We start from the raw sequence: 72,089 nt of genomic DNA, 5'->3' as shown, positions 1-72,089 counted from the left end.
TAGCCAAGAAGCACAACCTCTGCTGATAATATTATGTAGCTTCCTTATGTTGATGGCTATGTCTCTACATCATTTTATGCTCACTGTTTTGGCATACTGATTTCTCTTTAATTTATACTTATGAGACCCTTTTGTTTTGGCTCTTTGGATGATAGTATTTTCCCTGATATTATTTCAATGAGGACACAAACACTTACCGAACATTCACATTTTTACATTTATACTGTATATTTTTGTCTGGTGATGTGGCTATACTATTTATGGTGAAGCAGAAAGCAATCTCTAGTGAAGTAACAGTGTTTAAAAAATTGACTACCTGTATTCTTTTTATCTATCACTTATTTTCATAGTACGATACAAAGAAGCCTCTCTCATCCTAGTATTTACTGATACTTGTTTAAAAAAATAATTAGCAAATTAATTAAATTATTTTAGTATAGTAGTTTCTCTATGCTTATAGTACCTAGATGTAATACTTTAGCCATGAGCTTTCGGAACTCTCCTGCATACTATAGAGTAAATACATTTAGTGTGTATGAGAACTACACATAAGAGGCTACAAAAATATCTCAGCTGTTAAAGGCTTGTGACCCAACAAAAATGTCAATGAAACTGAAATTAGTCACTGTATATTAGGTATTTGTATGAAATAGTCACATATTAGCTCTTTGTAATCTCTACATCATATCAGGTCTAATTATAATGATAGTGAATCCATCCAATTACAAAATTTACCATTATAGATAATACCTTATTTGAGTTATTTAACATATGTTTTGGTTTCATCTTCCTATCCTATACAAAATGAAGCATAGTTAGTGCTCTCCTATAATCAAATACCACTTCGTCTGCGGTAGTCTGGTACGTTAGAAAAATATCAAAATTGGTTTCTTTAGTTCATTTACTTTGTAGAGATCTGATCATAGCAAAAATGCTGAAATGAAATATAAGTAAAATAAACAAACTGAACAAAATATAAATCTTTATGAAAGGCCGAATGGCTGAGAAACACCTAAAGAAATTTTCAACATCTTTAGTCATAAGGGAAATGCAAATCAAAACAACCCTGAGATTTCACCCCACACCAGTTACAATGGCTTAGATCAAAAACTCAGGTGACAGCAAATGCTGGCGAGAATGTGGAGAAAGAGGAACACTCCTCCATTGTTTGTGGGGTGGCAGACTGGTACATCCATTCTGGAAATCAGTCTGGAGGTTCCTCAGATTATTGGACATTGAACTGCTTGAGGATCCAGCTATACCTCTCTTAGGCATATACCAAAAAGATGTCCCAACATATAAAAATACACATTCTCCACTATGTTCATCGCATCCTTATTTAAAATAGTCAGGAGTTGGAAAGAACCCAGATGTCCTTCAACAGAGGAATGGATACAGATAATGTGGTACATCTACACAATGTAATATTACTCAGCTATCAAAAAAATGACTTTATGAAATTCGTAGGCAAATGGTTGGAACTGGAAAAGATCATCCTGAGTGAGCTAACCCAATCACAGAAAGAAATACATGGTACGCACTCATTGATAATTGGCTATTAGCCCAAATGCTTGAATTACCCTAGGTGCCTAGAACAAATGAAACTCAAGACGGATGATCCAAATGTGAATGCTTTACTCCTTCTTTAAAAGGGGAACAAGAATACCCTTGGCTGGGAAGAGAGAGGCATTGATTAAAACAGAGACTGAAGGAACACCCATTTAGAGCCTGCCCCACATGTGGCCCATACATATACAGCCACCCAATTAGACAAGATGGATGAATCAAAGTAGTGCAGACCGACAGGAGCCGGATGTAGATCGCTCCTGAGAGACACAGCCAGAATACAGCAAATACAGAGGCGAATGCCAGCAGCAAACCAAGGAACTGAGTATTGTAGGTCTGTTGAAGGAATCAGAGAAAGAACTGGAAGAGCTTGAAGTGGCTCGAGACCCCATATGTACATCAATGCCAAGCAAACAAAGCTTCCAGAGACTAAACCACTATGTAAAGCCTATACATGAACTGACCTTGGACTCCGACCTCATAGGTAGCAATGAATATCCTGGTAAGAGCAGCAGTGGAAGGGGAAGCCCTGGTTCCTGCTAAGACTGAACCCCCAGTGACCTAGACTGTTGGGGGGAGGGCAGCAATGGGGGTAGGGTAGGGAGGGGAACACCCATAATGAAGGGGAGGGGGGAGGGGATGTTTGCCCGGAAACCGGGAAAGGGAATAACAATTGAAATGTATATAAGAAATACTCAAATTAAATAAAAAAAAACTAAAAACAGAAAACAAAAAAAGATAAATGATATAGTAAAATAAGTTATAAAACAGAGAAATAAATCAAAAATTGAAACTCAGATTACCCCCACCAAAACCAAGATCACTGAAAATAAAGACCTTGGCCCCCTTATATAAGTAAGTACCTGTGAGCACATGCTTGACAACACTCTAAGTTCTTTCTCTCCATTTACATTAAGGGAGCAGAGGTAATGAGTTCCCCTATGTTCTCTGAATTATTCATGGATCTGCTCAAGATGCAACAAAAAAATCTAAAATGCCTGTTTATGGAAGATTCGGGTTTTTTTTTTTTCTTATTTGCATCCGTAATGTTTCATAATCGTTGAAATTCTAGATGCCTAGTGAAGATGTGTTATATAAATAAGTGATGAAGAAGATTCAATTTTAAATTATATTATGTTTATTAGAAGAATTTTTCCACTCAAATTCATAATCCATTTTATATAATACAGAATCTGTCATTGTTCTCCACAGATTCCAGTCAGGATGTATCTTAATACACCTCGCTTATTCAAGTGTATTTTGTATCTATTTGTATCCACCTCCCCATGACAATGCCCTCAATACATATTTCATATACTGGCAATGCCTACCCTGATACTTCCATTTATTAGGATGATACTATCAAGAAGATACAAGCTTCCTGTTTCTGGCTGAGTCCAGAGATGTCATACTTCAATAGCTCACTGTACCCAAAATCTGAGGGGGAGATAGCTGGACTCGCAGAATCATGGAAAATTCTGAGAACTTAGGAGAAACCATTACCTCTTTTCACATTCCTGTGCTGAGAGGAAGCCGCTTAGAGCCCTATGGATACAGGAACCTTGGGAGAGTAATGGAGGGGATCCTTCCAGTATCTACCTGTGTTCAGAGATGAAAGCCAGTGGCCAGGAAAAGTAACACAACTGAGAACACAGGCAAGACCAACACTTCTGCTACAAGTAACCAGGCTGGAGGCCTCAGGACACAGAATACAAGAGTAGTTTCCGACAGGACACTTCCTGTTTCTGCTTGCACCCATTGCTGATCTGGTACTACATATCTCTCTACCCACATCTTGGTGGGAGAAAAGAAGACTATAGGAACAGTGACAAAGAGTTTTACAGGATGGTCATGACACTGTCAGAGACCGCAAGACCACGAAACACCAGAGGAAACCTGATGACAAGAGTCAGGCACAGAAACCTAAGCAATAGAAACCAAAACTACTTGGCATCATCAGAGCTCCCTTATCCCAAGAAAGCAAAAATTGGATATCCCAACAAACTGAAAAAGCAAGATGTGGATTCAAAATTATTTTTCATGATGATGATAGAGGACACTGAGTAGGGAACAAATAAAACTCTTCAAGAAATACAGGACAACACAGGTATAAAGTAGCAGCCCTTAAAGGGGAAACACAAAATTCCTACAAGAATCACAGGAAAACACAGTCAAACAGATGAAGGAATTTAAAAAAATCTAGGATCAATAAGTGGAAATAGAAGCAATAAAGAAAGCACAAAGAGAGACAACCCTGGAATTGGAAAACCTAGGGAAGGAAATCAGAAATAATAGACAGAAGCATCAGAAAGAGAATACAAGAGATAAAATGTAAAAATCTCATGGGCAGAAAGTACTGTAGAAATCATTTACACTACCATCAAAGAAAATGTAAAGCTCAAAGAGCTCCGAATGGACAACAACCAGTAAATCCAGGACAGAGCGAGAAGATCAAACAAAGGTTAATGGGTATAAAAGAGAGCGAAGATTCCCATAAAAAAGGACCAGTAAATATCATCAAAAATTTTAGGAGAAAACTTCCCTAATCTAAAGATTGAAATGCCTATAATAATAAAAGTATCATACGTTTTTCCATATATATTGGACCAAGAAGAAATTTCTCCCTTCACATAATAGTCTCAACACCAAATGCATAAAACAAACAAACAAAAAAAAAAGAATATTAAAGTCAGTAACGAAAAAGTCAGGTATCATATATAGGCATACCTATAACTATTACACCAGACTTCTCACCAGAGACTATGAAAGTCAGATCCAGAGTGGATTTTATAATACTCTAAGAGAAAATAAATGCCAGCCCAGGTTACTCTCCCCTGCAAAACTTTCAATCAGCGCAGCTGGAGAAACCAATATATTTTATGATAAGCTAAATTTGCACAGTATATTTCACAAATCATGCCCTATGAAAGATAATAGATGGGAAAATCCAACAAAAGGAGGGAAATTACACCCTATAAAAAGAAAAAAGTAATCCTCTTTCAACAAACCCAAAAGAAGAGAGTCACACAAACATAATTCCACCTCTTCCAAAATAACAGAATACCACAATAACTATTCCTAAATATCTCTTAGCATCAATGCAAATTCTCCAATAAAAAGACATAGACTAACAGACCACATACATAAAGAAGAACTAGAATTTTGTTGCATTAAGGAAACACAGCTCAATGACAAAAACAGATAGTATCTCAGAATAAAAGACTGGAAAACAATTTTCCCAAAAAATGGTCTGTAGAAACATTGTGGGGCATACATTCCAGTATCTAATTCAACCAAAAGTTATCAAAAAAAAAAAAAAAGATAAGGAGGGACACTCCATTTTCATCAGGGAAAAAATTTCCACCAGGGTCATTTCTCTATCCTGAATATCTATAAACTACATCCAACGGCACCTAAATTTATAAAGGAAACCGTACTAAAGCTCAGGCTAACGAAATAGTCGTGGGAGACTTGAACAACCCACACTCAGCAATGAACAGATCATGGAATGGGAAACCGGAGACACAGAGAAATTAACAGATTTTGAACCAAATGTATTTAAGAAATATCTATAGAATATTTCATCCTTGAACAAAAGAACATACCTTATTCTCAGGAACTCATGGTACATTCTCCAAAACTGATCATACAGTTGGTCATAAAAGAGGCATCAACAGAAACAAAAGAATGAAATAACCCCATGCATTTTCTCACACTAACATGACCTAAGGCTGGACTTTAATAACAAAAAAAAATGTCAGAAAGCCCAAATACACATGGACGTTGAACAATATTTAATCAGTGATAACTTGGTAGAGGAAGAACTAAAGAAAAAAATTAAAAATGTTTTAGAATTTAAGGAAAAGTAAGGCACAACAAACTCAAACTTATGGGACACAATGATAATATAGCTAAGAGGAAAACTCAAAACTCTGAGTGTATCCAAAGTGAAACTAGAGAGAGCATACATTAGCAGCTTGACAACAAATAAAAAGCTCAAAAACAAAAAGAAGCAGATACACCAAAGAGGACCAGAAGGCAGGAAATAATCAAACTCAAGGCTGTAATCAACAAAGGAGAAACAAAAAGAACTCTACAAAGAATCAATACAACCAGGAGCTGGACCCAAGGGTAAATCAACATGATAGATAAATCTGAGCTAGAATAAAAAAACGGCACAGAGAAAAAATGCAAATAATAAAATCAGAAAAGAGAGGGAAACAAAACAACAGAATCTGCAGAAATTCAAAACATTATCATACCCTATTACTGAAATTTATATTCAAGAAAAGTAGAAAATCTGGATCAAATGATCAATTTTCTATGCAGGCAGCAGATACCAAAGTTATGTCAGGGTCAGATAAAATATCTAAACTGTACCTTGAACCCTAAAAAAAATAGAAATAATTATTAAAAGGCTCCCAATTGGGAAAAGATCCCATGACCAGATGATTTTAGTTGAAACTTCTATCAACCCTTCCTAGAACCAAATACCACTATTGGTTAAAATATTCCAAAAAGCACAAACAGAGGAAAACTTCCCAATTCCAACGATGAAGCCAAAGTTATGCTTATACCTAAAGCATACAAGGACCCAATAAAGAAAGTGAACTTCAGACCAATTACCCTTATGAATATTGACGAAAAATAGTCAATCAAATCATTGGAAACCAAATCCATGAACACATCAAAATGATCATCCATCACTCTAAAGGAGACTTCTTAACAGGAATGCAAGGATAGTTCAATATGGAATTCCATCAACATATTCCACTACATAATCGAACAGAAAGAAAAAAAAAACATTTTCATCTCACTAGATGCTGCGAAAGCATTTGACAAAATAAAACACCCCTTCATAGCCAAAATCTTACAATGAAAGGAATTCAAGGCCCATACTCAACAACAGTAACGTAATGTACAGCTAACCAGCAGCCAAAAATCAAACTAAATGAAGAGAAAATTTAAGCTCTCCCTCTAAAATCAGGGACTAGACAAGGCTATTCATTCTCTCCATACTTATTCAATATAGTACTCAATGTGCTAGCCTGACCAATTAGACAACAAAAGGAGGACAAAGGGATACAAATACTAAAAGAAGAGATCAATATATCACTATTTGCAGGTGATATGATAGTATACTTAAGTGACTCCATAATTTCCACCAGAGAACTACTGCACGTTATAAACAGCTTCAGAAAAGTTCTGGATGTAGAATTAACTCAAACATATCAGTAACCTTCCATGAATAAACAGACCAAGAAAGAAACTAGGCAAATTACACTCTTCACAATAATCACAAATAACAAAATATACCTCTGCATAACTCAAACTAGGCAAGGGAAAGCGCCGTATGAAAAGAACTTAATTTCTCTAAAACAAGAAAATTTCAGAAGATGTAAAGACTTTTCATATTCAAGGACTGGCACTAATGAAATAGCAAAAATGGCCCTTTGCCAAAAGCATTGTACATATTCAATGGAATCCCCAAGAAAATTTCAACAAAATTCTTTATACAGTTAGAAAGAGAAATATGCAAGTTCATTTAGAAAAAGAAAAAAAAAAACAAGGAAGTGGAAACTATTCTCAAAATAATAGAAATTCTGTGGAAATCAACATCCCTAAACTCAAGTTGAATACCCAGCAATAGAGATAAAAATTATATGGTACAGGTACAGAGACAGGCAAGTAGAACACCTGTGTTAGTTCAACTAGATATCAGAAAGTAAATCAATGTAAATCCATCCATTCTTATCACGCTGTACAAAGCTGAAGTCCATGTTGATTAAGGGCATCCAGAAAAAAGAGATATACACAAAGCAATAGAAGAAAAAGTGGGGAAATGCTTGAACACATGATAACAATGGAAAAGTTCTTGAACAGAACATCAAACCAGTGGCTTATTCTTTTCGTTGAAGAGTTGACTGATTGGACCTTGTAAAATGCAAAGTGTCTGTAAGGCAAGGAACACTGTCATTATAACAAAATGGCAACTAATATCTTGTAAAAAGATCTTTGCCATCCTATATCTGAAAGAGAATTAATAATCAGTATGTACAAAAAACTCAAGAAGTTATACTCCAGAAAGTCAAATAACCCTATTTTAAAAGGGGTACAGATCTAAACAAATAATTTTCAGGAGAAGAATTTTGAATGGCTGAGAAATACATAAAGAAAAGTTCAATGTCATTGTTCATCAAGGTAATGCAAATCAAAAGATACACAAGGCAGAATGGCTAAGATAAAAAATTCAGTTAACAGCAGATGCTGGTCACAATGTGGAGAAAGAGGAAGACTCCTCCATTATTGTTGGGATTAAAATGAGGAACAATATTCCGGAAATTACTCCGGACTTTCCTCTGAACATAGTATATGCTGAGGACTTAAATATCCCACTCCTGGGCATATTCCCAAATGATGCCCCAACATATAACTAGGACACGTTTTGTACTATGTTATAGCAGCTGTATTCATGGTAGCCAGAATCTAGGAAGAACCCATGTGATTCGACTACATGAATGGATATAGAAAATGTGGTTCATCTACATAATTGAGTGCAATTCAGTAATCAATACAATGACATCATGAAATTCATAAGCAAATGAAGGAAACTATAAAATACCATCCTGAATGAGTCAACCAAATCACACACACACACACACACACACACACACACACACACACACACACACACACACAACCCCAAAACCTTGAATTATGCAACATACAATTCACATACCGCTTTAAGTTCAAGAAGAAAGATGAACCAAGTGAGGATGGTCTTTATTAAAAGGGGAAACAAAAATATTCATAGGACATGATATAGAGATTAAGTTTAGAACCGAGATTGAAGGAATAGCCATTCTGAGCCTTTACCACCTGGGGATCCAGCCCACATACATACAGCCTCCAAACCTAAACAATATTGCTGATGCCAACAAGTGCATGCTTACAGGAGCCTGATATAGCTGTCTCCTGAGAGGCTCTTCCAGATTATGGCAAATACCGAGGATGATGCTTCCAGTCAACCATTGAACTTAGAACAGGTTCACCTTTGGAGAAGATAGAGAAAGTATTAAAGGAGTTGAAGTGCCTTTCAACCCAGTAAGGACAACAGTGGTCACAAACCAGAGCTTCATGGGAATAAAGCACTTCCTTAAGACTGCTCATGGACCGAATGGTGGCTCTAGCTGCATATGTAGCAAAGCATGACCATGTTCTATACCAATGGGAGAAGCCCTTGGTCATCCAAGGCTGGACCTTCTAGTAAATAGAATGTCATCCTGAGGAGGGAACAAGGGGATGTTTTTTGTGGAGGGGAAAACACCTTGGAAGAAGACAGGGCAGCTGAAGTGGATAGGGATAGAGTTCTTATGGATGGAGACCACACACATAGAGTCTTTATTTTTTTCTATGGCTTTAACAGCTCAATGGCAAGGCCACTTCTAACCTCCATGTGGCTAAACTATCCCACCCTGATATTCACACGTTATTATTTGCTAAAATCTATATCCCATCTTTCTTGCCCTGGACACCATTGGGCAGCTCTCCTGGGTTTGCTTATTCTCATGCTCTTCTATGTCAGCTGTTTCTCTGTCCTGAAAGTCTGTCCTGGAGAATCTCCATGCATCTTCCTCTCTTGACCTTCGTTTAAGCATTCTGAAACTCCTGCTCTGTCTGCCCTGCCAAGACACTGGCTATCAATATCTCTATTTTCCAATCAGAACCAACTGAGGCAGGGTCCCTTATTCATAAGTTCAGGACACTATGAGAAGTATGAGAATAAAATCAGCTACAATAACTATTAGTATGTGATTTTCTGGGAACAATATTCCCCAAACCAGAGAGAGATACCTGTTAAAGTACTAGAATCATAGAAAATATAAAGTAGACACATAATAATAATAATAATAATAATAATAAATATTAATATAATATATTATAATAAAAGTGAAAAAATAATAATTATAATAATTATAATAGTAAATAATAATAAAAATAAAATAAACATCATCATCATTATCAAAATCATCATAATCATCAAAGTCAAACTGAACAGAGATATAAAAATACAAAAACTGTGAAGGAAAAAGACTAAGTCACACGTAAACTGATCACATGAGACTAACACCTGATTTTTCAATGGATATTCTAAACTATAAATGTGCTTGGATCACATTTCAACATGTTTTCAAAGAATACAGATACTAGCCTAAAATTTATTACTGAGCAAATTTATCATTCACTTCAACAAAAGAGGAGAAACTTTACATAGCATAATCACCATGAAGCCATGTCTCTTCAGCAATCTTATCTAAAAATAGGAAACTGCATTCTGAAAATAGTGGATATTCTCAAGAGGAAAGAAATGGTAAATAAACCTGTAGTAATTCATCGGAAGAGGGAAAAAGTATGTGGAAACAACAAAATAAAAAAGACCCATAAATACTCCTCATTAATAAAGCTAAGCATAGTGTTTGGGGATTTGCCTTAGTGGTAGAGCGCTTGTCTAGCAAGTGCAAAGACCTGGGTTCGGTCCCCAGATCCAAAAAAAAAAAAAAAAAAAAAAAAAAAAAGAATGAAAGAAAGAAATAACGCTAACCATTAACTGTCCCACATCAATAATATACAGTCTATCAGTTTGTATAAGAAGACAGGTTTATTTATCCTGCATCCAAAAAGTACATTTGTTTTAGATACAATTGCATACTCGTGTTTAGAATGCAATTGCCCATATTTCTTTTTTTTCTTTTTCTTTTTTCTTTTTTTTCGTAAGTATATTTATTGTTCATTAGTTTTTTAAAAAAATCTAGAAGAGTTTCTGTTTAATTGTAAGTACAGAATTTTCATTTAAATGTATTTCTTTTTTTTGTAAGTATATTTATTGTTCATTAGTTTTTTATAAAAATCTAGAAGATTTTCTGTTTAATTGTCAGTATAGAATTTTCATTTAAATGTATTTCTTATTTTTTCTTCTTTTTTGGGGGGGTGTTCCCCTCTCCATCCTCCCCCCATTACCGACCTTTCCACAGCAATCAAGTTCACTGGGGGTTCAGTCTTAGCAGGACCATGGGCTTCCTCTTCCACTGGTCCTGTTACTAGGTTATTCATTGCTACCTAGAGGTTGGATCTCAGGGTCAGTCCATGCATAGTCTTTGGGTAGTGGCTTAGTCCCTGGAAGCTCTAGGTGGTTGGCATTGTTGTTCATAAGGTGTCTCGAGACCCTTCAAGCTCTTCCAGTCCTTTCTCTGATTCATTCAACGGGCGTCCTGTTCTCAGTTCAGTGGTTTGCTGCTGGCATTCGCCTATGTATTTGCTGTATTCTGGCTGTGTCTCTCAGGAGAGATCTACATCCGGTTCCTGTCAGCCTGCAATTCTTTGCGTCATCCATATTGTCTAATTGGGTCGCTGTATATGTATGACCCACATGTGGGGCAGGTTATGAATGGATGTTCCTTCTTTCTCTGCTTTAATCTTTGGCTCCCAATTCCCTGCCAAGGGTATTCTTGTTCCCCTTTTAAAGAATGTATGAAGCATTCACATTTTGATCATCGGTTTTGAGTTCCATGTGTTCTATGCATCTAGGGTAATTCAATCATTTGGGCTAATAGACACTTATCAATGAGAGCATACCATGTGTGTTTTAATGTGGTTGTGTTTATCTCACTCAGGATGATTCCAGTTCCCTACATTTGACTATGAATTACATAAAGTCATTGCTTTTGATAGCTGAGTATTATTCCTTTGGGTAGATTTACCCCATATCATAAGGCAATATTTTATATGCTAGAAAGTATACTCTTAGGAGAATATTCTTTTTGTAAATTTAATTTATCCGTTTTCATTAGATTTATCTGAATGAATATGATATGATAATATGTTTAAATTTTTAGGTAACTTTGTGTTTGAGTGTGTATATGTGTGTTTTTGTTTGATAATTCAACTCTAATATGACCAGGATATTGCTTGAGTGATAATGATAATTTATGGACACTGAGAATTTCTGTATATACTTTATATATAAACTTTATATATCTATATGTGTGTGTGTGTAATGTATATATACTTATATACATGAAAATATGTTCTGTATATTTTTTCAAAGCACTGTTTAGATATGTATACTAGATTAAGCCTTCTAATTGCAGTTTCAGCTTTTTCCAATGCTAATTTTATCTTATTAGGTGTCTAGAAAGAAATATATGGAAGCATGTATCATCTCAACTTCAAATGTAGGTACATTCAATGTTATATCTTCCTTTTAACATGATTGTTCATCTTTGGTCCATAAATATATATATATTTAATTTGCTCTATTTATATTAGAAAAGTATGCTACATTGTATATGTGTATTTGTTGATAACTTTCTCCTGTGAACAAATTTTATGCATAAATGACTTATGTACATTATTATAAAATCTAAGATCATTGATTTTTTTCCCGAAATCAAATACCATAATGCCTAAATATAAGAAGCATGTCCTGACTGTGGCTATTAACAAAAAATATTTCATATACAATTTCTATAAACTTATTATGATATTGTCCATTAAAGTTTCTACAAGGAGTTGTTCAACTTTTAATAAAGGGAAGTCACCAATTATTCAATAATTTTTTCATTCTATATTCCTTTAAATTGTAAAATACATTTTTTAAATAAGTCATAACAAAAAGGGAAATATTATATAGACAGCAAAAGAGACCAAAGGAAATTAGTACCAAACTCTAATATTTGTGTCAATATCAGAAATGGCAAATGACAATTACTGTATTATTAATTTAATGAGACAAAATACCATTTTTATTTAATAATTTTTCCTGAATATTTTATGTATTTACATTTCAAATGTTATTAACTTTTTTTCTCCCATAACACCCTGACCGTCTTCTGTGAAAATGTTCCAATTACCACCAATCAACTTCAACCTCAGTTTGAAGCTCTGGCATTACCCTACATCGGGGATACAAGCCTTCACAGGATTAAGAGCTTTTCTTTCAAATGAATTTAAACAGAGCAATCATCTGCCACATATGTGGCTGGACTCATGGGTCTCTCAATCTGTACTCACTAGTGGGTAGTTTAATCCCTCTAATTTCTGGTAGGTATGGTTGGTTGATATTGTTGTTCTTCCTGGGTATTTGCAAACCCCTTCAGCTCATTAAGTATACTCTCTAACAACTTCACTGAACCCCCCTTGTTCAATCCAGTGTTTAGCTACAATCATCCTCACCATTCTTAGTAGGGTCCTGTCAGAGTCTCTCAGGAAATATCCATATCTGACAACTGTCAACAAGGACTTGATGGCATCAGCAATAGTGACTGGTTTGTGTGACTGCATATGGGACAGATCCCCACATGGGGCAGTCTCTGGTTGACCCTTTCTTCAGTCCCTGGTTAACTCTTTATCCTTGAATTTCTTCCCATGAATAATTTTTTCCCTTCTAAGAAGTAATGTAACATCTGCAATTTGGTCTTCTTCCTGCTTTGGATTCACATGACCTGTGAATTCTTTCTTATGTATTCCACACTTTTTGGATGATACACACTTACATTTAATGTATACCATTTGCGTTCTTTTCTGAAAGGGTTACCTCACAGAGAATGATAATTTTTGGTCTATCCTAAGAATTTTATGCAAACATTGTTTTAGATAAGTTAGAAGAACACAGATGTGTAGATGTACTATATTTCATTTATTCATTACTATGTTGAGGGACATCTGGTTCCTTTTTAGCTTCTGGCTATTATAAAAAAGAAAGGTTGCTCTCAACCTGTAGCATCATGTGCCCTTCTTATATGTTGGAACATCTTTTGGGTGTATATAAAAGAAATGGGATTGTGGTATCCTCAGGTAGTACTATATCCAACTTTGTGAGAAAATTCCAGACTGATTTCCAGAATGGTTATACCAGCATGCAATCTGACCAACAATGGATGAGAGTTCCTCTTTCTCCACCTCCTTACCAGAATCTGTTGTGAATTTCTTATCTTAGCCACTCTGAGTGGTGTGCTGTGTAACCTCAGAATTTGTTGATTTGCCTTTTCCTGATGGCTAAGGATGTTGATATTCCACAGTAGAGAATTCTTTGTTTAGTGCTAGTCACCATTTTTGAAAGGGACTATTTGATTTTCTGGAGTCTAACTCCTTGAGTCTTTGTATAGACTGATTTTAGCTCTCTATCAGTTGGAAGATTGGTAAAGATCTTTTCTTAACTTATTGATTTTACCTTTTTACAAATTCCAGTATCCTATCCCTTACAAAAGGTTTATGAAGTTCCATTTGTCAATTCTCGATCTTGGAGCAGACATTTTGCTGTTCAGTTCAGAAATTTTCCCCACCTTTTATCTATTAGTTTAAGATTATGTTTCTTGTGGAGATCCGTGATCCACTTCGACCTGAGGTTTGTACAGTGTGATAAGAATTGATTGATTTCCATTCTTCTACATGCTATCCTCCAGTCGAATGGGAACCGTTTGTGGATAATGTTATCGTTCCATTGGATGGTTTAGGTTCATTGTCAAATATCAAGTGGCCATAGGTGTATGCCTTCATTTCTGGGCCTACAATTATATTACATTGATCTACCTGACTGTCTCTTTACCATTCCCATTCAATTTTTATTGTTATTGTTCTCTAATACAGCTTGAAGTCCTCGATAGTGATTGCCCCACAATTTCTCATATTGTTGATGAATGTTTTCTCTATCATGGGGTTCTTGTTATTCCAACTGAATTTTCAAATTACTCTTTCTAACTCTGTGAAGAATTGAGTTGGAATTTTGATGGTGATTGCCTTGAATCGGTTGATTGCTTTTGGCAAGATTGCCATTTTTACAATATTAACCCTGCACATGCATGAGCATGGGAAATTATTCCATCTTCTGAGATCTTCTTCAATATTTTTCTTCAGAGACTTGAAGTTTGTGTCATACACAACTTTCACTTGCTTGTTTTGAGTCAACCTGAGGTATTTATTATTTTTTGTGTCTATCTTGAAGGCTGTCATTTCCTTAATTTCTCCTCAAAATGTTTATCCTTGAAGTAGAAAGCTACTGATTTGTTTGATTTAAGTTTACATCCAGTCACTTTGTTGAAGTTGTTTATCAGATGAAGGAGTACTCTGGTGGAATTTTTGGGGTCACTAAAATATACTATTACATCATCTAAAAATCGTGATATTTTAACTTCTTGCTTTCTAAATTTTTCCGTTTGCCTCGTGTTTTTGTCTAATTTTTGTGAATAAGATTTCCAGAACTATATTGATGGAGTAAGTAGAGATTAGGCAACCTTTTCTAGTTCGTGATTTTTGTGGTATTGCCTAAAGTTTCTCTCGAGTAAGTTTGATGTTGGCAACTTTTTTTTTTTTTAATATTGCTTTTACTATGTTTAAGTATTGGCGTTGAATTCCTAATATTTTCCAAGACTTCTAACTTGAAGAAATATTGATTTTTTTTAAATTTTTTATCAGAATCTAAAAAGATGATCATTTGTTCCCACCCCCAGGAGTTTAGATAATTGATTCTTCTATATGCTGACATCCAGTTGAACCATAATTCTTGATAATATTGTCTTTTTTCAATTTCATGGTTTTAGCAACTTTTTCAAAGACAAAGTGAACATAGGTGTGTGCATTCATTTCTGGATCTTCAGGCTAGGATATATGGTGAAATTTTCAATTACATGGATGGAGAAACCGAGACATTCCATGACAATGCCAAATGTATACAATATCTTTTCCACAATATCAACCCTACAAATGATAGTAGATGGAAACTTCCAACACAAGGAGGGAAACTACACCTTAGCAAAAAGTAGGGAATCAATCTTTCAACAAACCCAAAGATGATATCCACACAATTGTAATTACTTTTCTAACAACAAAAATATCAAGAAGCAACAGTCCATTTCATTTAATATCTCTTATTATCAATGGACAAAATTCCCCAAATTAAAAGACATAAACTAATGGACTGAATACGTAAAGAGGATCCAAGATTTTGCTCCATACATTAAATACATTTTAGAGATAAAGACAGAGTATCTCAGGGTAAAAGGATGGAGAAAAATTCTAAACAAATGTTCCCAAGAAACAAACTGGAGTAGCCTTTCTAATATTGAACAACATTGACTTACAACAAAAAGTTATGAAAATGACTAGGAAGGGAAACATACCTGTCAAAGAAAACATAATACTAAGATGAACTTTCAATTCTGAACAACTATGTTTCAAATGCAAGGACTCCTAAATTCATAAAGGAAACATAAATATAGCTCAAAGCAAATATTGCACCACACGCAATAAATTGTTGGAGACTTCACTTCTCCACTCTCATCAACGGAATATTTATGGAAACTGTAACTAAACAGATATGTTTAAATAACATACGTTATTTTAATAACTTAAAAAATCCAAATGGATTTAACAGGTATTTAGGTAACATTTGATCCTAAATCAGGAGAATATACCTTTTCCTATGCACCTCATTGTAACTTCTCCAAATTTGACCATATACTCATTCACATAACAGGCCTCAATTGATACCAGAATATTGAAGTAATCCTATGCATCCTATCAGATCACCATGGACTAGGGCTGCTCATCTATATTTTATTATTATTTGTATTTGTTTAAATTATCAATGATTTATTTATGTGGTATTTTTGAAACATCATCTTTTTTGATAGATTGTCACTATGCAATAAAGACTGGGTTAAACCTAGATGTAGTTCTTCCATTTTTGCCTCTACAGTTGCAAGAGTGAGCTCTCCATTCCAATCTTGGTTTAAGTACTACATTTTGAGTTAACTCTCTGTGCATACATTGCATTTAATGTTTTCCTGTTTGTTTTAATATATATTAGTATTACCTGACCTAACAAATTTGTAATTCTATAATGAAATTTTTAATTTCATAACTTCTGACTATAACTTTGATCTCATTTTGCTTATATTTTCTCCATTTTAAATGCATTTTTTCTTTGTGAATACTTTTCCCTCTTTATGAATATTCATGCCTTTATGGGATTTTATTATTGTTCAACAATGGAAAAATTCATTTTATTCACAGAAGCAGCCATATATGAAGATGAATACAAGAGTTAACTAGCTATTTCAATAGGATGGATTACTTATTAAAATAAGAATCTCTGAAAAAAAGAACAGTGATGAACTTCACACCACCCTTCCCCAATGATCCCAGCATGCAATAATGCCAGGTTGTGTGCTGTGCTCATGTAGTGGTGGGAAATAATTTATGGAAGAATAAAAGAACATACCATGGAAAATTTAAAGAATCCCTTTTCCCTTACACACAGATACATAATGGGATTATAGGGAGGTCAATACAAATAATTGAAGCAGAAGTAAACAACTATGTTGCTACAAAAAATTTAAGTCAAGGAAGAGTTTTAAACCATGGTCAACTATATAATTGTGAAAATTTGTTCCCAAAATTGTAGGTTGTTCCCCAGGACAATAATAGCTGCACTGAACCCACATTTTATGTATACAAAGTGGGGAACCATGGCCCTAATTGGAATGATGAAGACAAAAAACAAAAACAATAGCAAAAGAGTATATTAATAGACGAAAACCATTAATGCAAACTACCACAAACAACTTTATGTTCTAACCAGAAAAGGCACCAAAACTAAAGTCACATCTGAGCACCCCATGTGAAGACAAAAGTGAGAAGGCCATGGAATTTCTCCCTTTCATGTTTTTCAAATACTTTACAGAAACAGGAAACTCAGACTGCTTTTCCATGATTTATTAAAGGTTTTTATAGCCCTCATTTATTAAAATACCATTTGAAAGAATTGATAGCTGCTGTCTAGGTTTATTCCAACTTCACAAATTTCTTGGTCTAAAGTTCCAAAAAGAAACTAGGCCCAACCCTGAGCTGTATAATTATGACAAGGCAATAATAACAGATATTTTCAAGGCCCAAGCACTAAAGTACTATACTATTCAGTACAGTGATCCAAATTAATTCAAATAGCTCAAGAGAGTAGGAAGATACATCTAAAAAAGGGTTAGAAAAGTGTAGAAATATCAACTCCTTCCTCGTGTATGAAAGCATTTAAGGTTCTGCAGTAAGTCCTATGAGGCAGTATTCAAGTAGCAATGGGAAGAAAGAATTCATTACAAGACAGGAGTTAAACTAGCATGGTGGGTTTATATAAGAGAAATACTTAGAAATGAAAATGTCTTGTAAACTTAAAAAAAAGATTTTTTTCCATTTTTTTTCATTCCAATCAAAACAGACATCCATGAATAATTCCCCTCTAAGGCTTCCATAAAACTGGTTAAACAAAAATTAACATAAACATTTAAAAATTTGAAAATAAAAAAAAAAAACTTGCGTATGTTTCAGAGCAGGATCACAGGGAAATGAGGTGAATCTGTTCAAGAATAATCCTAGAGTGGCAAACAGGATCTAGAATTAAGAACTGCATGAGAGGCGCAGTGGAGTAGTGACAGGAACATGGCCACGCTTGACAGATAAGGCTGGGCCCATTACAGGAGCAAAGAATGAGGTAAGAAAATATTTCAAATAAAGCAGAACCTTTCCTTTCTTCTCACCTCAAGTATCCCATCCCTGAAAAAAACCCGTTTTGATAATAATACAGAAAAGTTATGGTATGTCACTCACTTCCCGTTTGCTTTTAATCCTCTCTCCAAAGTCAGGAAATATGAACATTTCGAATTTCCAAGAAGAAAAATTCATCGGCAAGTATATGGATGTACTGTGGAACAAGTGACAAACTGAAATATGTGAGGACAGAGGAGGTGGAGACTGTCTCATTCCACAGAGCAGAAATGTGTCTGCCCAAATTAAGAAGGGATAAGGCAACGATAACAGGTAAACTAGTTCTCAAAACATTAAGCTTATTTACATTACTCATAACTATACTTAGTTCAAAGCTCTTTCCAGCTCAATCTTCATTTTGAATGATGCTGATCTATCCTGCAATGTGTCTGTACCATCTTCTCTTCCTAGTATTTGGTTTCATCATGGGGATAATAGATGATTGTGGCTGCATAGGTGATGTTTTTATTTCTATATATCACTCCCTTTACGTACTATATGTGTAGTAACATTTAAGGAGGTTCATTTGGAGAGGTATGAATGATTGATCTAAAATATCTGGTTTAAAACTCTATTGAGATTATTTAGAAAATATCAGGAATTCATTCTCTGTAAATAATTGCTTCTCTCATATGATAAAGAAACAATAAAAATTTACTCTAGCCAAAATAATTCTCTATAATTTTAATATCTAAAGATACAGAAGAACATTGATATAATGTGGATTATTAGATCAGCTGAACTGCATGTTCATTTATTTAAGAATAACCAGAATCATTGAGACGTTTCTGAAACATAATATAGGAACAAAAAACAAAGCATTGAACAAATAGTGGCAGAAGAACAGGGTCTTATTGTTAAATATAGCTTACCTTCAGACCTACTGCTTTCCTTATTTAGTAAAAATTCTATTTAAATACTCTTCTTCAGTGTTTTTCAGCCTGTCATTGACTCTATTTCAAAGCTCTATCCCTTAACTAGCATGATTATTAAATTTAAAACCAAGAATTTTGCGTGTGTCAATCACTTTCTGCATTTCCTTATTTGTGGTTTATTCTGTTCCCAATGGCCATGTTGTGTTGAAGTCATGAAGAAAATTTGATGAAAATTTTCTGAAAGCGTATATTATTCATAGTTGAAAATGCTGTGCATATGTTTCATAGTAGTGGATATTATAATTAAACATCATCTGGATAAGGAATTTTTGCGTGAATATCCTAACACGCTAAAATACTAAAGAGAAAACATAAAATAGCTAGATATTTATTAAATATTTTTACTCTTCTAGTGTTTGTAACTTTACAAAATATGAGCAAATCACTTCTTTCTGTTAAATTCTCATTCATGAGCTATTACATTCTAATCAAAAAGCTGTGTCAGCTCCCAAATAGTTGGAATAATGCTAATTGGAATCCAAAATGTTTGCAGTAAGTAAATGGGCAATTTATTTGTCCGCATGTACTAAACAAGCATCTAATGTAAGCATAGGTCTGCTCTTAATAAAATAAGAACTACCAGATATACATCTATTAAAGTAATTTTTTTTGTTTTAAAACAGCTATTAATTCATGGTCTGAGTAATGGCTTAAATCACCAAACCTTGAACAGTAAATAGGAATTTCTAGTGAGTAAGAGGTTCTCTCAAGCAGCTCCAAGTAAATCAATCTAAAATATATTCCTTTAAAATTCTCCTAAATACACTTATCAGGAAATATTCCACATCACAATAAAAAACTCCAACATATTTTCATTTGCTAAAACAAGACATTGTCTTTCTTTCTTCTGGCCCTCCCCATAATCAGTCTAATCCCAAACAACATAAATTTCCAACATAGCTGTCTGATATGAATCTTTTTCTTTATCACTGACACTACTTCCAGATTGATTTCAAAAACATCCATCAAATCATTCTGTGTATCATTTCACAATACATAAGTAACCAGAGTCCCATAGTATGTACATATAGAGTTAAACAAACTTATTTCAAACTATTCAATGATTTCTTAGACATTTTACATAAATAAAAATTTATATCTCTCATATTGTTTCTGTAAGCCCATATGTGATAACTAAGCTTCAGCTTTATTTGGTCCTCTCTTCCATTACTTAATCTATACAAACTCCTTTCACATTTACTTTTTGTATACGTCAAGCTCTTTTCCTTTTTTTGACCTCATATTTATAGTAATATTGCCTGAAATATAGTTCATTTATTTTTCATCTAATTTAACTTAGCTGTCACTTCGTTAGGACAATCTCCATAACCTTATTTCTAAGATAGCTTCTTCAGTTATTTGCATAAAATAAACTCCATCACATTGATTTGTACATTCATTTCTTTCTTTTTTTTACACCATAATGCAATTTTTCTAAGAGAAAGCTCATAATACTTTTTATTCATTCCTTATCTATACCACTATTATGGATCCTGGTACATTAATGGAGACTATTATTTATTACATGATTCAGTAAGTTGAAAAAATAAACTTTATACTATTGTTCATTTTATTGAATATGCATTACATCCTTTGGTTAAACCATCATGAAGTATTTACGTGAGTTCTTCAATATATAGCAATTCAATGACCTAGATGACATTGCCTAAACATTTATAATTGTCAATGATAGTCTATTTCATATTCAACAGCAATGCTTTGTTGACTGAGCAATTTTCTCACCTAGGAATACTTTTGACATGAAAGAAAAAGATACCTAATTTAAATTGATAGCACCCATGTAAAAATGCCAGATGCCATCATTTGTGGTCCCATCTCAGAAAATACAAAAAGATGATCATTCCTAGGTGCTTACTGGTCACGGACTCAAAATTCATTTGTGAGCTGTTTCAGTGAAAGATTAAAAACCAAGAGGATCAAAAGCTGTGTTTACAGAGCTGAATCTGTACCTCATCTCTCTCTCCCCAGATCCCACCAGGAAATGGCTGGACTTCCAGGAGTGCTGACACACTCAAGATCACAGGAGAGACTACCATTTTTTAGGGGGAACTGCCTGGAGCCCTCAGAACCCAAGAACAGAGGGCCAGTCTGTTACAGGATACTTCTGGTTTCTATCTATTCTATGTCGCTGAACCTGATCCACAGCACTTGGTACACAAGATCCTTCAGGAGAGAGGTAGTGTCCCAGGAGTCCTGACACATAGGCTTACAGGAGGATCAATCCATTGTTAGAGACAGTAAAACCAGCTAACCCCAGACATAACAAGATGGCAAGAGGGAAGTATAATAGCCTAAGCAATACAAACCAAGGTTACATGACATCATCAGAACCCAGTTCTCACACCAACACAAGGCTAGGATACCTTCAACACAACAGAAAAGAAAAATAAATGTTTGTACTTCAAATCACTTAACATGATGATGTTGAAGGATTTTAAGAAGGAAATAAATCATTCCATCAAAGAAATACAGAACAACAGATATATAGAGATAGAATCCCTTATAGAGGAAACACAAAAATCCATTAAACAATTACAGGAGACCTTAAGGAGACAAAAGACAAATGGATGAAACTAGAAAATATCATGCTGATGGAAGTAACACAAACACAAATAAACACACAAAGAATGAACTCACTTGTAAGTGAAAATTAGCCTAAGAGCTCAGAATATCCATAAAAAACTCATATACACTCTGCAGCTCAACAAGAAAGGACAAAGAGGGACTGCTTCAATCCCAATTAGAAGGAGGAAGAGAATTATCATGGGAGGCATATGGAGGAAGAACACTGTGTGGGAGAGGGGAGTTAAATGGAAAAACAGAAGAGCAGAATAAGATGTGGGAAGGGACAGGAGAGAAGCACAGAGGACCAGGAGAATAAGTATAGAAAGAAGGAACATTGGAGGATGCTGTAACCTCTAGAATGTCCCAGATACTATGGCTGCAACAGGTTCTCTGGACTCAACAGTGATGACATTAGCCAACATCAACAACAACAATGAAATTGAACCTGCAGACAACACCTGCAGTAGATAGACATGACCACAGTGTAAGGATTTCTTATTAAATCATAGTTATCCATGTCTATTGAAATGCAGGAGTAAATATGGAGCAGAGGTTGTAAGAAAGGCCATCCAGAGATGTGCAGACACCAAAATGGACACTGGTGCTGATGCTGAGACATGCTTGCAAACAAGAGTCTGGTATGTCTGTCCTCTGAGAGGCTCTGCCAGCATCTGACTGATACAGATGCAGATATTCACAGCCAATCATTGAAATGAGACTACAGATACCAATATATGATGTAGGGGATGGGATGATGGAGCTAAAGGAGACTGTAATTAACAACAATATCAATAACCAGACCCCTTAGGGCTCCCATGGACCTACCAACCAACCATAGATTATACATAGTCTGCTATCCTGCATATGTAGGAGAGGACTGCCTCATCTCACGTCAGTGGAAGGGGAAGCAATTGGTCCTTTGGATGCTTGATGTCCCAGAGAAGCGTGATTCTAGAGGGATGAGGAAACAATGAATGGGGCTTACGGAGTCACCCTCTTAGAGACAAAGAGGATGAAATACGTGGAGGTGGTGCTTATGGAAAGAGGTAATATTTGAAATATAAAAAAATACAATGGTTAATAATACTACTAAAAAAGGAGTGGTATTTTTCATACATAACTTTACTGCACAGGTTATCTTGGAACATTTATTATTGCCTAGATGCATATTTCTTCCTACAGTACCTGATACCTTGTTTCTCTAAGGAGTGTAGCCTTAGATCTTCCTCTTAATTCAAAGAAGGCATAACACTTAACTCCTTTCTCCAAGCAAGGGTGGTTGTAGATATGTCTGTAAAAGGCAGGAGGCATGTGAACAATCTAATTGGGGGTCACCAAAAGAATTATTTACAAGCAAAGCTTGTAACACAAACAGTTTGTGTTCAATCAACTTACCAGTATTGAAAGCATCCGATGACTTCTGACCAGGCAACTGCATACAATGTCAAGAGACATTTAGAATTTCAATATATGTGACTAGAGAAAATACTTTCCATTGTGTAGCCTTCTCAATATTTCAAAAATATCGTCACGGAAAGAATATTAAGAGCTTTAGGACAAAAAAAAATTAGTGAGACATCAAGGTAGAAGCGTCACAGTAACACCTGAAAATGACACGGAATTCTAATATCAATCATATGCATTCTATGCTCTATTCAAATCCTATCACATGTTCATTTCCTAACACAGTCAACCAGTGATTTTCTAGTCCCTGCAGTCTCTGAGGAGCAAAGGTCTGGATCAGCCTTTCCCGTTCGGTTATGAGGTTCCAAGACACATCACTGCACTAAAGCTGGTGTAAGAGGCGCTTGACAGCACAGATTCCTAAGCACCCTTTGCCCTTTCCATTCATGTTGCTCCTTCAGGAATCAGTTGTCACGACGTCTGACAGTGTGCACAAAACAGGTAGCACTCCGGACTCAAAGGAAGAGAGTCGACATGGTTCCTCCTCATTCAGAAAGCTTTGATGATCGCACCACTACTACAAGCAGGACTGACAAGTGAGGCATCTCCTGGCTGTGCCGTGTAGACCTCACGACTGCCCCGTGCAGACCTCGCGACTGCCCCGTGCAGACTTGGATACTGTCCCATTCAGACCTCGGAACTGCCCCGTGCAAACCTCGAGACTGCCCCATGCAGATCTCGCTACTGACTCGAGCAAATTTGAGGACAGCCCCTCTCGAGCTTTGGTTGTTTCCTGAGATCAATGGTCACTAGAGATTTCCCTGCTTGGCCTTACGGACTTGTCCACAGTTCTCAGGAGAGAGAGACAGAGAAATACTCAAGGATACAGCTCAAATGAGGCTCACCAAGACTCACAACTGACAAGTACTTTCACGGCCTCTTCATATGGTAGTGTTTAGAGAGGACAGAGATCCTCATCCCGAACTTTACCCTCTGACAATGCACCAACAATTTCCCAGCCTCCATGGTCTGGGAACCACTTCAGAGTCCCCCAAGATGATTATAACCCCGGAGTGCCAAAGGGGAATCAGTTGAAGGATTCCCAGCCTCCACATACTGGAAGCCCATTCAGTGTCCCCCAAGCGGAGTATAACAGCAGACTCCAAAGGGGGAAGACCTTGAGGGTTCCCAGCCTCTGCCACTTGAGAATGCCTTCACTGTATCCCAACCGGATTATAACATCCAACCCTAAGAGGGGAAGCACTTGAACAGCAAAGACCCGAGCGACTTTCCACCTCCGGGATTACTTAGATGTACTCGGCACAAGTTCAGGTGCTCAAAACCCTAGGAAGACAAGAGATTCAAAAAATCTGATGCTCCTGTTACATAAATCCTTCAGAAATTAAAAAATCATATGAAGGGTTCAGTCAGTAAGAGGGCCCTAGATCCCAGAAGGGAACTGACAGAGAAGAAGAAATGGACTGTTCCACTTCCTCTGACGGTTCCTTAGGGCATGAGTAATCGAGTGACCAAGGATAGTAGATTACTGAGTAACCCACTGGCATAATATATATGTCGTATGTATGTAGTATGTGTATAGTATGTATGTGTGTAATACGTGTATATATATATGTAGTATGTATGTATGTATTTATGTATGTATGTATGTATATATGTATGTATGTATGTACAGTCAAGTGCAGTGACCTAGAGTTGGGGACCATATGATATAGTTGCTGGGAACTGAACCCAGGTCCTCTGAGGGGAATGCAAATCATCTTAACTGACATTATTTCAGTTTCCCATCATTTGTGAAACATCTTAGCATCCATCGTGTCTTGTACTATGCAGTATTCGTTTCTTAGTGCAATGGTTTACCTTCACTCAGACTGGGTTTTGACGGTCTGTTGAATATATAAGTCTGGCATGGCAGAAGGATATGGGGGGGGTGCTCTGATGCAAAGAGGGACATTGCTCTAACTGCCTCAGTCACTGTCTCTGCTGGCCTGCACTCTGCAGCATGTGCCTTCTGCAAAGGCAACATCTTTCGGTATTGCCTGAGCTGACAGCCCTTGCAGCCTCCTCTAGATCCTCCTCTGTACATCCACAGGGTATCATCTTGAGGGATCCATGAAAGGAAATCCCAGATAAAATTTCTCCAGTGCTTACTAGAACCTCAGGCAAAAGCCCAAACTCGTTGTTGGGAAATAAAACCAGCTCCCAGTCAACCACAGCCTGACATCGGGTCCTATTCATCCTGCCTGCCATTCAGCCCACTAACACTTCTATTCTAATAGGGTAAATGATCATATTTGTTTTGGGACCTAGCACATTCCAGTGTGGCCTTCATTATAACCACTTACATCTGAAATGACTCTTCTTCCAATGGATATCACAGCCTGAGAAGCCAGGTGTTAGGATGAAAAGAGAGGCTGGTGCATAAGCCAGACATTCACCCTGTCTGCGATATTGACTAATTTCATTAAATGATTAAAAAAATGTATAAATAATTAGAGAAGTTCGCACCCGAAGAATGGATTAGCACTTTCATGTTTATAATACCTTCACTGCTCTCTATATGCCTCTACTACCTCCAGGGACTCAGTTAAGCCAGAATTCATTCCCTGTTTCCACTCTAGATAAGGCACAGGTAATCCGTCCAAAACTGCTAAACTGAGACTTGAGGAAACCTGTTGGAGACATCAGTTCAGGAAGCCAGATGCCCTGGCCAAGACCTTCGAGATGGGTCTTCACAGAGATGGCAGATTTGGAAAGACAACAAGATTGAAGACATGATGCCTTTCTTGGTAAGGAATTGGAGACCTGCCCTTAAGAGATGATGGCTTCAAAGAATGAAGTCTTCAAGCACCTCTCCTTATAACAAGTGCTTGTTCCTATGGGGGTTGGGGGGCAACTGCATTTCAACTCAGGTACTGGAGAGTGACGTGTCCAGAACTTCATGAACTGGCTAAGTGTGGGTTGACTTAGGTGGAGAACCACTAGCTTCCTCACATCAACTAGACCAAGGAAGGATGGTCTGCTCTGTCTCTCTGCCTTGGAAAGACACCTTCATCCCTGTTCATGCCCAAGGCTTCCTATGGTCCTCACCTGTTTGCTTATGAGTCAGCTGAGGTATGTTGACATACCTCACTTTGTGCTAGCATTCCTTAAGATCTCTAAACCCCCAACCCGTCCTGTACACTCCATCTCTATTTTTCTATTTAGCTTGATTTATATTTCTTCAACAAAACATGAGCAGGAAGTGGATTTCTTAAATGGATAATGCTTGCAGTCTTCTAAAGTTGAGGTCCAGGTGAACAAAATGAATTGTGGTTCGTATCTCACACAGACAGGTCTTTGTGCCTATTTTCTTGGCTTTCGATGATGTTTAAAATGTGAGTTTTTGGGGCAGGAAATTACAAAATGGTAGCAACAACGAACCATCGTTTGTCTCTGTTAAGGTTTGTTTTATTCAAAGTGACAAACGCTCCGCCCATCACTCCATATTTAAGGAGGTACAGAGGTGAGCTAGGTCCATAAAGTGATGGGCTTAGGACCCAGGGCTGGTGGTTGTCTTCCACAGTTTGTCCTTCAAATATATCTTGCCCTCAACCTGTTATATCTGCAGTTCACAACCTTTGTGTGTCACGATCCCTGTGAGAAACTTCAGTCTCCAAAGTGATTACCTACTACGATTCATTACAGAAGTGAAATTACAATAATGAAGAAGCAACAAGAATAATTTTTTCATCAAGAGACGTACCAACATAGGAACTGTGTTAAAGGGTGGCAGCGGTAGGAAGGTAGATCACTTAATTATAGTCCAAGAAAAAATGTCTAGCTATGGGCCAAATAAACAAAATACAGTATTTCCAGCATGCCAGTAACATGGGATTAAATGCAAGCTGGGGAGATAGTTTTGTGGGAAGCAGTGCCTGCTGTGAAATTACCAGCATGACAGCCCATAACTCATGATTGGAGGGATAATGACAGGACACATGGTGGGTCCCATGGCTCCAGCCACATATATAGCAGAGGATGTCATTGTCTGGCATCAATAGGAGGAGAATACCTTCGTCCTGTGAAGGTTCATTTCCCCAGCGTGGGGGAATGCCAGGGTGTTGAGGTGGGAGTGGATGGGAGGAAGAGCATCCTCATAATATCAATGTGGGCTGCTGAGAATAAGTATACAAAAATAGACTCTATGATAGCTACATGTGACACTCTCCTTGAATGTATTTATCAATGTTATGTAGTATTGTTTCTCACAAAGAGAATAGATCATCAATGCTGACCATGGCCACACCAGGTCTGTTTGAGGGTCCATGCCCTCTCCAGGCTCTGTGGATGGAGCCAAGAGAACCCTACAGGGCTTAGTGAAGCACTGACTCTAATTCACATGGCCCTGACATGAAGAGGGAGCATATCGATTCTTCTTGTTTTCGCTATGACAAAATACAAAGCAAAAACTTAACGAAGACAGGAGTGCTTGTTGAGAGGAGTCTGATATGGATGTCTCCTGAGAGGCTTCACCGGAGCCTTACTGATACAGATGAGGATGCTTACAGCTAATCATTAGACTGAGGAACAGGACCCCAATGGAGGAGGAGTTAAAGAATGGACTGGAGGAGCTGAAGGGGGTTGCAACCCCATGGGAAGAGCAACAATATCAACCAACCAGACCCCCACCTCCCAGAGCTCCCAGTGACTAATCCACCAACCGAAGGGTACACATGGAGGGTCCTATGGCTCCAGCCACATATATAGCAGAGGATGGCATTGTCTGTCATCAATAGGAGGAGAAGCCCTTGTTCCTCTGAAGGCTCATTTCCCAAATGTGGTGGAATGCCAGGGTGTTGAGATGGGAGTGGGTGGGAAGAAAAGCATCATCACTGAAGCAGGGGGAGAGAGAAGGGGAGAGAGGGGATCCAGGAAAGGGGATAACATTTGAAATTTAAATACATAAAATTCCAATAAAAAAGAGACAGGAAGTGTTTATTTTGGCCCATTGTTTTAGTTGGTACTATCCATCATGATGGGGAAAGCAGAGCAACCCGAGTGTGATGGTCACATTGCAGACCTGGAGTGTGTTCAGCTTTCTTTCTCTCTCTCTTTCTTTCTTTCTTTCTTTCTTTCTTTCTTTCTTTCTATCTTTCTTTCTTTCTTTCTTTCTTTCCTTGTTTTAAATTCCATATACAGGTGTTTCCCTTGCTTTTATGTATCTGTATAAAAGATCCATATACAGAAGCCACAAGAAACTTAGGGAAGAAAAGCAGGTATAGCTGTCCAATAAATGTTGATTGCCAAAGGAGGGGAGGGTCTTTATGTCCTCTCCCATCTGTAATGAAGTGTTGAGTGGCCTATTCTTGTGCCCATGACCATAGCCAAAATAAGTTTAAGAGTTCAATGACTAGGTACAATCTAAAAAATATCCTTTTGCTGTCCACTTCCCCATCTTCTGGTTCATATATTCCTTTCACCCACTCTCTCATGATGTTCTCTGAGCTGTTGAGGAGAAGACTTAGCTGACCTATTTACACATGATTAGTTCAACACCACTGATTCCCAACACTTTGTCCAGTTGTACGACTCTGCCCATGGTAGTCAGAGGCTTCTTCTCTGATGAGAGATGAGTGCAATGCTGATCTGTAGATACAAATATGGATATTTGGAAGGAAGTTCGACAATGTATTTAGCATTAGGTTCTTTCATAGGGCCTATATCACCCTAAATATAGGTTCTTGACGACTTTACAGAACCTCGTGTTGAATATGCCTTGTATCAAATTGGAAAGCCACTGGTTACTCCCATGACTGTGATGCCACTAACACATTATGGGCACATCTTGCCTGACATTTTAACTTGAATGATTCACCCCCGATTAAGGTCGTAGATGATTTTCTCCCCTAGAAGCATACATAGCACTTTCTTGAACCATGAAGGCTATCCATTATAGAGGATGATTCCACCTCAACTTCACATTTACCCTTCTGTGACCTGTGAACAAAAGGATTCAGTACCTTCAGAAATAGTGTCTTACCATCAAGTTCTGGAGGCCTACAAAGAACAATGGCAACAGCCTGTAAAGTTGTTAGGGCTTTTGTGATCTCGCTGGTCAGCAACTTTCAGGAAGACATCCCACATCTGGCACTGTGATTTTTGCTTAATTTTGGTTTTCTGTTGCTCTGATGATACACTCACCAGAGCCAACTTGGGAAGAGAAATCTTTATATCATTTTATCTGTTCCAGCCCATCATCAAGGAAAACCAAGACAGGGTTGTGAAACAGAAGCTACAGCTACAGAGACTGCTCAGTGGCTTTCTTCTAAGCTCACATTCAACTACTTTTACAGAGTCCAGACCCACCTGCATAGGGCAGTGCTGCCAACAGTAGACCAGGCACTCCAACATCAGTTAACAGTCAAGGAAATTCCACCTAGACGTAGTCATGGCCAATCTGACGGAGGAATCTCCTCAACCGAGGTTCATTCTTCCTAGAATAGCCATCAATGACTAGACTAGAAATCAATGAAAATAAAAAAAGAAAAGAAATAAATATCTTCAGGGGGAGCTTGGCTTTTCCATGGAGGGTGCCTCCATTTGAACTCAACAGTCGATTTTGTAAATATATTCTGTAACACAACGTTTTATAACCCCTCTCACCAAACCCGGTTCTAACCTAATCATCTAAGGGGAGATGGAGAGGAAAGTAAGTTTTAAAAAAATAATTGGAACAGAAAGAAATGCTTCTTGGAAATAATGCAAAAAAGGAAGCATTTCTGTATTCTAGATGCTTTCCTCGCATCATCTGTGCAAAGATAATGAAAACCCTTACGTTCCAGTTACCAGAATTTCCAGTGTTACAAATCATATTAATAATACTGCTTATCATTCATAAAACACATTGGCACTAATCATTTTTTTTGGTTCTTTTTTTCGGAGCTGGGGACCGAACCCAGGGCCTTGCGCTTCCTAGGCAAACGCTCTACCACTGAGCTAAATCCCCAACCCCGGCACTAATCGTTTTGATGTGTTTTTTTAACTCATTCCTAATGTAGATCTGATGAAGTGGAATTGTTCGCCTGCTCATTTATATATGAGGGAAGTGAGGTTTAAATTTCGAGCTAATTTCCCATTACTCTAAAGTAATAAATGGCAGAGTAAGACATCCACACTTTCTCTGGGTTCATGGCATGGCCTCGTGAGCAATGCAAGTCAGGGTACCTTGGCAGGGAATTCCAAGGATCAGTACATGGCAGCTGAAAGTTGTCTTGGATGCAATACTGGGAGTAAGGCTCAAGTCAGCCAAGCCCCACCTCAGGATTCCTGAAACGGTACACCAGAATATGTTAGAGAGCGAGGAGACTAAACTAATCATCTGGTTGTCCTCAGCAGGTTGTATACATCCGTTACTGAGGGTTCATAATTATGTTGGTCTTTGTGGGGATGGAAAGGAACACTTATTTAGATCGCCACCTCCTACTATGTGCGACTACAGTGGAGACAATGCCTTAAGACCAAAGTTTTTTGTTTTGTTCGTGTGTGTGTGTGTGTGTGTGTGTGAGTCTGTGTGTGTGTGTGTGTGTGTGTGTGTGTGTGTACATGCATGCAAGTGCAGTGTATAAAGTATGGACTAATCCATTTCTCTTCTACCTTATTCATTGAAGCAGCATTTCTCAGTCAAAACCAGAGTTCTCCAATATGACTACACTTGACAGCTATCTTGCCCTGGGTATCTGCCCTATCTCTTCCTCCCTGGACTGGGATTCTATGTGAGCAACAAAGCCTACTCATCATTTACCTGAGACCTGTGAGCCATCTCCTCAACTGCTAAGGTTCAAGTCCCGGTGTTGGGCCCATCCCCTTTACTTTTGTTTTCTTATTTTTTTTTGTCTTTGTCATAATATCAGAACCAGGTTAAGGTATGACTGGCTCACTCAAACAATCACTCAAATCCCACAAACAAATGTGTCCTAATAAGGAGGAGGACCCTGCTGACTCTTTGTTCTGTAAAGTCTTACCTTAACAGATGAGTTAAAGGATGGGATTATTCTAGTAGGTGATTGTGGATGCTGTTGTTGATGTTGAAGGAGGCTGGCAAATGAGGGGCCACAGCTGTGTCAATTATAATAAGATACAAAGCTGAGTGTGGTAGTGCATACCTATATTCTCAATACTCGCAAAGATCACAAGTTCAAATCCAGCCTGGGCTACATAGTAAGTCCAATGGAAGCCTGGGCTACATCGTAAATCCCAGGCCAGCTTGGGCTACAGAATAAGTTCATGTCTAGCCTGGGCTACATAGTAAGTCCAAGGACAACCTGGGCTACATAGAAAGTCCAAGGTCTGCTTGGCCTACTTACATGACTCTTCTCCAAACAACAACAGTTTTTTTTTCTTTTTTGGTTTCTGTCTCTTCTATTTCCGGTACACCAATTCCAGTGCTGTAGTTTGGGGTTGTGGAGGAGAACTTTCGTCATGTCTGATGGTCCAGGATTTCCCAAGCAGCATGGCAAACCAAACAGTGCACCAAACAAGTCCGTTTCGATTGTTGAAGAAAAATATGACACATGGGAAGTGCTGTCTGAAGAAATGGCTCTAAGATGAGACAACGCCTCGGGAGACGGGGCTTGAATCTTGTGCTAGTTTCCTCATGATAAAAACAATGATGTTCTAAACCACATTCTGTTTTGGGAATACAATGCTGTGCTTCCATTTCAACAGTGCATTATCTCCATATGGCAACCCTGGAAATCTTGTCTGATATTAAACAGATTATAGGAGAGACAAGCAGAGAATAAACACTGTCATTAAAAAGGGATTATACGATGAATATTTTTTTAATTTTTGTCTGTCGTACCAGGTTCAGTGTTCTGCATAAACTCTAAAACACGGCAATTACTTTTTGATTTTAAAATTGCGAAAGAGAATGGACCTTATACTTTCTATCTAGGTCTAATTGAGACGATGGAATACCATTCAATGCTTTAAAAAAGAAAACAAATTGTGTTTCATTGTCTTTTTTTGTTAATTGCTTATTTTTAGTGTTTTGGGGTTCATTTTAACAATTATTTTTTTCATTGAATTAATTATTTTCTTATTTTCTAGTGTAGATAAAAATTTAGGTTGCTGGTCTTTGTTTCTAATCTAAGAATTATTGTTTTAAATAAAGTTTCCTCTTAGCACCGTCATAGTTATGTCTTACATATTTTGATAGTATGTTTCCTATCTTCTTCTTTTTTTCTTACTGTTACATAATTTAATTATTTCTTGACATATGTATTACTTGTGAATGTGTAATTTAATGTTTCTAGACTGGGAGACTCCTGTTGTCTCTCATTGAAGACTTCTATTTTAGTTTGGTTGTATTAGCAGAACACATCCCTAGGGGCTGGAGATGCAGCTCAGTGGACAGAGTGCTCACTTGGCTCTCACACAGCTCTGGTCTTCACCTACAGTGGTGTGGTGGTACATGCCAATAGTCCCATTACCAGGAGGAGAATCAAGACTTCAAAATCATCTTGGGTGCATAGTGTGTTTGAGGCCAGCCTGAGCTACATGAAACCTGTATAAACATATATGTCCCAAAACACATCTTTTCTTAGGCATTTTCCACACTTTGTTCTATGGTTTCTGAGTGTCTGAAAAGTCCAGGGGTCCTTGAAGGAAAAGAACAACCTGGTGCTCCTAGGGACTGTTAGTTCAGAGACATTGCCTGGTGAAGCCATCTCATCCTAGCTGGTTTCTGCCTGCCTCTGTTGCTGATGGGCTGATGTGTGTCCACAGCTTTACTCATAATTGCCCTGCTTCATTTTTAGCTGGACCCATTCTTCCTTCCTGGTAAGGCTTTGATGGAGTAGTGACATAAAGAATTGGGGTATCCTTCATGCCCTCTGATTCTCTCAACCATCAGGTCTTTCTCTGTAGAAATAGTTTCTCTGTTGCATACATTATCAGAAATAAATAAAACACTCTTTTGTGTTTTATTTTGACACTGAGTTTCATTATGTAGGTAGGGCTGGCCTGAAACTCACTTTATTAACCTGGTAGGCATTGAACTCACAGAAATCACCTTACTTCTGAGTACTGGGATTAAAGGGACATACCTGGCTCCTTCTCTTTTTAATTTGTTTTTTTAATTTTTCTCTATGGTGTGTGTGTGTGTGTGTGTGTGTGTGTGTGTGTGTGTGTATGTGTGTTTTGACCAAAGAGTCTATCAGATCCTCTGAACCCTGATCCTCTGTAAGAGCAACCAATGTTCCTATGCAGTAGGCCATCTCACCAACCCCTTCTGCCTGTTTTGTAGGTTTCTCATTGACGACGCTTGAATCCTGGCTTTAAAATCCTTGTTGACAATTCTGACAATGGTTTTCTCTTGGTGTCACCACCAGGGAACTGGTTTTTCTCCTCTGCTTTTCATTTAGGGGGATTGTCATGGTGTGACGTGATTTCCATTTTGACACCACTTGTCTAGATGTCAGTAGTCCTGACACTGTGGTTACAGTGGCTGTGTATCCTTCATAAACTTTTGGTGGTGTATTGGTTTTTTTGGGTTTGCCTGATTGAATAAAAGGGATTATAACTCCAGTTCATACCAACAGACATATTTTAGAGGGGTCAGGAAGAGTGGTTTCCAACCTTCCTAACACAACCTTTTAATACAGCTCCACCAACTGTAACATTATTTCATTGCTACTTCATAACTTTAATTTTTCTATAGTTATGAGTTGTAATGTAAATGTCTGGAATACAGCATATATGATATGTGACTCCTGTGCAAGGGCAATTTGAGCTCCCAAAGCGGTCTCAATCCAAGGATTAAGGACCACTGATCTGGACTTAGTGGGATGCCCTTACCGACGTAGATGGGTTTCCCAGTGTTGGTGGGGAGGAGTCTCCATCTCTTGAAGGCAAAGGATCTTCCAAGATCAGGCTTTTTCCTGGGTCCCTCTATAATAGTGGACACACTCTTGATGGTTACTGATGTATCAAGTGACTCCAGGCAGTTTTCTTTCACATCCTCGAAGATGAGGATTCTAAAAAGGGTTCTGCTAGACAAAAGCAGTGGCTGAAGCTATCCCTAGTGATCTTTCCCTTTTCCTAATGGCTTCTTGTCCACAAAAGGCCAAGAGTAGATGTCTGAGTCCATTCTAAGCTGCAACTTTCCAATTACACTCTTCCTCTGTGCTGTTTCTTTAACAAAGAGCACACATGCTAAACCTGAAACCATCTTGTCTTCAGTCAGCACTAACAACCTAGTCCTCTCTGCCAGCTATGCTTTCCCATATGACCCAGCTGCTCACAACTCTGAGGCATGTTCATGCTTCTATGGACAAACAGAATGGCACTGATTGGCTAGTGTATAATGACACAGATTCTGTATTATTATGATTCAGAAACCTGTAAATACAAGATGAAGAGACCATCGGCAGAGGAAGGAGTTCTTGTGGGATTTTGTCACCACAGAAGGGATCCAGGGGGCTAGGAATAAAAGAGAGGGAGCCAAACTCCTTTTTCATAATTTAACCTTTTTCCACAATAGCATCATTAATGGATCTTTATTTGTAGGTTGCATCCCTCTTAACCTAATCAATTCTTCACAACTACATTCCCACTGGGGATTAATCTTCAGAAAATAACTGTTGGGCGATCACATTCAAACCAGAGATGACGGTGAATATTTGGAAATCTATAGTGGGGGTGGGTATTATTCTTCCCACGTGGTGTACCCTTAAGATCTCTAACTACCTCCTTCCCCACGGTAGCCTCACTGAATGACATGAATTCCGGGTTATTAATGAGGTACAGAAACCAAAGCTCATTGCCATATCCTGTCACAAGTATCAAGCTCGCAACAGCAAGAGCCCAGTATGAAGGAAAATATGAATAAACTTTATGGTATCTCTAAAGTATAAACCCCCAATTTAATCAAAACATTGTTTTAGACTCAGCTCTCTTATATCGATATTCTTTAAATGTACAAGTCAGTGGGCTTGCTTGTGACTCCTAGTACAGGTTTATACTGTACATTAGCCATCTTCTTTCTCACAACTCACCACCATTTCCACCTGCACACACACACACACACACACACACACACACACACACACACACACACACCCTGCTGCTCCCCTTCCTTTTCCTAAATGCCCAATTTCACATAATATCCCTTATTAAAATCTAAATTTTGCAATCATCTGTTTGAGTCTGGCTTGTTTCACTTAACATATTGTATTTTACAGTTCCATCCGTTTTTCTGAGAACAAAACCCTTTGCTCTTACACATAGATGAAAATCACATCAATGTATATCAACTTTTTTAAGCCATTCATCCAGTGATCAACAGCTAAGGTTATTCCAATGGCGTGTCTATTGCACACAGTGTGGCAATCAGAATGGATGTGCAGGGGTCCTGGTTAGTTTTTATTGTCAGTTTGACTCAACCTGGGAAAAAGGAGCCTCAGCTGAAGTATTGCCTCCATCAGAACGTCCTTTGGCCACATTTGTAAGGAATTTTTTTTGATGGTTGATGTAGAAGGGTCTAGCCCACTATGCATAGTGTCATCCCCTATGAAGGTGGCCCTGGGTTGTATGAGAAGGAGAGAAAGCTGAGTAGGTCATGGATAGCAATCCAGTACTCAGCATTTCTAATTGTCTCTGCTTCCTTTCCTGCCTCTAGAGTCCTGCCTGAGTTCCTACCCCTACTTTGCTCAGTAACAGACTGGTACTTAGAAGCCTAGAGTGTGAAAATTTTCCTCCTCAAGTTGATGGCTATGATGAGATTATTCTTCTTGTTGCCTACTTGTTCTTCACTTTTTTGAAAGTTCTGTCTGTTTAATGTTCTTAAAATGATGATATCACATGTTTTCTCATGGGCTCTCTGTCTCTCACCCTGTCTCTCTCTGTCTCTGTCTCTCTCTGTATTTGTGTGTTTGAGTGTGTATATGTGTATGTTTGTGTGTGTGTTTGTGTGTGTATGTGTGTGTGTTTGTGTTTCTATGAGTGTTTCTGTGTGTATGTGCGTATGTTTGTGTATGTGTGTGTGTGTGTGTGTGTGTGTGTGTGTGTGTGTGTGTGTGTGCTTTCCAGGGTTAAAAAAAATCCCCAATGCTTTAAATCTCTGCAGGTGCCTAGAGAAGGAAGATTAAGGGGAGAGAGGGGGGAAATTCATGTCATTTGAGTTAACCCCACATTGAGGTCAGCCACATAGTCGACCAACAGTCACATAATGGCAGAGTAGTCATAAGAGCAGAGAGAGAGTAAAACTCAAAGTGTGAAAGAAAATGTGCTTAAAACTACGATAGAAGGAGAAAAAGAAGACGGTGCACTTAGAAAATTGGACAGATTTTAAAAAGCTGCCATAAGTTGTTAAGCTCTAAGTACATTTAAAAAAATTATAATGTTAAAGTGGAAGGGAATTATTGGGAAGAGGGAAGGGATGGTCAGAGTGTAGTGGGGACAGGGGAGGGTTCTGAAAAGAATCCTTTTGAAGATCTGAAGAACTATGTGACACGAACAATTAAAGTGGCCTGTAATTTACAGGTAAATTCCATACTTACCTGGATCCAGTATTCTGTCTACCCATATTTCAAAAACAAAATTACCTCATCTATTTCATCCTGTTTTACTGCATTTGATCTAATAAATTCCTTGTAATCAGAAGTGCTGATAAATTTTAAAGACATTTAAAATATGACTGGTCGATATTGGGTTTGTGATAAGTTTATTCCGACTTTGGAAGCAGGTCCAGGAGCTAATTTTTCCTCGCTCTTTGCAAAGAATCCATAATTCATGATTGCCATTGTCTTCAATACAAGGTATTTAATCTTGTCAAATTCCAGCTTTGTTTCAATAAAAATGGCCCTCCTCTAATTGTGGGTTTTGATAGAGCTAATTTTGTTGTTCTATCCTGTGTGCTGCCTCGGAAAGAGAGCCTAGCAATATTTCTGATACGGAGAATAACTTAAAGTTAACCAAAGAAAACATAGGAGCTGGGAAAATAACCACCAAGGATGTTGGTGACTCAGAAACCAAAGAGTTTTTCAGAAAAATAAAAAGCATGAAAAGAGCTACTTGGGCAGACTGTGACTCGAGTCATCAGAATATTTGGGTGGGGACTTTATTTTGGTTCACCAGGAGGCTACATGAGAAGCTAAAACCTAGATGCTGGAAGTTTCTAAGCGTAACTAGGGAAGGAACTGGCCTGAGAGGGGTTCTATGACGTAAGCAGAGCCTGGATGATGTCACAGAGCACAAGGGCGGAGGTTGCGCATCTCTTCCCCTTTTAGGCGCTAGACTACTTTGAAGGTGGGTTCACTATCTTCGGAGCGGGGTGTGAAAGCTAGTTCAGTTCCTGAACCCCACAACTGTTCAACAACCTATTGGTGCCTGACCGGTTTCAGAAGACAGAATCTGGACGACTAGGACATTTTCTTTTGATAAATACGTTTATGAAGATAACTGGGACCCTTGTAGCACAGAAAGCTAAAAGTTTTCCCTCGTACAGCAAGTAACCTTACGTTCTAATGTCTTCCACGTTTGAGAGCTAGGCAGATGGTCTAGGCTAGTCAGTCTCCGGAGTTTATTATTCTTTGCTAACAATATCTAATTCAAAATTCTACTAAAATGCCAAAGCTCCTCTCTGTGCCTGTGTATTTTTGGAGAAAATATTTCTCTCTTTTTTTTTTTTTAATGGAGCTGAGGAACCCAGGGCCCTGTGCTTGCTACGCAACTGCTCTACCACTGAGTTAAATCCCAACCCCAGTAGATATTATTTCTAAATGGCTATTGTTGCCTAAACAAAAGACTCTTGTTGCGGTCGAAAATGCAACAGCTTCAGGGAATAAACCTGGGGCTGGGTCAGGATGCCCAGTAGAGTAAGCCAGTGGACTGCTGTGCTTTGTCTCTGGGCAGATACTTGTGGATGTTGCCAAATAGCTCATAGTTAGAGGGTGGAGAAGGGGTGTGGCCACCCTTCTGGCTCCTTTGCTATCCTTTCTCTGTTCTGCTTGCTTAAAGTGGGGACAGGGATACTTAATCCCACACTGACCTAGCCATTCAAGATGTTCCTCAGCATAGGCAAAGTGCCTCGGGCTGAAGAAATGTGTCTAAATATGTTATTCTGAGCTGTAGAGAACCATTTTTTCATTTTCCTTTGAACTTTAGATTTTGATTTATGAGATTGGGTTTTTCTGTGGGTAGTTTTGTCTATCCTGGAACTAATTCTGTAAACCAGCCTGGCCTTGATCTCACAGAGGTCTGCTTCCCTCTGCTTCTGGAGTGCTGGAATTAAAGGTGTGCTCCACCATTGCCCAGCACTTCTATGAACTTCTGATTATGACAGCATTAGATTCAGATGCTCAAACCTGTTTACCATCGCCTTCCTCACCTGCTCCAAAGTTCTCATAGACAAGAGCCTTGGTCCAGCACCCTCCCCAACCCCACCCCCATTGTTATTGCAGGTACTCATATGACAGAGGTACCAGCTTTGTCTCTGGTTTAAGCAGGTGAGCTCTTCAAACCTAGGCCATGGGAAAGTATGAAGCCTGAACGCAGAACAATAGCCACAAGACAGTGGACCAGGAGTACCGTGGCCTACCACACTAGGTCTACAGCCAAGAAGAAGAGGGTGTCTGTAAGGAGGATGAGCACACCATCCTTCCAGAAGCGGAAGAGGAAGAGGCCTTCTCCCCAGTCCCTGGGGAACATTGTGGGGTGTAGAATTTCACACGGATGGAAGGAAGGTGATGAGCCTGTCACCCAATGGAAGGCCATAGTTCTAGATCAACTGCCAACAAATCCCTCTCTCTATCTGGTCAAGTATGATGGAGTTGATTGTGTCTATGGACTGGCACTTCACAGTGATGAGAGGATTTTAAAGCTTAAGGTCTTGACTCACAAAGTTGTGTTTCCTCAAGTGAAAGACGCCCATCTCGCAAGTGCCATGGTTGGCCGTGCTGTGGAGCATAAATTTGAGGGCAAACATGGCTCTAAGGACAACTGGAGGGGGGTGGTCCTAGCCCAGGTGCCAATCATGAAGGACTGGTTTTACATCACCTATGAGAAAGATCCAGTCCTATATATCTATCAACTCCTGGATGATTACACAGAAGGTAATCTCCGTATCATTCCAGAGATTTCGCCAGCAGAGGTGAAGTCAGAAGTTGGCAGCGACATCTTAACAGGTCAATGTGTGCAGTTCACCAGAAGTGATGGGTCCAAAAAGATCGGCAAAGTCATTTACCAAGTTCTAGCCAAGCCTTCCGTGTACTTCATCAAGTTTGATGGCGACGTCCACATCTATGTCTATAATCTGATGGAAAAGATCCATTAAGGTGAAATTCACAAAGTGAGGGGACATATATGGGGAATTTATAGGATTGGGGTGAAAATGTTTGTTTTTCTGTGTTTCAGATACCCAATGGCCTTTGACAACCCCAGTATCTTTTCCAGTGGAATTTGTTTTTGCTCTAAAAATTAAAATGTGTGATGTGACGTGTTGTGTATGCACACTTTTGTGGAGGAGACTGGCTGTGGTGGATGGAACATTGAGAGGAAGCTGGAAAGTTCAAGGCTGTGAACAGTAAGTCTAATGTCACATACACTAAAACAAACAGGACTGAGCTGGTCTGGTCTTTAGGGAGAGGAAAAAACTGGAGATAAGGCTTAGAGGAGCAGGGATGGCACAGGGGAAAAAAAAGATGGATGTTTAGGAAGCAGTGGAGAGGGGCCAGAAATAGATAGACTCTCTGAGGGGAAGTTTGAGGGAGAAACAGATAGTTGGTGAAAGAGTGGCAGGTAACAGAGAGGTGGTCTTGGAACTCAAGGGGAAACCCAATAACTGATCCAAGCAGACTCAGAATCAGAGAAGATCAGGGATTGTTTGACTAACAAAACCTAATGAAACCTGTTTCTCATATGTAGATGTATTATTTTTATTTATCTAGGTAGGGCAAGGAATGAATACAGGAGACCACAGTGACAAGAATAGTCAGGTCCCCTGGAGCTGAAATTAAAGGTGGTTGGGAGCCATCGGACATGAGCTCAAAGAACAAATCCCAGTCCTCTTTCAAAGCAGATGAGCTCTTAATCCATTGGTTATCTCTGAAGGCCCCTAAAGTCATCTTTTTAAATAAATCCAACCTTCACATGCAGAGAAGAGACCAGGATGAGGGTAAGAAAGAATAAATTGATGGTGATGTGGAAGAAAGACTAAAGAACACATGTGGGAGTTGAGGATACTGAGGGACGAAGAAATTCCAAGATGGAGTTCTCAAAAAGTGAAGCAGGAGACCCAGGAAGAACAGAAAGGGTCTCGAATGACTTGAACTTGGGCCACATCCATATTGGTCTCTTAGCTTCCTTAAAGAACAGCCAAGCTATCACTACAGAGGGTGGATGTGAGGTGGTGGCTTCCCCAGAGGACATTTTGACGAGGATAACTCAAGAATAGTGAATGCCAAATTAAGTTTATATCTATCGATTCCTGAAAGTGCCATAAAGCCCATTATTTTGTATGATCAGTAAAAAGAAATTTAAAAAAGAACATGAGGATGCCATGAGCTTATGTCAGGTATTACGTGGATCCTTTGTTTAGCTTCCCTGAGCACTGTTAGACTCTGTTGGATCCTGTAATATTTTTGAGGTCTCTTCTGAATGCCCCTAGATGAACACAAAGGGCTCCTGCACTGGCTTATCTTGCCTGACTTTCCTTCGACTGGATGGCTTCCTATAGACCTCTGGGCCCTTTTACCTTATCTAGCCCCAGGAAGTTCCCATCTTTTACTCACATGAAAGCTTATCCTCAGAAAACTCTTGATGGTACATCCAATGCAGAAGTGCTGATCTCTCCTATGCCATTTGCCGTGACAATAAAACGCTTTGCGGTTCCTGACCACGTAGCTCTCTCCTCCTGAGAAGCCCCTGTGCACTCCATGGGGTCTCTCTGAGCCACATCTACACTCCAAGTGTTTCTTTGTAGGCAACCTTACCTTCTACTCATTCATTGCTGTTTCTTCTCTCAAGAATAAGTTTCTCATTGTAGGACTTGAAAATATTTTCTATCGTTGATTAATTCTGCTGTTTGGAATTTTTATACTGGCTGGTTGTCTACCAGTTTCATTTCTGCGAAAAGACACCATGACCAATTCAACTTATAAGGGATAAAATTTTCTGGGGGGGGTTCTATTTTTTTCAGAGTTGGGGATCATACCCAGGGCCTTGGGCTTCCTTGGCAAGCGCTCTACAACTGAGGTAAATCCCAAACCCCAAGGGACAACATTTAATTAGGGCAGGCTTTCAGGTTCAGAAGTTCAGCCTATTTTCATCAAGGCAGGAATCATGGAAGCGTCTAGGCAGACATGTTGTTGGAGAAGCATATCACCCCCACAGTGATATGCTTCCTCCAACAACACCACACCTACTCCCACAAGGCCACACCTCCTACTTGTGCCACACTTACCATGGGAAAATCACATTCTAAACACCACCCTGATTTTATGCCAACTTGAAACAAGCTAGAGTCATCAGAGAAGAGGGCGCCTCATTTGAGAACATGCCTGTATAAGATCCAAATGTAGGGCATTTTCTTAGTGATTTGTGGGGGAGGGCCCAGCCCACTGTGAGCGGCACCATTCCTAGGCTGGTGGTCCGGGTTCTATAAGAAAGCAAGCTAAGCAAGACATGAGGAGCAAGACAGTAAGCAGTGCCACTCCATAGCCTCTGCCTCAGCTCCTGCCTCCAGAATGCTGCCTGTTTGAGTTCCTGTCCCAACTTCCTTTGGTGATGAGCAGCAATGTAGAAGTGTAAGCTGAATAAACCTTCTCTCCCTAAATTGCTCTTTTGGTCACGATGTATCCTTACAACAATAGGAACCCTAAGTAAGACAATGTCTTATAGAAACAGTGTATCTAGTAGAGCCACAGACTCTTACCTCATAACCACAAATAGAAAGGTATAGACACTTTGTTTTAATTTAAAGGTAAGGGTTGCTCATGTACTGATCTGTGAAGTTCTAGTTTGCTTCCTTCTCTCGGTGATGAATGTCATGATCAAAACTACCTTGCGTAGGAAAGGGTTATTTGCCTTACAGGTTAGAGACCATCACTGAGGGAAACCAGAACAGGAGCTTGAAGCGGTAACAAGGACACTGTTTGTTGGCTTGCCCCCTGTCTCAGTCATTGTTCCGTTGCTGTGAAGAGACACCATGGTCAGGGCAACTGCTATAAATGAAATTATGTAATTGGAGGATAAATTACAATTTCAGAAGTCCGGTCCATCATAATGGCAGGGAGCAGAACACTGGAGAAATAGAGAACTACTGCTTTGTAAGCAGAGAGAGAGAGAGCGAGAGAGAGAGAGAGAGAGAGAGAGAGAGAGAGAGAGAGAGAGAGAGAGAGAGAGAAATTATGGGAAAGCACTGGGCTCTTGAAATATCAAACACCACCCTTGTCAACACACCCACTTCCTCCAATGAGGCCACACGTCTTAATGCTTCTAATCCTTGAAAATTTTGTCACTCCCTGTTAACTAAATATTCAAATATATGACTGTGGGAGCCTTTCTTATTCAAACCGCCACACTCCCCATGTCTTGCTCCATTACTATTTCTTACAGCCTAAAAGGCTATTCTTTTTATACATGACTACTGATGAACTTGCCCACAATGGTTGGCCCTTCCACAATAATCATTAATCAAGAAAATGTTCCATAGACTTACCCAAAGACTAACTATTGGAGGCAGTTCTTGAATTGTTCTCTCTTCTAAGTTGACTCCAGATTGTCAAATTGGGGGAAAAAAAGAGAGAGAGAGAGACCCAGCACCGTAATGTTTCTCTTACTCCATGTTACATACTCACCACCAGACACTCTCTTCTCTCAGTGTATAGACCCACTTCCCTGTATGGCAGAACTGAAGAGTAACTACTGTTACCAACATGAATACTTGAGTATATATGACAAGAAATGAAAACATTCTACAGCTCAAAATGCCAAGCAAAAGCATTTTAGTGTGTGCTACACTTACTGGGAGACTGTCAGTCACTAGCCATTTAATGGCTCACAGTAGACCACAGAACCAAAAAGTAACAACCTACATATCATCTCCTCTCAGCAGGAGCCAAAACCCTTTCTCAAAACCCATGAATATATCTGTACGCTTAGATTTTTTCAAAACCTACTTTATTTAGGGTTCTAAAACACTTCAAACACCCTTCTAGCCCACCAACCAGAGGTAAGAGAGAGAGAAAGTTGATAGGAAAAGGTTGAGAGTTGTGGACCTATTTAGAAGTAATTCTTTGGGGTAACTCCAATCTTCATTGTGCAGTACTGTCCAATAGGAGATGCAAAAAATGAATCAGTAGCAGTGCTTTGATCTGGCAGAGACCACAAGTCTCTAAGAACCCAAAAGAAGCAGCAGAAGCATTCAGAATCAGCCCGAATAGCTCAGGTTCTTTTGTGCATTTATCATTGCGGAAGGAAGACTATCGAAGACCATTGAAGCCTTGCTGGTGTAGCAATGAAAAATGTCATCTCCCTGTCTGTGGGATTTCATTTATGTTCTTCATAAACATCCTGTCCCCATTCAAGCGTGTGCTCCAGCAAAATATCATATGCCTTCTCATGTGTCTGCTTCAGCAAAATATCCTCTACTAACATAGCTTTCAGAAAAACATCCTGTGACAAAAGTGAGTTTCCAAAGAAACTAAATTTTTTCCACTTCATCTAGTCTTATCTCCCACTTGGCCATGACATCTCAAAACATATTATGGCAGTCTTGCAAGGCTCCTAGGCCTCAGCTCCATCACCAACTGGAGCTTCTGCAACTGAACTCCGTGAAACTCATCCCCTTTTATGAGCACAACCTTCAGTTATCCCCGCAAATATTGTGCTCTCTCCATCTTTGCTCTCAGCCAATAGCTGTCCAACTAACAGCCAACTAGGCTGTGACCAGAAAAACCCTCATCAAGAAAGCCAATGAATTTGACATGATTTTTTTTTTCCCTGATGGAACGGAGTGTTCTGCTTGTATGGTTAACCTGGTGTCTGAGTCATCTGTAATAAAAACCACCACTATTAAGATCAAAATCACAGGAACTATGACAAATAGCAAATCACACGACAAGCATCATAGTTGTCCAAGCCTTTTCTGCAGCCTTATTGAAGTATAATGTACATACTTAAAAATCCATTTATTTTAAGTGTGTATTTTAATGATTTTATAGCAAAATTTATAGCTTCCTTCCCTTTTTTAATATTCATTTCCCACTATTTCATACGATATCGAAGTCTATTAAAAACACAGAAGTGAAGTCAGGAGAACAACAAGAGGAGGAAGCAGGAGGTTCTTGATTTGCTAAGACAACAGATACATTGGCAGAATCGTCTGGATAAAACCACTTGGGATACATTGGTTCTTCTCTTAGAGTGCAGCCTCCAGAAACAGAGTTTAAAGGATTAAGTCATGGGTCCTCCTACATCATATCCAGACATGACCTGGTATGGTCAGCGTCACTTTGGCCACTTTCATGTTAATCCCATTCATCACTCTTACAAGTTGCCTAGCAACTCACATAGTTAACAAACTTATTTGGTTCATGGTTTCATAGGTTTCAGTCCATGGTCACATGATCATGAAAGGGTCACGATAGAGCTCAACTGCTAATCCCACTGGCATCCAGGAAGCATCAATACAGGAAGAGACCAAGAACAAAAAACACCCTCCAAGACATGTCGCAAATGACTACGTTCCTTACTTTCCTATCTCCCAGTTTCCTGCCACCTTCATACACATCCATCAACAGATGAACTCATTGATTACAGCACACAGGGTCCAATTGCTTTTCATAGTCCCACCTTTGAACATTTTACTGGGACAATGTGTATCTTAAACCCATAGGGTAGGGCCAGAAGGTTGTGTCAGAGGTCTAAACTTCACCTCACATTAGAAACAGCTGGGTAGGTTTCTCAAAATCTCCTATTTCTTTCTGGTACTGAGCTACACCATGTCTGCATTGCAGCATTTTGTCTGCAATCAATTGTAAAGATGCCCCCCACCATGTGTTGGTTTGAATGTAAAATGGGACATCACTAATATAGACACACAAGTATATACACAGACTCAAAGTGAGAGGCAAAAAGGGAAGGAGTTGAGTCTTAGGAACCCTCAAGGAAGAGGGAGTGGAAATATAAGATACAGATGTTATCGAGACCCAGAACAAAGCATTGTCTTCTATACAAGACAGGACCACTAGCGTCAGCCCTAGCTGACAGGAAAGGGAGAGTCAGTTTTCTACAAACATAAAGATGGTGATAAGCTGGGCAGGCTCCAGTGGCTTGCCCAATGCCCATGAATTTATGGGCAGCATAAATGACTTTAGTGGGTTATTACAGAGGGGAGAAAGAGAGCTTGAATTTGGGAAAAGGAATTAGGTGTATATGGAACTGGGAGGAGTTGGGAAGAGAAGTGAGAAGTAAATTCTATCATTATATAATGTACAAAGTTCTCAAGGAACTAATAAAAGTGGTTTTTAAAATACCATATCTGTACTGAACACATACAAACCCTATTTCTTTACATCTCCTAAATAACAGCCCCTCATTATTTCATTTCATTAAGTACAAAAGAAATTCAGAGATTATTTAAAATGTAGGAGGATCTGGGGAGACAGCAGAGGGGTAAAGCCAAGTGTGTGGTCACACTTGCAAACACCAGTGATTGGTATGGGACCAGGAGGATGATGGTGGCTTCCTGACAGTGAGCCTCACCTCAGGTTCAGCAAGGGACCCTGTCACAAGGTAATAAAGTAGGTAGTGAAGGAGCAGAACACGCTCTACACTCCCACAGCCTCTGAACTTACATGTCTCTATGAACACATGCCCACACACACACACACACACACACACACACACACACACACACACACACACACATATATATATGACTAGAGTATACAAGCAGCTTGCATAGGTTATGTGCAAATGCAGTGTTGTTTTATCCAAGGAACCTGAGGAGTTTTAGATCATTGGGAGTCCTGGGGCCAACTCTCAGAGGACACGATATATCTCCTTATTGTGAAAACGAATCCTTTGTTGAGTGTGTGTCAGTGACTCCACACAATTCTCCTCCTCTAGGTTCCTGTGTATCACAGAGAATGATCTGGAAATACTGAAACAAATATAAACTAATGGCTTTGTTGGGGTTACTATGCTTGTGTTAAAATCATATTTAACACATTTTATTAAATGGAAGGGAAATCTTTAGCTCCCAGGAACAATACACTCAATCATGTTGGCTTCTGTTTTATCCCATTATGAATAGCATTTATTTGCACATCAATAGCTTCCCATGCTTTGAACTAAATCAGGATGAAGGGATATGTTTCCATAACTTCTATGTGGATAATCAAGTAGAAAGGGGGGAAGTATGATGCCTTTGGCTTATGGGAGAGTTATGACTTGATTGGATACTTGTTATGCAAATAACCCTAACCTCTGAGAAAGGAAATGTAACGTTAAAATATACTACCAAATGGGATGGACACTCATTACTTGGTTTCTTTTAAAAGAAAAAAAAAACATACTTTAGGATTTTGAATAAGTGTGACGCTCAGAGGTTCAAATACTTGAATGTGTTTGGATTCCAGTTTGTGGATTGTTTAGAACGGATTGGGAGTTTAGTTTTGTTAAAAGAGATGTGTCAATGGGAGGAGGGGGCCTTGAGATTCAATAGCCCACCAGGCTTCTCTCTCTCTTCCTCCCTCTCTCCCTCTCCCTCTCCTTCTCCTTCTCCCTCTCCCTCTCCCTCTCCCTCTCTCTCTCTCTCATCTGGGGAGAAGGATGTGAGTTCTCAGGAACTACTCCAGTCATGCCTGCCTGCCTGCCAGCCTGCTACTATGGTGTCTACCATGATGGTCCATGGACTCACCCTCTGAAAATGTAAGACCATAAATAAATGTTTCCTGTCATAAATTGATTTGGTCACCGTGTCTCTTCACAGTAATAGAACAGTAACTAAGGCACACATATTCCTGTTTATTTTTCTAATCCTTCTGTTTTTATTTCATTAAAGTTACCTATTGTCCATTGAACAGTTTTATGAATAAGTTTCAAGTTTAAAGACAAATAGTGCCAAATAGGAAAAGCACTACTAGGAGGTTTGGCCTTGTTGGAGTGGGTGTGGCCTTGTTGGAGTAGGTGTGTCACTGTGGTCATGGGCTTTAAGACCCTAACTGTAGCGGCCTGAAAGCCAGTCTTCTAGCAGCCTTCAGAGGAAGATGTAGAACTCTCAGCTTCTCCTGCACCATGCCTGCCTAGATGCTGCCATGCTCCTGCCTTGATGATAATAGACTGAACATATGAAACTATAAGCCAGCCCCAACTAAATTTCCTTGTAAGACTTGAGTTGGTCATGGTTTCTTTTCATAGCAGTAAAACCCTAAGACATACATACATATATACATATACATATACACCTAGGTTTACACACACACACACACCATTTACATGGATTTTAGATCTAGTCAGAGCCCCTGCAGTTTCATTGGTCCATCTGACACACGTGTTCATGGAACAATTCTCTCTCTGTTTCTTGTACTAGGAAGCACGTGGACAGCATCTGCAGACTCTCGTCATTTTACTTTATTCTCCACTTCACCCTTAGAAATCTCAACTTACAGAGAGGGGAAGATAAAATATAGCTCTTTTTTTCTGTGGGTAGCTTAAATCTCAAGTCACAAAGGAAAATAAATATAACAAGAAATAATAATAAATATCGAAACCGTGATGGGAAGTTCATATCCGTTCCCCTTAATGAATGCCAACTTTGGAAACTGGAATCCCCGATGAGATTAGACTTTTTAAAAATTCTAATTCTCATGCAGTCTTTGTATTTCTCTTTCCCTGAAAGGAACACCACTAGAAAAAGCCAGACGGTAGGTTGCTTTTGTCCTCAATTCAAATCAGAAGCATTTGATAATGAGCATAGAGGGGGCTCACTCCATGTTTACCAAAGAAGAAAGTAATATGAGGGTGGGAGAGACATCTAGAGAGCAGTTGGTGCCTTACTGGTATTAAAAATAAATCCAGAAATGAAGAAATAATATTTGACAAAAGAAAAACTAGGTTTTCATTAGGCAGAAATGTTTTAAAAATAGCCTTCCTTTAAGTCATGGATATAGGGGGTGGAGCAGGTCAGTCTGTAGATAAATAAAGTCATTGCCATCATAAAATTAAGAATAATGTGGATTTTTAATGGACTGAATAAAATTAGAAATTTTACTTTTCAAAGGGGAAAAATTTTGTTCCAGAGAGAGAGGGACAAAGGAGTGTACAAATTCATACTTGATTCTTTCAATAAATCTACCTGTAACTCATGTGTTTGTTGATATTAGGATTAAAACACAAATTGGATATCTCGACTTAAGAGTTTAACGTGTGTGAATAGCTGCCAGTGGAAAGACTTGTCCTTGGATTTCTCAAAAGGCATGAAAAAGCCACCCTGGAGTTACTGAATTTTGTTTCAAAGACTTTAGCTCCTTGTCTGCAGGGATGCAGAGCCTCAAAGGAAGGGCATGGGACCTCCTAAGAGGTAGCATCCAACAACTGAGGCCACAGAGAGAGGTAGCCTTTCTCAGAATATGGAGCTAGGAGAGCTAAAAAATGAATGCAACATATCGATCAAATCGCTGTAATAAAACGACGGCAGTCAGTTCACAGAGCGAGGCAGCTGTCAGCGACTCGGCCAAGAACTAAGAGAATTTGAAAAGATAATAACAACACAGAGTTCACAGAAGGCACTATAGACTCATGGGGTCTTCGATTTAATCCCATGTACTGTGGGCAGAGAAAACAATCCAAACCAGAGATCCCTCTTGCTCAGCCCAACCGAACGCTGTGCCGTGGAGCGGATGTCCCACGTCAAGGTCTCAACCTAGATGTTGGACGCCTTTGAGAAACCGGAACTAGTTCATTTAAGTGCAGACACCGGAAATGGCTCAAGTCTGCACCTTCATTGGAAGGAGAAAAAATAAGTCACACAGCATAGGAAGTAATCCTTGTCAGGGTCTGTATGAGGTCGGAAGTGTACGGCGCCCTGATCAATCAGTAAGCACTGCCTACACGTGTCCGTGAGCCCACACAAATGAGGAAATCATTTTTAAATTTAAACACAATTTCTAATAACTAGTAACTTTTAAGTGTCCAGTGTTAGCACAAGCTTCCAGATTATGTGGTTTCTCAGGCAGAACAACGCCGCAAAAGAAGTGAGTTTGAAACTTTGGAGGTTCCCACTATATGACAGCAAACTAAGAAAAGCATGGAGGGAAGGAGAAGGGGAGGGGGAGCGGCAAGGGGAGGGGGAGGGGGAGAGAGGGAGACAGAGACAGACACAGAAAGGGAGACAGACACAGAGACATACACACAGACACACACATGCAGAGATATACACGAAGACACACTCAGCCCAATTGAGGATTTATAGAAAGATAGCCATCAAAGGACCCGAATATTTGGTGCAAAATTAGGTGAGCTGTGTGGAGGAATGAGTGCCAACCAAATTTTGTAAGTTCTGCAGCCACCTGCATGTTTCCGCACCCCCTTAGCTGTCGGGGTATCGCATACATGGCTGTCACTCCTGCTTTCTTCATTTGTATTTTACTTTAAATCTCCCTTCTCCCCTGTTCAATGTGGCCAGCGGTTTTCCATGTGGAAGGACTTCACAATGCACTGTGTTGAGGGAGGCAGGGAAAACAATTTCAAAATAGGCTCAGTGCTAGGGCAAACAGTACAAACAATCCATACTTCACCTCCCAAGGAGGGGCTCAAAGAATACAGAGGCTCTGGCTGGAGCACAGAGCCAAGCTTACAAAGTTAGGGCCCACAGCATCACTGGGAACCAACCAGCAGCTCTCACTCAGCCCTCCATGCTAATGACTCATTCTCATCTCTTGAGACCAGAGGAAGACGCATTTGGAAGATCTTCTCCCTAAAAATGAGGCTTTTATGGAAACTCTTACGAAACATAAGAACAATTTTTAATAGGAAAGCACACACACAGTAAAAAAATAAATAAATGGCAGATTCGACAGCCTTTTCTGTGATACCATCATGTACACACACACACACACACACACACACACACACACACCAGAAGAATAGACCTACATAAAGGATATATTTCCAGGCACAGATATCTGTTGGGAGGAGTTTGACGTTCTAACAAACTTCAGCCAAGGACTCCATTTGGAAGATTCAGAAGGTCAAGACATTGGTTTACTCCTAGGAGCAGATCACTATCTATCTCACAGAACCTTTATGGAAAACAAAGGCAGATCACCCTAGAATGAGTTAAATAGAATCCCTTTCAAGGCTATTTAAGAAATTTGGAGCCAAACTCCACAGACAGTTAACAGCAAAGAAAGTTACCCATGACTGCAGTTTGTATAATACTACTGAACCTGGTGAAACATTTCCTAGTCTCCTAGGAATCATAGAAGTGAGAGGGAACCAAGGCAGCCTGGGCATCAGACTTCAGTCTCCATACCAAGTGCACTTTGCAGGCTAACACCCACATGGCTAGTCTGCAGTTCACCAATCCTGGTCATGAAGACATTGAAGAACAGTAGACGCCCAACCTGGTAGAGCCACTGTCTCTGGTTCCTGCCTTCAGGAGGCTCCATGGTCATTCCACTCTTAACTCTCCACAATCCTGTTGACAAGTGTCTGGGCTTTATCTTTGACTTAGGAGTATATTTTAGTCCTTTAGATCTCTCTCTCTCTCTCTCTCTCTCTCTCTCTCTCTCTCTCTCTCTCTCTCCTTCTCTGTGTGTTTGTGTGTGTTTGTGTTTGTGTGTGTGTGTGTGTGTGTGTAAATGTTATAAAGATTAATAAAAAGAAAAAGTTTCTGGTTACAGTAAAAAATTAAATAAAGATTCATTTTTTAAAGCTTTATTTATTTATTCCATGTATGTGAGAACACTGTCACTGTCTTCAGACACACTACCAAAAGAGGGCATCAGATCACATTACAGATGGCTGTGAGCCACCATGTGGTGGCTGGGAATTGAACTCAGCCCCTTTGGAAGAGCAGTCAGTGCTCTTAACCACTGAGCCATCTCTCCAGCCCTGAAATATAGTTTCTTAAGAGAGCAGTATAGCGTGGGAAGCAATAAAGATGCCCCATTTATGGATGAGCACTCAGTCTCTTTGAACCCCTGGGACTCGGGAAGCACCTTGGACAAGGAGGTGGGAAGAGTGTAAGACCCAGAGGGTGAGAAGAAGGGCTGGGATTTGCTGCCTTCAGGACATGACATGACTGCTGCAATTGTGAGCTCATAGCAGCTGTGGTCACCTGCATAGGTCTATAAAGGTCCACCAGCTAGACAGAATCCCTTACTGAGGAGGTTTTCAGGTCCTGATGGCTGCTGGGGTAAAAGAATCATTCTTCTCTGAGGGTTCCGTCACTGGTAGAATTCCCACATTCCTGTAGATGGTCACACACCCATAAGTACATAACCAATGCTAATTGGGCTTAGTGGTTAAAGGTTGGGAAAGAATTTATGAATTTTGAGGGACGGTTATTGGCAGGGAATTTGGGCAGTGCTGAGGGTGAAATGGAAGAGGTTATGGCCATGTTTCATTGTATACATGTATGAAATTCCCAAGGATAAAGACAATTTGTTATTTAATAGAAAATTTAGACTATTAGCTTTAGCTCCGTAATATAAGGCTGTATGACTTTAAAGAATTCAAATATTGAACATAAATCAAACTAATTGACTGCCTTATGATTCAAGGAGCAAATTATACGTACTTAATATAATACACGTTCTCCCTCTTTCAGTCTCTTTCTATCTCTTTTCTCTATGTCTCTCTGTCTCTCTCTCTCACACACACACACACGCAGATTCACACTTACATTATTTTTATGTTAAAGTGTTAAAATTCATGACACAATCAATGTGAAGGAATAGAGGTTTTATGGGCAAACAGTCACAGTCATTGGGTTCAGACTGTCGTGGAAATGACCCCATGGCAACAGTGTATTGATCTGTGTCACTGAGAACTTGCATGAGCCCTGTTTATATTTGGGTGGATCAGGCATCCAAGAGTTCAGTCTGAACCAGTCAGCTCCCTCCTTCTTGCCCCAGTGACCTACTTCTGCTAGGGCACATCCTGAAAGATTCCTCCACCTTCCTAGACAGTGCCATCAGCTTGACACAAAGTGTTCCCACAGATGAGACCCTGGGGAAATTTCACACTCAAGCCCTAACAACAAGGAGCGAGGCAACTGGGAAATGCTTTATGAAAACAGTTTAATTTCAGTTCTGTAAACAGGACAGGGAAGAACCCTTTGATATGGATTGATTTAGTCTTTAGCTTACAGAGTGCACCCCAAAAGATACATAGTGTAGAAAATGCACAGTTTTCTATGTAGCAAGCATGGTGCTGAAAACAACACATTAATGAAAAAAAAATGCAAAGAACTAGGATATATAGTAACAATTCCAATAGTCAGTTTGAAAGGCTCTTTTATTTTTATATGCGAGCTGTCGTTATTAGTTCCCACCTGGGTTAATTTTACAAGGAAAGAAAATCTCAAGCTCTGACTATCCCATCGACCATGGTGTCATTCATCTCGGTGTTATGGGTCTCCCATCTAGGGATTAATAATCAGGGTTTGACCACAAAATCCATCAGCTCAATACATGAGGCTTTAGCGGAGAAAGTGAGGTTACAAGTATGTAATGCCCTTTAGTGTCTTCTCTGCCTGTCTGTTGCATGCATGCCTTGTTGTTGACTATTGTCAATGGTAGTGGTTGTTGTTGTTTTTAAATATGAAATGTTGAATACAAGGGCAAGTGGCACTGATCCAATAGATCTTTGCATCCTCACTTTCTCTTTCCTATCTCGCGCTAAGTCTCCCAATCCTCAGCAATCATTCAAATACACTGAAACAACTCAAATATAATGAAACAAGGTGAAATCAAGACACTGAAACAACTCAAATATACCGAAAAAAGGTGAAATTAAGACACTGAAACAACTCAAATATACCGAAACAAGGTGAGGTCAAGATGCACTTGCCATCTATAATTTGTGTTTGCATGTTGACCATAATCGTTTGGTAACCCTTAAAAACCACATGATGGGACTTAGGAGGATCGGTGGGTGACACCGCTTGCTGCCTAGGCAGAACTGAACTCAGATCCCAGTCATCATGAAACAGGCAGGGGAAACCTGTAACCCCAGGGACAGGAAGGGGGAACAGAATCATTAAGGTCTGCAGACTTCCAGCCCGGAGGAAATTTTGAGAATTTGGGATCAGGCAATGACACCACCTGTCTTAGTTAGGGTTACATTTCTGTGAGGAGACACCATGACCAAGGCAACTCTTAATAAAGGAAATATTTAATTAGGGCTGACTTACTGTTTCAGAGGTTCAGTCCATTATCATCATGGTGGGAAGCATGGCAGTGTCCTGGTATACATGGTGCTGGAGAGTGTTCTATATCTAAATCCGAAGGCAGCCCAGAAAGAGACTTGTAGCCACAGGCCGCCAGGAAGAGCATCAAATCTACCTCATTGGGCAGAGTTTGAATACTAGGAGCCCTCAGAGCTGGCCTACACAGTGACAAACTTTCTCCAACAAGGCCACACCTCCTATTAGTGGTACTTACCATGGGCCAAGCATATTCACACTACCGAAGTGCATCAAAAGAAAATTGCAGAGAGACATAGAGAAAGATACTGCATGGTATCCTCTTGTAGCACGGTGCTGCAACCCCCCCACACACACACACATAAACCCATGCACCTGGGCACACATGAGCAGATTTATTTATTTATTTACTTTGTTTTATTTTTTTTTCCTTAAAAACTTGGTACATTCACATAATGTGTTTGAGCGAATCCATCCCCATCCCCTCCCCTCAAATCCCTCCCCTTTCCTCCCTCCTAATACCACTTGCATTTTAATAGAAACGTCTGAGTCCATTTATTGCTGACTAGATATGTGGGGGTGAGTACAAACATCCAGTGGAGCATGGACAGCCGTCAGGGGCCAAATCCATGAAGAAAATGGGCCCTCTGACCTGTAGTCATCAGTTGCCATTAGTTCCTCAGTAGGGGGAGGGGAGCTTCAAGACTTTCCACCCGACTATTCTGGGATTTATCTGTGCAGATTTTGTAGATGGCATCCTAGACACTGTGAAACATATGAACACACAAACACACACACACACACACACACACACACACAAACACCAAAATTTAAACTCGAGAATGGTTTTTAAAAGGTTACACAATGTCCTAAATTCAGTTCCTTGGTGTGAAATATTTGAACTCCACACCAGATCATAATACTATCTATATAAAATAAAATTATTCAAATGAATATTTTAAAGTTCAGCGGATATTTATCTGTTAAATAGCACAGGCTGAACGAAATCAGTTGGTGCCAAACTTCCCTAAGGCTGCACAAGAAAAATTGTAAATCAAGTTCAAAAGCGTCAATACACAAGGGTGAGGGTATCATCAGAGATAGAGGACCTACAGGATAGGGTACAGAGGCTCAGTAGACCAGACAGGTGGATCATAAGCAAAGAGCCTGGAAAACGGGCCATTCATACCTTGACAACCTTCAAAGGCTAGGGGAAACGTAAGGGATAGGTACCACCCAAAGTGAGAAAAAAAAAAATTTAATACATTTACAGGACACTTAGCTTCTAAATACAGTGTGGATTCGAATCTACAGTGTGATTATTTTCTTATGATTATGTAAGATGCTAATATATGGAAATCATGTGTAGGTTATATGGGAAACTTCAACTTTCCAAGAGATTTCTAAATAAATGTGTTTTTTAATGCAAAGTCGGTAGTGATATTTATTCCACTTCCATTTTTCAAGTCTCTGTCTATTCTAAAATATATGTGTTTATTTTATCTACAGTAGAAAATGTCCTTGTAATGTAATGAAACATTAGTCAGCCCAACTAAGATGCTTTCTGGAAATCAGTTAACCTCAGGCACTGAGAGCTGTGATGACTTAAGATGATGCTAAAGCACTTTCAGGATCGCGAACTGATGAGCATGGGCTTGTGGACACATTCACTCACAAAAGTGACCACACACACACAGACACAGACACACACACACACACACCACACCACACACACAACACACACACACACACACACACACACACACACACAGTGGACATCACTGACTAACTATACCTCAGCTAGAGCTATGGCTTTGGGATTCTGGAGGAGGTGACACTGGGTTTATATGGCCTTATACTTAGGCACAAGCATACAGCCACACTCACAACTCTCCCTCTGGTCCCCCTTTTCCTTCACAGCGACTTCCAACACAATTTGTTATTTCTGATTTTATCCATCCAGTCTGGTCATCCCTCTTCCAGAACATAAATTTTGTTCAGTGTTTGTGTTTGTGTGTGTGTGTGTGGGTGTGGGTGTGGGTGTGTATGTAAGAGAGACTCTGTGTGTGTGTGACAGAGAGAGTTAGAGAGGGAGAGAAAGAGAGAAAGAGAGAGAGTGAAAGAGAGAGAGAGAAATAATTAGACAAACAGTTAACACATGAGCATGCACACACATGTGGAAGACCAAGGTACATTCAGGAAATATCCTTAATGTCTTGTCTGTCTTGTTCACTGTGGCAGCAACTCTCACTCACAGACAAAGCTCCACTTGGTATGGGTCATCTTTCCAGACAGCTTGCTCTGGGCATCATGCCTCTGCCTTCCTAGGTGGAAATAAAGGATGGTCTCCACATCCATGGGGCATCTATGTAAGTTTCTGAGGAGCGAGTACTTAACTGCTAGACGGTCTCCCTAGCCCCTTCCAGAACTTTCTGTCCCAAAGCCCCTTTACCTTTCTTTTTGAGATTTATCGAGTATGCTTGACAAATGGAGACTGTATATATTTGAAGTATGAGGTGTAATATTCTGATCATATTATATATTGAACAAATATTTTAAGATCAAGCTCATTCTCTCTCTCTCTCTCTCTCTCTCTCTCTCTTTCTCTCTCTCTACCTCTCTCTCTCTCAGATCCACTGTTTTAACATACACCACATACACAAAACCTCAGTGACATCAGTTTGAAGGGTTAAAATTTCTAAAAGTTAGTCATGAACAAAGTCTGGCTATGCCTAAAAAAAATTGAGGTAGGGCTCACTGGCCCGACTATCAGCTCCCAAGGACACTGGCCATCTGGAGCCACCCCCTCCCCTTCCTACACTCCCTGAGGATGGGTCATCCCCCTGCTGCAGTGAGATGAGTTGCCCTGCCCACATTGCTGAGATCCTAGATTACACATATGCTTTGTTGATGTACCTCCGTGCCAAAAGTAACTGTGCACCCTTTGTATTAGCCAATTATGTGTATCCACACGAAACCCCTGGTTTTCCTTATATAAGCTCCTGCCTAGAGAGGCTCAGGGCTTGACTCAATCTCCTGTGTGAGATACGTGTCAGCCGGAGATCTCGTAAATAAAACTGCCTCTTGTTGATTACATCAAGAACGGCTTCTTGTGTTTCCTGAGGGTACCACAACCCGTGACTGGAGCGAGAGTCTTCCGAAGTCTGCGGGTCTTTCAAGTTTACTGTTCCCAGGCTCTGATGTGTTGTTCATCCTGTAACCGAGTGATGTTATGCATTCTGTCCAATCTATTTCTCACAAGGAAAAATGAGGATGCCAGTCACCCAGTTAAAACCCTCAAATGGCTCCATGTCACTGAGGTTAAGTTGCAAAGCCCCTCTGTTGAAGTCCCTCTGTTGATAGACAAATGCTGTTCCAGAAAGACCAAAAGCTATGACACACCATACCAAGGCTGGGAAATCATAAGTTTAGTTTCTTGTGTTTGTAAACTGAACAGAAAATGGGGATTACAAGACAAGGAGAATGTAAAATTTCGTGTTCCTATTATACTAAGTCACATAGGATATAGAGCGGCTGAACTCAGGTTTTGACAGGGGTGTGGTTGGGGGATTCATGTGTGTGTATGAGTTGAGTGCCTTTTCACATGTGTGAGGGCACATAAAAGTGTACATACGTGCAGAGATGAGTAGAATGTGCATTCTCTTCCTCACTATTCTCCGTCTTTCAATGAACCACAGCCCACTATTTTGACTTGTGTGGCTGGCAGGATGCTCTTGGAAATCGAAAGAGTAAGGACAAAACAGCTCCCTTTGGCAACCATCTATGCTAAGCGAGTTCCCCATCAGAGCCAGAGGTTTTTCACTGCTGCTTCAGGTCCTGATCATGGCTGTAATGCCTGTCTGTGGTGCTGACCTTTTCCTCATAAAGTTCTTTCTAAGGAGTAATTTACCTCCACCCTACAATGTTGAAGACAGGATTAGCCATGCCTAGAGTTTTACAAAGGTGCAGAGAGAATATGAACTGTTCAGGCTTGCAAAGCAAAGGCTCTTGCCCACTGAGCTATCTTCCCAATCCCCATCAGGATATGGTCTATTGCATCCTTCATGCCATGCTTTCTGCTGTGTGTGTTTCTCAGTGTCCCAAGGGATTTTCTCTCACAAAAACGGTTCCACTCCACATGGCTCTGTGCTTGCACCCAGAACAGACTGTCTCTTTTATCAGGAGAACTAATTCAGAGGTGGACATGTTCTGATTGCAGCCTGTGAGTTACAGAGAAGAATAACTGCATCTTCAAGACTTGGGCTTTCTTACCCTGTGAACTGAAAGCTGGTGTCCCTCCCTGGAGGATGGAGAAATGGAGAGAAGTATGAGGGAAAGAGAAGGAGGCAAAGGTGTAGGGGAGAGGTTGAAGTCACACTAAAATTTCCAAGTTAGCGTCAAACCTGAAGAGTAGACAGGGAGAAATTGACAGTGTTACTGCTGTCACCACACACACACACACACACACACACACACACACACACACACACAAACACACACATCTGCTGTGCCTCTGGTGTCATTACCCCACTAAATAAAATGCTCTATTAGGCTTATCTGTCCATCTCAAGAGTAGCCTGTAATTAAATAACCACCCTTTAAAATCCTGCTAGACTGAAAGAAAGCCATTTGAGCATTTTACTTAGCTGATGAATTACACAGACCAGTGGTCCTTGATAAATAGGAATGTTCTAAAGAGATGCATGAGAAAAAGTAAACACGTCTAAAACAATTGATGGGGGATTAGGTTTCAAGTCTCCCACCTCACTCAGTAGACTCTGTCCCCAGCAGGGAGCAGAGCCCAACTAGGACCAGCTGCAACACTGGTCTTCCAGAGTGTGTAAGGTACAGAAGGGCCCCTTTCAGGACTCTGTCAGACCTCGCTTTTCCCAGAACAAATGCAGTTGCTGCCATCCTGAGACACTGAAGCCAAAAGAGTGAGGACAAAACAGCTCCCTTTGGCAACCATCTCTGCTAAGGGAGTTCCCCATCAGAGACAGAGGTTTTTCACTGCTGCTTCAGGTCCCGATCATGGCTGTAATGGCTGTCTGTGGTGCTGACCTTTTCCTCATGAAGTTCTTTCTAAAGAGTAATCTGTCTCCTGATCCTTCCCATGGAACCCACCATGCCATTTACATAACCGATGTCAGAATATCTTTTTAAAAAGAACACAACTCAATCCAATTCTACCCTCTGGCATCCAAATCGCTTATCATTTTCATAGCAAAGTACTTTAGAGTGTTGACTCACTCCTGAATCAAAAATCTCATCTAAATCAGTTCCTGGTGAGACTCGGGTATGATTCACCTTGGGGCATATCTCTGCACTGTTCATGAGTCTACAGAATCAAGAAAACAAGATGCATGCTGCAGCTAGCATAAACTGGTTAACTATAATCTCTGATCAACTCAGCATCATTTGAAGAGAGAGAAAGACAGACAGACAGAGATACAGACAGACACACAGGTGAGGGGGGGTTTAGCAAATGTCTTATTGTGTTATTCTTTTGGTCTGTGGACAGGCCTATGAGGAATTGCATTGATTGTTGACTGACTTAGGAGGGCCAAGCCCACTGTGGACTGCACCATTCCTTAGGCAGGCCATTCTGAGATGTATAAGAAAGCTAGTTGAGCTTGAGCAAGACAACAAGCAGAGTCCCTTGGTGGCATCAGCCTCAAGACCTTGTTGTAGTTCCTACTCTGACTCCCCTCCATGACCTGAAAGTTGAAGTCAAAATATTTTTCTCCCCTACACTACTTTCCATCCAAGCATTTTATCACAGCCACAGAAAGGAAAGTAGAACAGACTCCATGAGGCAGCAGGGTGGAATGATGCTTCACAGATTCTCAGGAGCCTGTGCTTGCAGCTTCTGACTCTTCTATCACTGTAAGCCACAGTGAACTGGGCAGGCTCAAGGGAAGGAAGGACAGTCTGCATTACGTAGGAGATGACACAGTGACTTCTGTCCTCATTCCTTGTACAAGAAAGATTGCTAATGACCCAGTGATTATAATGTTTATCAGTGGAAACAGAAAGAGAGGATGAACTTAACGCTTCCTACAGGGCCAACAAGAGGACCAGAGGCAGAAGTTAAGCTGGACTCTGTAGTACATTTCCTATGTGGTCTACCTTCCCCCACCTAGTAACCAAACAGAAGGTTCTCCGTCAAGAAAGAAAGAAGAGAGCCACAAGACAAAAGAAACACAAGTATCTCAATAATGCCCCTGCCTCAGCACCACAGCCCAGTGTTTTGTGAGTCTGTGGACCTGTCTACGAGGAACTGCTTTGATTTTTCACAGACTTAGGAGGTTCAAGCCCATTGTGGGCAGTACCATTCCCTAGGCAGGTGGGTTCTGAGCTGTATAAAAAGACCCAGTTTTGGAGCTTGTCTGCTGCTCATGTTTTGTTTTGTTTCGTTTTTTTGTTTTCTAACTGACAGAGAGCGCTACGGTATTGCCTACAGCGAAGCATTGAGCCTGCTGCACAAAACTCAGCATCTTATTGTAAAAGAACTCAAGGAAAAATCCAGATCTCATGAAACAGATAGTGGCCACCTTCCACCTTCTCCAATTTCTAGTCATTAACAAATTTTTAAGCTCCTGTTATCCCAACTTAACCACAACACACTCTGATTTTCATAAGACTGCTGGCACTCAAGCAGAGAAAGCCACCAGACAGAGGAAAGAGGTAACAAATCTTAACATCCATCTCAGTTCCCAACTCAAATGCTTACAAAAGCCTTGTCAACCTTCAGTCAAAACAGGCATCAAGTTTCTCTCATTACCTACCATTTAATTGTCAAAACATTTGCACGTCTAAGTTATTTCTGTTAAAGGGGTGGGGGAACTACTTTCTACTTTATGAGCCATTTACTTTAGTGTTACAAAGCAGAGAAGAGGACAATCCAGTCGACATTTACTCTAATAAGTGACTGATGTATGCATGAGGCCGTCCCTATTTCTCCAGTAACTATAAACCTAGATGCCTTTTCCTTTAAGGATATAGGAAACTAGCCTTCTACCCAATCCTTCCTTTCTAATTCAGCAGTTCTCATGATCACGCTGGCATCCACCTCCTAACAGATCAGAAAGACTGGCCACAATCCCATCTGCCATTAAGGATGAGACCCCACTGTGGGCTGGAGAGATGGCTCAGTAGCTAAAAGCACTGGCTGCTCTTGCAGGGGACTCAGGTTTGATATCTTGTACTGACATGGCAGCCCCCACACATCTGTAACTCCGCTTTCAGGTAAGACCATCTGCTGGCTTCCCTGAGCTCCAGGCATGCCCAATGTAAATATACATGCATGCAAATAAAACACCCCTACAAATAATATATATATATATATATGTATGTATATATATACATATATATATGTATATACATATATATATATACATATATATATGTATATATATATATATATATATATATATATATATATATAAGACTTAGAAGACAAGGAGGAAAAGATAAAGAAGAAAGAGAAGGAGGCAGCCCTATGAAAGCCATAAAGACACTGCGTTCAATTTTTTTTTATTTATTTTATTTATGAGTACACTGTAGCCATCTTCAGACACACCAGAGGAGGGCATCAGATCCCATTACACATGGTTGTGAGCCACGATGTGGTTTCTGGGATTTGAACTCAGGACGTCTAGGAAGAGTAATCAGTGCTCTTAAAATCTGAGCTATCTATCCAGTTCCTTGATTATTTTAACTTTGTACTCCATATGTCCGGGCTCTTACTGTGAAGGAAATGCTGGGAGTGTGTGTGCACACTGTATATTATTAATCCGGTGCTGATGTATAGAGATAGGTGGATCCTGAGGCTTGAGAGGCCAGCCTATCTAGCCTAACTGGTGAGATCCAGGACAATGGGAAACCTTGATTCAGATGATGTGGGTGGTGTTCCCGAGACTGACACCAGTCTTTCAGCCTCCACAAACATGTGCACACAACCGTGAGTACACATGATGCATACATTACAAAAATGAAAAATGAAATGTGGAAATTCAATAAAGAAAGCTCCTTTTCAGCTGGTGAGGTATAGAAAGTATTGCTTCTACGAGTATAGTTATCTCTGAAGAGGAAGTCAATAAATGACTCAGACAAGAGCTTTTGAAATATCAGCTGCTTAGCCAGGGCCAGACCTCCTCTCTGGCTGCAATTACCTTCTTAACATGGCTCCACATTGTCTCATGGGACCCAGGTTTCCCCTTCCCCATAGCTCTGCCCTACTTTGAGCCTACGAACCCACAGAGCTAGCCAAGAAAGGAGGGGAGAAAGAACACAAAGGCCTGAAGAGGAGGCTGCCAGTAATCCAGTCATATACACAGACCATTCCATTGGCACTAAGTCCATGGATGCCAGGCAATATCACTGAGCTGGATGCCCAGGAGGCAAAGGCACGGTTTAATAATCACATAGGTGGCAGTTTTTACCACAGTAAGTATAGCCAGCTGTGAACACAGTCAGAATGACACCTGTCTGTGAAGTGTGAACTCCTGAGTGTGTGTGTATCCTTGTGTAGAAGGACTGTGTGTCTATGTGTGTGCGAATGCCTGCATTTTTATTTAAGCTGGGTTTCTTTCTATTAATTTCATATATTTTTATTCCTGGGACTATTCATGACTTAATAAATCTTCCCATATTTCTTCCACTGTGCCTGTTTTCTCTGAAAACCCCTGCTGGTCACCCGAGGATGTGCTTTACCTTGTCAATGATTTCAGGGGACTTGTGGGTGAGACACTTTCCGTGAAGCCCAGGAGAAAAGAAGAGAACAGAAGCCCCACCTAGGCAACATTGGGTACAACATTGTCTGAAATGATTCTGTGTGGGCGAGAACTCGGATAAGAGAATGCGATGTGAGAACTGAGCTCAAGCTGGACACACAAATGGGGACATTGAACCCCAAACAACCTCCCCACCAAATGGTGCCTGCGGGTTTAGGCTTAAAAGTACCCTTCCATGGAGAGCCCAAAGGAATCTGTACTGAGTCTGTTGGGACACTGGGGAGAATAGAAAGCCTTTGCCTCCGCTCTCAGTAGAAGAGATGGCAATAAAATGGGTTACGGATGTGGGGTTATTGGCAGAAGCAGATTTAAAGAAAAGAACTTGACTCATCAGCTTTGACTTGAAATCTTTATTTTGGCAAATGGTGGTTATTAGATGAAGATGCCTCACACATCCTCCGTTCATTCACCATGGCACTTTCAGCCCATGTCAGCTGGTTATGTGTTCATGGATTAAAAGCCTTTTAATAATATCTATTAATTTTTTTTTGCTCTCTCCCATTGCAATGTAGTAGCAAAACGCGCTGTATGTCCATTATCTGAAGCCTGGACCAGAAAGATAAAGGCCCAAGGTTTACAAGGCAGGTGGAAACGATCAATTATACCCCCACAACTGACAGCATAGCTCTCTTACGTGATCAGGAGGAGTGCTGGAGTTAACCTGGAATTCAGTAGCAGCAGATACCCTCTGTGACCGATTTGGCTTCCCCGGGTGCAGGTCTGTCTCTTGTGGCAAAAGGCAGGGAGTGTTCTACCAGTAACTCTGAGAAGCAGCAAGAGGACACTTCATGGAAACCAGGGCAGGAGAGAAGAGAGGAAATGTGTCCTTCTCTGGCTCATAAACAAGAGGTCAGAGACCTGAGTACCTGCTTCTAACTGAGTACAGAGCCACTCCCACTTTGTGTGTATGAACTCTGCTGGGGTCTACAGTCTATGATCGTATTCACTTTCAGTCCATCATTTCCTACCAGAAGGAGATGACAATCAGCTCCATCTAAAGTGACACTGAGAAGCAGGCCAGTTACGGCGTGGAGTACAAGACTAAGTAGCATCAACACATACATACACTTACATGCATACAGACATGCATGACACATATATCTGCATGCATATGCACACCAAGAACATGTGCACACATGCATGCATGCACACATAAGCATACATACATGGAATGCACTGATAATTTTATAAATGCATATATACATATTAGCGTGTGTGCACTTAGTTTCACACATGTGATATCTTTTAACTATATATATATACAATATACTATACATATATATATACACACAATACATACAAACACATATATATAAACAGTACACATACATATACATACATATATATGTGTATGATATATATGTATGATATATATATATATATATATATTTATATATATATTTATATATATATATTTATTTATAAAATCCTAGTTTTGTGGAATCTGATTATTGTATTCACCCTAGAAAGAGTCAGCCATTTGGTGCCCATTCTGACAGATTTTCTTTTAAAATGCATGACTGCAAAGAAGCAGGTCAATAAGTCAGTAAATTGTCTGCCTCACATAATAGTCTGCCTCTCTAGAGTTGTCATAAAGCACTCTAGCCAAAAACAACTTGTAGAAGGAAAACATTTCTTTGGCTTGCACCTTGGCTTATCAGCTTTTGTGGGCAGTCAGACAGGAACTCGAGTAGAGAATTACAAAGGAATACTACTCACAGCTTTACTCACTTGCCCTTGCTAAGTTGGCGTTCTCATGAAGCCAGACACCCTGGCGTAGAAATGATGACACCCACAGTGGGCTTGGGCCAGCTTCATCAACTGTCAGTCGAGACAGTCTCTCACACTTTAGGACACAAGCCAATCTGATGGTTGCAGCTCTTAAGTTGAGGTTCTCTCTTCCCAGGTGACACTATGCCAAGTCTCTTCTAATTTATGTCAAGATGTCAGTGAAAATCAACCAGGATACAACATAAGCATGAAGACCTGGGTTTGATTCACGGAACCCACATCAAAATGTGAGTGGAGAAAGCTTCTAATGCCAGTTGGGTAAACAAGGACAGGATCTGCAGGATCTGCTGACCACCACAGCTGGCATGATTGGTAAGCTCAGGATCGCAGGTGTAAGACCAAGGAAGCACAAAAACGAGTGAGAGGAGCACCTTCAGGCCAAGAAGGAGGAGATCATCAAGACTCTGTCCAAGGAGGAAAAGACCAAGAAATAAAGCTTTCTTCATGTCTGTGCATAGTGACCTCACTGTGGCCTCACATGATCAGTCATTAAAATAAAACAAGCCTTAAATTAAAAAAGAGTTACCTTGCCTATGGTGTCTTTTCACAGCTATGGAAATCTAATTAAGACAATGTGTATTCATGCTGCCATTTCTGTTTCTCTGGAAACCCTAATACAATAGTGCTCTAGAGAGAGGAACAAGTACCCACCAGACAACATAATTTCCAGTTTAATTTTCTGGTGAATATGAAGTTGTTGTGGTATTAAAAAAAATAAAAACTTGGTTTTTTGTTTGTTTGTTTTGGGGTTGTGTTGTTGCTGCTGCTTTTGTTGTTGTTGTTGTTGTATTTGTTTTTAAGGAAGAAACACATTAAGCCTCTTCATCCCTTACTGGCTGGCAAACACCCGAGCCCACATCAGCTAAAGCGATTAAGGCATTAGGAATGTGTTTACACAAAAACATAAAGTTATCCTGTCAAGTGCAGATGAGAGACAACATCGGCCATGTGGGCAAGCCTAGAGCCTCTACCATTTAACACAAACAAATCAGGACACACTGTCAGAAGCCTGTCAGGCCAACAGAGAGGAGGGCCTGCGTGTTGTGTTGTTATTTTATTTTATGAATTTTTGGAGCCACCCTGCTCATTAATCCTGTTTAAAATATTAGCTCTGGCAATTTTTTCTTGCCTCATCAAATATTTCCTTAATGAATGGTCAGCTCACACCCCCCCATCTCCATTGTAATGACTTTCAAATTAAGTTCATCTGGACCACAGAGGTTTTTAGAACTCTATGATGACAGAAAACATGGGGAAAAGAACCTCTTTCATTGTATTTGAAGAAAGACATAGTCATTTACCTGAAGCTTTCCCCCAGTGCTGACTGTTCCAAAGCTCAGTTCTGAGACCTCTGCCTCATGGGCACCATCAGAGCCCTGAGATGAGCACTTCCAAACCAGGAGGTATTATACTAATGTGACCATACTGTGCTCCATCAACTACAGCCACCGGCTTCCAAACTCCTGGTGTCCCTCCTCCCCTTAAAAGATAGCTGTTGGGATCCATGTTCAGCATCACCCATGCCCATAATCCAAAGCTCATACCTTTTAAAAATCAGATGTGTTCATATTATTGAATGTGTGAATGTTCAGGCTACACAGAACTGCGTGCACCACGTGCCTGCCTGATGTCTGAAGAAGCCAACGTAGGGCATAAATCTCCTGAAACTGGCTAACAGTTCAACTGTGAACCATCATATAGATGCTAGGAATAGAACCTGAGTCCTATGCAAGAGTAACAAGTGTTCTTCATGGCTGAGCCGTCTCTCTAAACCCCAGTATATGTGCCCTGTCCCTGGAGATGCTTTGCTACTCTACAAAACCACATTGGAGACTTGGTCCCTGTCCTCGAGATTAGACTTCACCCTATCAATGAATAGAATGCCATGGCTGGAGGTAGTGTAGACACCAGGAGACTCTGAGCAAAAATGCCTTGTATAGGGGAGTCCTGTGAGAACGAAGACTGGAGGAACACACTGGACTGGATAGAGATTGGGTTGGGCCATTGCCAAAGATAAAAGAGTGATGGTGCCAAGGGCATATGAGCAATCCAATGAACTATCCAATCTGGAATCTTAATTAGGTTTCCAGTGTTAAGAAGAGACACCATGACCAAGGACAACATGTAAAGGGTTTAAGAACTCTTACTAAAGTAGGTCTTGAAAGATCTAAGCCTGCAGGATAGAACACCTCCTCCAATAAATGTTGATTGCTAAGTGAGGGAAGGGTTTTTATGGCCTCTCCCTTCTTTAATGAAGTGTTGAGGGGCCCAGTTTTGTGCCCATGACCATAGCCAACATCAGTTTAAGAGTTCAATGACTAGGTCCAATCTAAAAGATATCCTTTTGTTGTCCACTTCCCCATCTTCTGGTTCTTATATTCCTTCTACCCACTATTTCATGATGTTCTCTGAGCTGCGGAGGAGAAGACTTAACTGTCTTATTTCCACCTGGACAGTTCAACACCACTGATTCCCAGAACTTTGTCCAGTTGTAAATCTCTGCCCATGGAAGTCAGAGGCTTCTCTGATGAGAGATGAGTGCAATGCTGATCTATAGATAAAAATATGGACATTTGGAATGAAGTTTGACAATGTAGGTTCTTTTGTAGGGTCTATATCACCCTAACAATAGGTTCTTGAGAAGGTTACAGAACCTGGTGGGTATTCCCTCATGTGGAATATGCCTTGTATCCAATTGGAAAGCCACTGGTTACTCCCATGACTGTGATGCCACTAACACATTAGGGGCCCATCATGCCTGATATTTTAGATTGAATTGTTCACCTCTGAGTAAGGTTGTATTTGATTTTCTCCCGTGGAAGCCTACATAGCACTTTCTTGAACCAGGAATGCTAGCCATTATAGAGGATGCTTCCACCTCAACTTCAGATTGACCCTTCTGTGACCTGTTACCAAAAGGATTCAGTATCCTCAGAAATAGGGTCTTATCATCAAGTTCTGGAGGGCTACGAAGAACAATGGCAACAACCTGTAAAGTTGTAAGGGCTTTTGGGATCTCGCTGGTCAGCAACTTTCAGGAAGACATCCCACATCTGGCACTGTGATTTTTACTTAATTTTGGGTTTTTGATGCTCTGTTAAATACACTCACCATTGCCAGCTTGGGAAGTGAAAACTTTATTACATCTTTTCTGTTCCAGCCCATCATCAAGGAAAACCAAGACAGGATTGTGAAACAGAAACTACAGGGACTTCTCACTTGCTTGCTTCTAAGCTAACATTCAACTACCTTTACAGAGTCCGGACCCACCCGCATAGGGTGATGCTGCTCACAGTAGAGCAGGCTCTGCAACATCAATTAACAGTCAAGAAAATGCTACCTAGACATAGTCAAGGCCAATCTGATGGAGGAATCTACTCAACCGAGGTTCTTTCCTCCAAAACAAGCCATCACAAGAAATCAATGAAAATAAAAAATAAAAAGAAATCAATAGCTTCAGGGGGAGCATGGCTTATTCATGGAGGGTTCATCCATGTGAACTCAATAGTTGGTCTTGTAGATATATTCTGTAACACAATGTTTTATAACCCCTCTCACCAAACCCTGTTCTAAACTAACCACCTAAGGGGAGGTGGAGTGGAAAGTAAGTTTAAAAAAAATAATTGGAGCAGAGAGAAATGTTTCTTGTTAATAAAGCAAAAAAGGAAGCATTTCTTCATCCTAGATGCTTTCCTCGCATCATCTGTGCAAAGATAATGAAAACTGTTCCATTCCAGGTACAATAATTACCAATGTTACAAATCATATACATACTACAGCTTATCATTCATAAAACACATTGGCACTAATCATTTTGATGTGTTTTTCTAACTCACTCCTAGTGTAGAAGTGATGAACAGGAATTGTTCGTCTGCTCATTTATACATGAGGGAAGTGAGGTTTAATTGGCGGGTCAATTTCCCAATACTCTAAGCTAACAAATAGCAGAGTAAGAAAGCCAAACTTTCTCTGGCTTCATGGCATGGCCTCATGAGAAATGTAAGTCAGGGTACCTTGGCAGGGAATCCCAAGGACCTGTATATGAGAGCTAAAAGTTGTCTTGGATGCAAGACTGGGAGTAAGACACAAGTCAGTCAGCTACATCTCAGGATTCCTGAAACAGAACACCAGAATATGTTAGAGAGCGAGGAGACTAAACTAAACATCTGGGAGTCCTCAGCAGGTTGTACAGATCCAAGGCTTAGGGTTCATAAGTATGTTGGTCTTTGTGGGGGTGGAAAGGATCACTTATTTAGATCCCCACCTCTTACTAATTGCTACTACAGTGGAGGAAATGCCTTAAGTCCAAGGTTTTTTTTTTTTGTTTTGTTCCTGTTTGTGTGTGTGTGTGTGTGTGTGTGTGTGTGTGTGTGTGTGTGTACATACATGCACGTGCAGTTTATAATGTAGGGCGTAATCCATTTTCACTTCTACCTTATTCATTGAAGCAGCATTTTTCAGTCAAACCCAGAGTTCACCAATATGACTAGTCTTGACAGCTATCTTGCTCTGGTGATCTGCCCTATCTCTACCTCCCTGGACTGGAATTATGTGTGGGCCACAAAGCCTACCCATCATTGACTTGAGACATGTGAGCCATCTCCTCAACTGCTAAGGTTCAAGTCCCGGTGTTGGACCCATCTCCTTTACTTTTGTTTTCTTATTCTTTTTTTTCCCTCTTGCTCATAATATCAGAACCAGTTTAATGTATGACTGGCTCACTCAAACAATCACTCAAATCGCTCCACACAAATGTGTTCTACTAAGGAGGAGGACCCTTCTGGCTCTCTGTTTTGTATAGTCTTACCTTAACAGATGAGTTAAAGGATGGGATTATCTGAGTGGGTGATTGTGGATGCTGTTCGTGATGTTGAGGGAGGCTGGCAAATGAGGGGCAACAGTTGAGTCACTTATAGTAACAGATACAAAGCTGAGTGTGGTAGTGAATACCTATATTCTCAATACTCACGAAGATGACAAGTTCAAATCCAGCCTGGGCTACATAGTAAGTCCAAAGACAGCCTGGGCTACATCGTAAATCCAAGACCATCCTGGGGTACAGAGTAAGTCCATGGCCAGCCTGGTGTACATAGTAAGTCCAAGGACAACCTGGGCTACATAGAAAGTCCAAGGTCAGCTTGGCCTACTTACATGACTCTTCTCCAAAAAACAATAGGTTGTATTTTTTTTTTCCTTTTTCATTTCTGTCTCTCCTATTTACTCTAAACTGATACTAGTGCTGTAGTTTGGGGAGTCTAAGGGAGAAATTTCGTCATGTCTGATGGTCCAGGATTTTCCAAGCAGCACGGCAAAACAAACAGTTCAGCAAACAAGTCTGTTTCATTTTTTGGAGAAAAATATGACACAGCTGAAATGCTGTCTGTAGAAATGGCTCTAAGATGGGATAACGCCTTGGAGACTAGGCTTGGATCTTGTGCTAGTTTCCTCGTGATAAAAACAATGATGTTCTCAACCAGACTCTATGTTGGGAATACTATGTGCTTCCATTTCAACACTGCACAATCTCCATATGGCAACCCTGGAAATATTTTCTGATAATAAACAGATTATAGGAGAGAGAAGTTGAGTATATACACTGTCATTATTTTTTAAATATTTGTCTGTGGTACCAGGTTCAGTGTTCTGCATAAACTCTATAACACGGCAATTTCTTTTTTTTTTTTTTTTAAATCGCCAAACAGAATGGACCTTATATTTTTCTATCTAGGTCTAACTGAGACGTTGAAATACCATTCTTAGCTTTAAAAAAGAAAACTTATTGTGTTTCATTGGCTTTTTTTGTTAATTTCTTATTTCTAGTGTTTTGGGGTTCATTTTAACAATTATTTTTTCATTGAATTAATCATTTTCTTATTTTCTACTGAAGATACAAATTAAGGTTGCTAGTTTTTGTTTCTAATCTAAGAATTAGTGTTTTAAAGAAAGTTTCCTCTTAGCAACATCATAGTTATTTCTCACACATTTTGATAGTATGTTTCCTATCTTCTTCTTTTTTTCCTACTATTACTACTATATTTTTACTACTATTACTACTATTGTGTCATTATATCTTGACATATGTATTACTTGTGATTGTGTAATTTAATGTTTCTGGACTGGGAGACTCCTGTTGTCTCTCATTGAATAGTTCTAATTATTTTTGTAGTATTAGCAGAACACCTCCTGAGGGGCTGGAGATGCAGCTCAGTGGACAGAGTGCTCACTTGGCTCTCACACAGCTCTGGGCTGCACCTACAGTACCTCATTAGCCTGGTGTGGTGGTACATGCCCATAGTCCCATTACCATTAGGAGATCCAGGAGTTCAAAATCATCCTTGGGTGCATAGTGTGTTTGAGGCCAGCCTGGGCTATGTGAAAACTCTATAAAAAATATGACCCACAAGACATCTTTTCTTAGGCATTTGCCACACTTTGTTCTGTGGTTTCTGAGTGTCTGTAAAGTCCAGGGGTACTTGAAGGAAAAGAAAATCCTGGTGCTACTAGGGACTGTCAGTCAGAGATATTGGCTGGTGAAGCCATCTCATCTTAGCTGGTTTTCTGCCTGCTTCTGTTGCTGATGGGCTGATCCGGGTCCACAGCTTTACTGATAATCACCCTGCTTCCTTTTTAGCTGTACCCATTCTTGCTTCCTGCTGAGGCTGTGATGGAGTAGTGACACAAAGAATTGGGGTCTCCTTCCAGCCCACTGATTCACTCAACAATAATTTCTTTCTGTGGAAATAGTTTCTCTGTTGCCTACATTATCAGAAAGAAATATAACACTCTTTTCTGTTTTATTTTGACACTGGGTTTTATTATGTAGGTAGGGCTGGCCTGAAACTCACTGTATTAAACCAGGTAGGCATTGAACTCAGAGAGATCTGCTTGCTTCTGAGTGCTTGGATTAAAGAGGCATGCCTGGCTCCTTCTTTTTAAATTTTTAAAAATTTATCTCTATGGTGTGTGTGTGTGTGTGTGTGTGTGTGTGTGTGTGTGTGTGTGTGTGTGTCTGTTTTCATCAAATAGTCCATCAGATCATCTGAACCCTGGTCCTCAGCAAGAGCAATGAGTGTTCCTAAGAAGTGAGCCATCTCCCCGGGCCCTTCTGCCTGCTCTAAATTCCATTTCATTTTTCATCTTGCCCAGACATGTCTTTAATTCCTACTCTTAGTGTTTGTTTTAATTCAGTGAGTTCCTATTCGATTTTCTCTTGTTACTTCTATTACTTCACCTAGATTATGTGTAAGTTTTTGTTTTGGAAGTTTCTCATTGACGACGCTTGAATCCTGGCTTTAAAATCCTTTCTGACAATTCTGACAATGGTTGTCTATTGGTGCCACCACTAGGGAACTGATTTTTCTCATTTGCTTTTCATTTAGAGGAATGGTCATGGTGTGACTTGATTTCCATTTTGACATCATTTATCTAAGATGTCAGCAGACCTGACACTGTGGGTGCAGTGGCTGTTTATCCTTCATAACCTTTTGGTGGTGTTTTGGTTTTTATGGATTTGCCTGTTTGAATAAAAGGGATTATACTTCCAGTCCATACCTACAGGCATAACTTAGAGGGGTCAGGGAGAGTGGTTCTCAACCTTCCTAATGTAACTGTTCCAGTTTCTTGCAGTTTCCTCTCCAACCAGAATCGGCCAGTACAAAGAAAACACAACTCAATTAATATGAAAACAATCTAGCATCTAGAATGGGCAGATCCACCCTACACTGTCCTATTCCTAGCTCCCAAATCCCTCATCCCTTGCACCTTTTATTTGCCTGGTCTCCAGCTTCTCCTACTCCCATGAAAACTATCTCCTCGCTTCTTTCCTATATTTTTCCCTGACTCCTCCCCCTCCAGACTGCCCCCCTACTGACTCCTCCCCTCTCTCTCCTGACTCCTACCTCTGCCCAAATCTCGAGCTCTTGCCTTTATTTTACTAATTCAGAGAGAACTACAAGGCAAACCACAAGATTTCCCCCTTTTTGT

The 72,089-nt window shown here is 39.8% G+C and overlaps 1 protein-coding gene across 2 annotated transcripts; it reads left to right on the top strand.

Moving 5' to 3' along the window:
- The first annotated feature begins 37,353 nt into the window (after window positions 1-37,353).
- On the top strand, window positions 37,354-48,967 carry LOC134484299 (Y-linked testis-specific protein 1-like). 2 transcript variants are annotated; one of them, XM_087601299.1, is made up of 4 exons: window positions 37,354-37,391; window positions 38,546-39,418; window positions 39,498-39,666; window positions 48,473-48,967. In XM_087601299.1, exon 2 carries the CDS (start codon window positions 38,623-38,625, stop codon window positions 39,415-39,417), a length of 795 nt encoding a protein of 264 aa, XP_087457425.1. In that variant the 5' UTR covers window positions 37,354-37,391; window positions 38,546-38,622; the 3' UTR covers window position 39,418; window positions 39,498-39,666; window positions 48,473-48,967.
- The last annotated feature ends 23,122 nt before the right edge of the window (window positions 48,968-72,089 follow it).

The sequence above is a fragment of the Rattus norvegicus genome, chromosome Y, assembly GCF_021556685.1.
Source record: "Rattus norvegicus strain SHRSP/BbbUtx chromosome Y, alternate assembly SHRSP_T2T, whole genome shotgun sequence".
NCBI lineage: Eukaryota > Metazoa > Chordata > Mammalia > Rodentia > Muridae > Rattus > Rattus norvegicus.
Note: the sequence above shows the minus strand (reverse complement) of the source record. Positions and strands in the feature narration are given on the sequence as shown.

Excerpts from the sequence above, each read along its gene's own strand:
- LOC134484299 (XM_087601299.1), top strand. The coding sequence starts at position 38,623 with ATGAAGCCTGAACGCAGAACAATAGCCACAAGACAGTGGACCAGGAGT.